The sequence below is a fragment of the Staurois parvus genome, unplaced genomic scaffold (assembly GCF_062004578.1).
Source record: "Staurois parvus isolate SC_StPar_1 unplaced genomic scaffold, SC_StPar_1.0 ptg000164l, whole genome shotgun sequence".
NCBI lineage: Eukaryota > Metazoa > Chordata > Amphibia > Anura > Ranidae > Staurois > Staurois parvus.
In genome coordinates, this window is record NW_028317960.1 from 5,166 (window position 1) to 77,254 (window position 72,089).

General features: G+C 43.2%; 1 protein-coding gene and 1 long non-coding RNA gene across 2 annotated transcripts; both read left to right on the forward strand.

Moving 5' to 3' along the window:
- The first annotated feature begins 6,986 nt into the window (after nt 1-6,986).
- Nucleotides 6,987-12,925, forward strand: LOC149462946 (uncharacterized). The gene is made up of 2 exons (XR_016312546.1): nt 6,987-7,517; nt 11,308-12,925. It is a non-coding gene; the product is annotated as an uncharacterized LOC149462946 (long non-coding RNA).
- A 6,549-nt stretch (nt 12,926-19,474) lies between these two features.
- LOC149462947 (asialoglycoprotein receptor 1-like) lies at nt 19,475-44,559 on the forward strand (the record flags this gene model as incomplete). Its single annotated transcript, XM_089676116.1, has 4 exons — nt 19,475-19,550; nt 29,555-29,706; nt 34,196-34,302; nt 44,297-44,559. Coding segments are annotated over 4 exons (483 nt in total), but the record flags the coding sequence as incomplete, so codon positions are not given.
- Nucleotides 44,560-72,089: the final 27,530 nt, after the last annotated feature.

The following is a 72,089-nucleotide window of genomic DNA, read 5'->3' on the forward strand; positions in this document are numbered from 1 at the left end:
AGAAGAAGAAGAATGAAAAGAAGAAGAAGAAGAATGAAAAGAAGAATGAAAAGAAGAAGAATGAAAAGAAGAAGAAGAAGAATGAAAAGAAGAAGAAGAAGAATGAAAAGAAGAAGAATGAAAAGAAGAATGAAAAGAAGAAGAAGAAGAATGAAAAGAAGAAGAAGAATGAAAAGAAGGAAAAGAAGAAGAAAAGAAGAAGAATGAAAAGAAGAAGAAGAATGAGAAGAAGAAGAAGAAGAAGAAGAAGAAGAAGTAGGATGAGGATGAAGAAGAAGAAGAAGAAGGATGAGGATGAAGAAGAAGAAGAAGTAGGATGAGGATGAAGAAGAAGAAGAAGAAGAAGAAGAAGTAGGATGAGGATGAAGAAGAATTCCATTCCAGCAAAAAGTGTATCTGCAGAGAGCTCCGCTATTTCTGACAGTTCTCAGACAGTTCCTTCACATTTACAGCGGTTGAAACATTGTATCTATTTGTTTCCGAATAAAAACATCTGTATCCTAAATGGAAACAAATAGATACAATGTTTCAACCGCTGTAAATGTGAAGGAACTGTCAGAGAACTGTCAGAAATAGCGGAGCTCTCTGCAGGGACACTTTTTGCCGGCTGTAGAAGGGATGAAAATCGGCAGATCGGGAAAAATTTGATTTGCGCATCCGAAGTTTGCTAATATTCGGATTCGATGCGAATCAAATTTTTCCTAAAATTCGAAACGAATTCCACTTCGCCAGGTTCGATTCGCTCATCTCTAGTTACATCAGGTTAAACTAACGTTCAATCATCCATGTTGTACAAGCTTGTTTAGATAAATACACTGAAACTTGGAGAAGCTGGATGTATTACAAGACCACTGATGCCTACAATAAAATAATGCCTTCTGGTGCATGAATAAGAAGTAGAGTAGATCCTACTGCAGTCTGGCTATCGCACAGGATGACTGAATGAAGATGATGATAGGAATACTAGATGCTCCTGTTCTTGTCTACAATATCATCTTCACTTTGACCAAAACCCTAAAATTCCAGCCACGTCTAGATTCTCCCCTCCACCTCTCGAATCCTAGCAGCACGGTGGAATGCTCCTCCTGTTCCTCTCCTCTTCTCTGCTACTTCTAAGCCGCTTCATACCTTCTTCCCTGTAAATTTATGGGCAGTTTGTAAATTTTTCGACCATTTACAAACTGTCCCTAAATGATGGTTACCCAAAAATGATAGAACTTTTTGGACTGCATGCATAGGGGTTCCTGGGGGGGGGGTTAGGTGATGAAGTGACGTCATGGCCCCTTCTATGATTGAGAAAGGAGTCAGGGACTCGGAGCTGGAGGAGAATACAGGGCATGGAGTGGAAATGATGGTAGAATACACACAGAGGATGGAGATAATGGCAGCATTTTAGGGTTTTGATCAAAGTGAAGATGCTTTTGTAGCCAAAAATAGGAGCATCTAGTGGGGGAGCATGGAGAATGGGGATGACGGTAGAATACAGAGGATGGAGATGATGGAATATATCTGTTGCACTGTGTGTGGATGGGTTGGGTGTTGGGAAATATTTTTGGGATATTTTAATCAATTTGTCTCCTTCTGTGCTCTGTTGGGGTGAGATGGGGGGCAGACAAAGATAAGGAAGAGTAGTGAAAGTTAATGGAGAGGGAGAGAGGCCCCCCCCCACTGATGGGAAGATGCCTCCAGAGGTGAGTGTTGGAATAGGGGAGGGGTAGGTACAGGGGCGAACTAACCATTCGTGCACTCGGGCACTGCCCGAGAGCCCGGGGTCAGTAGGGGGCCCCATGAAATGTCCTTGGTACCTTTTTTATAGGCTTTTTTGAGTGTGGGCAAGGACACAGGGGTCCCATGATCCCCTATTGCCCGGGGGCCCCATGAGTTGTCAGTCCGCCCCTGGGTAGGTACAGAGTTGAGGTGGCAGAGGTGGCAGAATGGGGAGTATAGAGATGAGTGGTGGAATGGAGGGGTACAGAGGTGAGTGATGGAATGGGGGGGTGCAGAGATAAGTGATGGAATGGGGGATAAGGCCCACTGCTGGCCCCGTCGGGGACTGTGTCACTCAATGGAGGATTGGATATGAATTCTGGAGGAGAACTTGGAGAAGAGGACAGAGTTGGCGATGAGAGGAGCAGCCCGGAGGACTATGCCTGACTGTCCTGCATGTGAACCAGAAACTGATGTCAGTGACAGACAGCTCCAGCCTCCAGTGGCCACAGAATGTCTGCAGGGGGGGGATCAGTGCTGTAAGGTGGAATGAATACATTAAGATAAGGAGATACGCTGATATAAAGGTTCCCCCTTATATCAGTAACTCTCCCTTACCTTGATGTATTCACTTTGTGGAAGGTGGTCTGTTCCCGGCATTCCTCATTACATCAGAGTCTGCAGGATTCCAACTTACAGTACATGGGGGGAACTCTGTAAACCCTGATATAAAGGGGAACTCTGAAACGTTTATACAAGGGAGAACTTTGTGCACTGTGATGTAAAGGGGAACTCTTTTGAGTTTGATGTTAAGGGGAGGTCTGTGAACTCTTATGTAAGGGGGATGGGGGCTTTGGTGACCAGAGGTCCCCTTACATCAGAGTTTACCTTTTCACCAGAGTCTGCAGCATTTCCCTTACATCAGAGTCCTCAGAATCCTCCTTTAATTCATGGTCCACACAGTTCTATTTTACATCAGGGTCTGCAGAGTTCCCCCTTGTACTGTAAAGGGGAATCCTGCAGACTTTGATGTAAGGGGGAACTCTGTGCTGGGTTATATTTATCTGACCTTCATGTAAATGGAGACATTTTTTTTGCTTTTTGATATACGTTAAACACATTGCTAATAGCACCAGCTACATGCTTGTGGCTTAAATATTGCTATTTTCACCAAAACGGTCATTTTGTGTACTTTTTTAGAGTGTCAGTAAAAACAAGTGGCTCTGTCAGGAAAATTCCATGAGTTTTGTCAGTAAACAAATTGGTGCTGTTAGTAATTTTTTGGTGCCCTGTCAGTAAATTTCACCTTGAGAAGTTTTCAACACCGAGTGGAGGTGGTGCACTGGGTAAGAAGTACCCTGTTACCTAGAATATTGGAGGACATGTTCTGTGTGTATCCTGGAGTAAGATCCATAGTCATCTGAGATGAACCATCAATCTTATCATTACAGAGTCTCTTCCCAGTGAGGTCCAGAGCATTCATGGAGCTGTGAGGAACCTGGAACAAGCCCAGAAAGCAAGCAGTAAGATTATCTTATTCCACTCACTAGAACACTTACCCATCAAACCACCATTCACTGCTATGGTAAAATAGAATGTATATATCACAAGGCCGCTCTCTATCTCCATGTAGGATGATTCATCAAGATATCAAAACAATTAGATATATTTTTAAGACATTTCTTTAGTTTTTTCTTCTACTGGCTATATAGTGGTATATAAAGAAAACAATACAAATAGAAAGATAATAGACTCCAAATCCTTTCCCCACACATCCATATTTCTCCCACACCACATGGAATATCCCCACAATCTGTTTTGTTTTTTCAATTTGTATATTTTCCAATGTTTGATGGATCTTCTGTCTGGCAATGTGACTTACTGGTTCTCCTCTGTCTTTGTCAGTGGGTGGGTTGGGATATCATGAGTTTGTGAAGTCATGGGTCCTCGTCTGTCCTCAGTAGTGGGTGGATCCTGAACTCATGGGTTCTCTTCTGTCCTCAGCAGTGGGTGGGTCCTGACTTTATGGGCCTCTTCTCTCTTCAGCAATGGGTGAGTCTTGACCGCATGGTTCCTCTGCTGTCCTCAGCAGTGGGTGGGTCCTGACCTCATCTGTCCTCTTTTGTCCTCAGCAGTTGGTGTGTCCTGACCTCATGGGTCTTCTTCTGTCCTCAGCAGTTGGTGTGTCCTGACCTCATGGGTCCTCTTCTGTCCTCAGCAGTGGGTGGGTCCTGACCTCATGGGTCCTCTTTGGTCCTAAGCAGCGGGTGGGTTCTGACCTCATGGGTACTCTTATGTCCTAAGCAGTGGGTGGGTCATGACCTCATGTGTCCTCTTCTGTCCTCAGCACTGGGTAGGTCCTGACCTCATGGATCCTCTGCTGTCCTCAGCAGTGGGTGGGTCCTGACCTCATCTGTCCTCTTTTGTCCTTAGCAGTTGGTGTGTCCTGACCTCATGGGTCCTCTTCTGTCTTCAGCAGTGGGTGGGTCCTGACCTCATGGGTCCTCTTCGGTCCTCAGCAGTGGGTGGGTTCTGACCTCATGGGTACTCTTATGTCCTAAGCAGTGGGTGGGTCATGACCTCATGGGTCCTCTTCTGCCCTCAGCAATGGGTGGGTTCTGATCTCATGGATCCTCTTCTGTCCTCAGCAGTGGGTGGGTTATGACCTCATGAGTCCTCAACAGTGGGTGGGTCTGTACCTCATGTGTCCTCTTCTCTGCTCAGAAGTAGGCGAGTTCTGACCTCATGTATCCTCTTCTCTCTTCAGCAGTGGGTGGGTCCTGACCTCATGGCTCCTCATGTGTCCTTAGCGGTGTGTGAGTCCTGACCTCATGGGTCCTCTTCTGTTCTCAGCAGTGAGTGGGTTGTGACATCATGGCTCCATGACTTGATGGGTCCTCTTTTGTCCTCAGTGTTCTTTACTAAACTGGAGTTAGGCTTTAAAGTAGACCTATTATCAAATAAGATTTCCACTTCACCGTCTTCCATGTTCCATGGTGACCATAAATGGTAACAGTTAAAAAATATTGTAATTAAGTGCAAAAACCACTTCTGCAGAATCCCAGTATGGTCACATGACTAAATGCCTAGGATCAGAGTTCAGACTGGTTGCTCCTTCTCTTTAACAGGATCGGGTGACCCAAAAAGTTGTGGGAAGGGTAGTGGGTGTGTCTTGAATGAGTGTATGTAGAGTACAGAGGGTGTATAATGATAAACCCGATTTTAATAATTGATATTGGTTTCTCTCTCTTTCCCAGATTCTGACATGAAGAGTAACGTAACAGAAAATGCCATTGGTAAATAGTATTGCACAATGTATATTCAATTTGATAGCTGTTATCTAAATATTCTGATTACCTTCTGTATCCAATCCCTATTCATGGCCCACAAATACGGGGGAGTTTTTCTGAAGCATGTTGGTGATTGGGAGCTCTGCTCAGTGCTTGAATGTACTGGGAATTCACCTTAATGCACAGCAGCATATTCCTAATCCAGATGTGTCCCTGTTAGTGATGAGCCGAACACACTTGGGTTCGGATCAGGCAGGGTCATGAGTAAAGTTTGGGTGCCGATTCTAAACCGTGCTAAAGTCAATGGAAGGCAAGTGTTAAAAATCAGTTCTGGTCATCTTCTAGGCTAATACAATAGTCAAGGGATTGTCAAACAAATGGTATGGGGGGGGGGCTGGGAACTGCCCTGGAGGAAACATACTAAAGAAAGCATTTAAAAAAAATAGTGGGGAGAAGGAATTTCATTGATTTCAGTATTGCTTAAAATGAAACATTAAAAGTGTAATATTCTTTTGAAGAACATGTCTTGGGGGGGCTGGAGGGGCTGGAGGGGCTGTGCCCTGACCCTGTGTATAAAGTGGCAGATCTGTACAATGTATACCACTTACTCCAGCAATACTAATAGTGTGTTTATATTGCTGACAAAATCAAAGCTCCCGCCTGCTTCAATCTGTTTGTAACCAAATAGCAGGGGGTTCTATTCATCTATAATAGATCCTTATCCCAACTCCATGAGAAAATGAAGAAAAAAAAAGGTAAGCTTCCCCCCAAAAATACTTACCAGACCCTATTTGAGCTTACAGTCTGGCTGACCTGGAAAGAAAGGCATGTGGATGCTCTTTCCTGCTATTCGGTAGAACGTCCAGAGGAGGACATAGATGCAAGTAGAGAGCACATAGAGGTAGCCCTCATCTTACCTACGGCAGTCATGTTCCCTCAAAGGGAGGGCAGAAACACCCCAGCCAGACCCTGCCAAGATCCACACCGGAGAGGAGTAGAGTCAGATCCAACAAAAAGACTCCAATCTAATGCAGGTACAAAGCTTTCTGTCACGATGGCACAATCATTCCTCCTGAAAATGTCAGAGACTGTCCTCACCTTCCCACAACTACACTCTGTACACTGGGCTGTACATGAAATACTTCTGACCACTGCACTGCAAAAACACCTTGACCCTATGTTGAGGAGGACAAGGGCCTCTTTCCCAGGGACTGCTTAGCAACCAGCAGCTGTTGAGACAATGAACACTTTGGTCAGCAGTGTGTAATCAGAACTTAGCACATAGAGTACAGGGGTCAGGTGTATATGTAAGAGTACAGGGGTCAGGTGTATATGTGAGAGTGCAGTGGTCAGAAGTATGTCATGTACAGCCCAGTGTACAGATTGCAGATGTGGGAAAGTGAGGGCAGTGTCTGTTAAATCTAAATTATGATTCAGCATTTATATTGATGGCAAGCTTGCAAAATATTTGGTTTTTATGATTAGTCATAATTAATATTAATATGTGTAAGTGGTCTTTGACAAATGGTAGTATTTACTATTCTTCAATTATAGCTGAGACCAAAAGATATACAAGATAAGCTGAAATAGTATATACCAGTTGAAAGTTGAGTAGACTATATTTAGAGATAGTTGGTTAAAAGTATTTGGTAGTTATGTCAAGGTTATTAGAAGTGACTTACTATTACATTACGTATTTTCTGTGTATATTTAGTATACGTTTCTAACATTGATACATTTACGTCATTAGTTTATAATATTAGTACATCAGCATACATATGTTCCTGTCCATCAAACATCATATGTATAGCATCTTTCCCTTTTATGAAATGGCTTTGCTAAGCAGTAATACTTTCCATAGAAGGTATTAAGATCGCTAACTATGACGTACATTTGCCTCTTAAAAGTGCATGAGACACAGACACAGGGACACATACACACTCTCTCTCATACACACAAGCTACATGATTCCTGCAAACACACGTCTGAGAAGCTGCAACAGGTGCATACTGAGATCACTTCCAGCTACAATTTAGTCACATCCGGTTTCTCCTTCTTTACAAAGTCATTGAGAAGGACAGCATGCCAAGGACAGGACAGCCATGACAGATAATGGTGACTTTTTCTTTGAACTTTCGCTTGTCAGTTTTACAGTAGTTTTATCTACATGGAACTGTTCATAATACGCTTTACATTGTTTATTTGACACCATTGTGTGATAGAATAAAATCACACTTCATTTTTTATTTCAATGGCTCTTTCATTCATAATCGCCTCAAGACACTAGAAGAAGTATTATATGTGTCTAAAAATCCAACATTTTGGCGAGCCAGCCACCGCCGAACGTTTTTTCTACGGTTTTTCCCATACCTTGTTAAGGGGGAAAAACGCACAATTCTGTGATTGTCAAGTTTTGGGAAAAACACGGTGAAAAGTACCTAGCAGAACAGGCGATTAAACAGACTTTGACGAGAATTCCAGTGACTGAGCCGGGTCAAACGAGAAAATCTTCTGATTACGGTGAGTAACAATTATGGAATTTATTGATGACTTAGTAAATGAAAGTAAGTTAGAATTTAAAGATGTTTCTTTATATCCTGAAGACAGTCAGCTATGGCACTATATGTATAACGAATGTTTACAGGCCAATATTCAGATAGATAAATCTAGATTTACTGTGCACAGACAACGTAAAAAGATATCTAACATCTTAAATTTAGTAAGAATATTCAACAAAATGATTTTGAATGTTGATTTATCTGTTAAAAAAGCTTGTACATTAAAACAGACAGAATGTAGCACTGTACAGCATGAAAATTTGTCTCAAGATGCTCCTAGTTGCCCAAACTGTGACATTTTCTGTACTTACGTAGAGAATCTTGAGGAACAAATTGACTTAAAGACAAATCTTTTGTTAAGACTGCAGAATGACAGTAAACAGGTTGCCATGATAAACACAGATGACAAACAGAGTGATTCAAAACCAGAGCCACGCCTGTCCGCTATCTCTGAAAGTTCGGATATTGACTCTGATGACGAAACACAAATTAAACATAAAGAATTGTTATGTAAAACTGCAAAACTTAAGTTGCAAATACATAATCAATTAATGAAAGTTTTAAAAGACATCCCTGCTTATGATCCAGATAAAGATATTTATAGCAACATGGAAATATATGAAATGCATGTCAAATGCCATCAGATTTCAGATCATGACATAAATTATTTATTTCCGATGTGGCTACCAATTAAATTTATGTCTCGAATTAAAAATTCTGTTGTTAACGATAAAGATCAGAAAAAACATAATGACGCGACAGACAGACTGCGACAATTGCTGTTATGTTCAACAGGTGAAGACGTACCTACTGTAGAAATGCTCGACTTACTGCAGACTACTGCTGACGAAGACCCTTTTGAATTTAAAAGCAAGTTTTCCAAAGCATATAAAATTATATTTGGAGTAGAAAACGAGGAAGACTCAGCTATGATCAAAGCTTTTGTAAAGAAATTCACGTATTTAGACCCAGTAACCATTGTCATAGCCGAGGAAAAACAAAATTTGAATGATATAGTAAGTTTCATTGACAAAATTCGAAGAAAATTGAAAAATAGCAATATCACTTATGAGGTGGCTGCGCTTCAAAGTGACAAAAACAGTCAGATTACAGTTATGCCAGGAACTACAGGTCCCAGTAAGAATGACAACGACAGATGCAAGCAAGCGAGTCATAATGAGGATACCACATGCTTTCACTGTCATAAACAAGGTCATATCAGACGCCATTGTTGGAAGTTTAAATTTGAAGCACAAATAAAGAATATGGAGATAAAAAGTGAAAATGCAGCTTTTGTACAACCTGCTGTGTTGTGTAATGATAAAAATTTAACTGAATTGCCTTCTTCTTCAACAGTTAAACAAATTCATACTTTGACTAGAAACAACTGTTCTGACAATAGGGTGAGAAGGGCTGTCACTGACAGAAATGGTTTATTACCAGTTCCAAAAATAGAATCACGTCCACATTCATCCCCGATATCGTTAGAATTTGTCGCTCCAATTGTATTGGATGACAATGGAAGGCCTTTTATAGACGGATTACTAAATGGTAAAAAGATCAAATTCCTAATTGACAGCGGATCTGAGATTAATCTGACCAGAGAAAACATACCTGTGAAACCAAATTCACCCATGTGTAAAATAAAAGGTTTTAATAATACAGGTCATTCCACTGCTAGACAGGTGCCTAATGTAACATTTGAAATACCTGGGCTAGTGAAAACTAACATTGATATTTGGTATAGTAATGCCACCGAGAATATTCTTGGCATTGATTTTATCAATAAGCAAAAGTGGATTATTGATATTCCGACTAAAGTTATTTGGAGGAATCCATCTAGGCCCAAATCAATGTTAATGGATCCTTCTATATACAGTGATGTTGGTTTCAACTCTAAAATGTCTACAGCACAAAAATGGCCTGATACTGATGGTAATTATGCTTTACAAGAATTGGTACAACGTTTTCCAAGTTTGTGGTCAAAATTTAAAAATTACATAGGAACTTTGAAAGATACAGAATTGAATATTGAGGGTAAAGATCCCATACCCCTTAATCAGTTACCACAAGAATCAATAGGACCACTTTCTGCCATTATTCAAGAGTTTGTACAACTTGGCATTTTAAAGAAAACACAATCAGTAGTAAATAACTGTATTTGGCCTATCAAAAATGCTGACAATTCATATTCTTTGTCAGTTGACTTCAGGACACTGAATAAACATATTACAAATAACAAAGCAGTTGTTCCTGATCATTCTAATATCAAGTTACATTTAAAGGCCGAATCCAAAGTGTTTTCTGTTTTGGAAATCGATAACAGTCATTTTTCGATCCCCATAGCTAAAAGTTGTCAATACAAGTTAGCTTTTAAGTTTCAGAAAGAGACTTATGCATTCACTCGATTAGTAGCTGGTTTAGACATCAGTGATGGTATAGTCCATGAATCCATAGCAAAAATTCTATCACAATTTTCAAGGCCAGAATGCATTTTTCAGCATGTAAATACAATTATGCTAAGTACGCAGAATGTTAACGAACATATTACTCTTTTGTCTGAGCTATTTATGTTGTTACAGGATGCAGGCCTAAAATTAAACCCGGACAAAGTTCAGTTGATGAAAAGTCAGGTGAAATGCTTTCACATGCAGATTAGTCAAGAAAAGAGACAATTATTGCAGGAAACAGTCAGAGCTCTCACTGCCTTTCCAGTTCCTACAACACATAAAGCATTGCAACAATTTTTGAAAAACATAAATCATTGCAAAGAGTTTATACATGGTTTCGCAGAGAAAGTTAAGCCATTATATCATCTTTTGAAGAGTAAAAATAACTTAGTTGACCAATGGGGTCCAAATGAGAATAATGCTTTAAAAGTGTTGAAAAAGGATTTGCAGAATGCGCCAGCATTAGGTACTATTGAGGTTTGTTCCAATGCTCCTTTTGTTGTGAAAACTCATGTATCTGATAATGCAATTTCAGTAACTTTGTCTCAATTAAAAGAAGGTAATGAGAGACTAATTAGTTACTTCTCCAGAAGTTTATCACCATTGGAAAGAACTTTTACATCAGAGGCACAACAACTGTTGAGTTTCTTTTATGCAATCAAAGCTTCACAAAGCACAGTAAAGTCACACAGTATCATATTACAGTCTCTTGACAGTTCACTAAGAAGAATTCTTGAGGAAGATACATTCAGAAAATGTCGTGAAAGATATCCTCAGTGGATAAGAGCACTGTTAGCCAAACACATTGTGATAGGTACAGCTGTATCAGACAAGTCTCTACCTCACATTCACAGCAACACATGTATTACTGAAGAACACTCTAACACCAGAATAATGACATCAGCACAGAAAACAGTTACGCATATTTCTAATATTATAGGGATGAGAACAAAGGCATAAACCTTTGTCATCTCTGGGGTGATACAAAACCTTTCTTTGTTTAATAAAACAGGGTTTTGCGGTCATGACCTATGATGAAATATTGCGTCCTGTCATACCTAAATATCACACTACTTTTGTATTCTAGTTTAGGTAATTTCAGACAGGATTAGGACAGTATTTTGATTGATATATAGAGGTTTTCTGTAAAAGGAAATAGGAAGTAATGATACTTCACAATATGTGTTTCAAACTCATACACTGATTGTTCCTTAATCTTCCATAATCTTTCATATTTGTTGAAATAGGTGCAAGAATAATGCAATGTTTGTGCCAAAGTAATGATACTGCATTTCTTTACAGAAATGACATCTAAAATCAAATATGAAGCGTAACAATCTCCTACAAGCCAACTTTAAAGAATTCGGACGTTAAAGAAGATTGAACAAGACCTTAATACTTCACACTTGTGACTGATTTATCGCGTTCAACAAAAATGTTTCTACTTTACAGAACTTAAAGAAGATATTGTATAGACATTGCATGAAGAAAAGATTCATCAAGAGGAAATCTATTTATTAGTGATAAAACAATTTATTATTGAAAATATTGTTATAGGTCACATATACATTGTAATGATCCTTTTATTCCGATACTTACATCCATATTGGGATAATATTATTATTATTATTATTATTATTTTTTATTTTTTACATATTCATATACGGAATATTTTTTGGTTAAAACTTCATAGAGTTATTCCAGTTATTAGAATATCTTTTGTTAAAAGATACAAGAAACATATTACTCTTATAGGAGCAATATAAACTTATGACACATTTTAGAATGGAAAGTATATTTCCGAAGCCTTAAAATATTATACAAATATGGAAATATAATACATTAATTATTATTTTTATTATTATTATTATTACTATATTATCATATATCAATTAACATTATGATTAAGAATTTTTAGGAAGAGAAACTAAAGATAAGGTATAGAGTTCTGAAGGAAAGTTATTTTTTGATTGGTCCAGTTATGAAGAATATATACGATCATTTGGTATAAGACGGTGTGTATGGGACATGAATGAAGTGTGCATTGATTTAATATTAATTTTAGACTAATCATAATAAGGGGGAAATGTTAAATCTAAATTATGATTTGGCATTTATATTGATGGCAAGCTTGCAAAATATTTGGTTTTTATGATTAGTCATAATTAATATTAATATGTGTAAGTGGTCTTTGACAAATGGTAGTATTTACTATTCTTCAATTATAGCTGAGACCAAAAGATATACAAGTTAAGCTGAAATAGTATATACCAGTTGAAAGTTGAGTAGACTATATTTAGAGATAGTTGGTTAAAAGTATTTGGTAGTTATGTCAAGGTTATTAGAAGTGACTTACTATTACATTACGTATTTTCTGTGTATATTTAGTATACGTTTCTAACATTGATACATTTACGTCATTAGTTTATAATATTAGTACATCAGCATACATATGTTCCTGTCCATCAAACATCATATGTATAGCATCTTTCCCTTTTATGAAATGGCTTTGCTAAGCAGTAATACTTTCCATAGAAGGTATTAAGATCGCTAACTATGACGTACATTTGCCTCTTAAAAGTGCATGAGACACAGACACAGGGACACATACACACTCTCTCTCATACACACAAGCAACATGACTCTTGCAAACACACGTCTGAGAAGCTGCAACAGGTGCATACTGAGATCACTTCCAGCTACAATTTAGTCACATCCGGTTTCTCCTTCTTTACAAAGTCATTGAGAAGGACAGCATGCCAAGGACAGAACAGCCATGACAGATAATGGTGACTTTTTCTTTGAACTTTCGCTTGTCAGTTTTACAGTAGTTTTATCTACATGGAACTGTTCATAATACGCTTTACATTGTTTATTTGACACCATTGTGTGATAGAATAAAATCACACTTCATTTTTTATTTCAATGGCTCTTTCATTCATAATCGCCTCAAGACACTAGAAGAAGTATTATATGTGTCTAAAAATCCAACATTTTGGCGAGCCAGCCACCGCCGAACATTTTTTCTACGGTTTTTCCCATACCTTGTTAAGGGGGAAAAACGCACAATTCTGTGATTGTCAAGTTTTGGGAAAAACACGGTGAAAAGTACCTAGCAGAACAGGCGATTAAACAGACTTTGACGAGAATTCCAGTGACTGAGCCGGGTCAAACGAGAAAATCTTCTGATTACGGTGAGTAACAATTATGGAATTTATTGATGACTTAGTAAATGAAAGTAAGTTAGAATTTAAAGATGTTTCTTTATATCCTGAAGACAGTCAGCTATGGCACTATATGTATAACGAATGTTTACAGGCCAATATTCAGATAGATAAATCTAGATTTACTGTGCACAGACAACGTAAAAAGATATCTAACATCTTAAATTTAGTAAGAATATTCAACAAAATGATTTTGAATGTTGATTTATCTGTTAAAAAAGCTTGTACATTAAAACAGACAGAATGTAGCACTGTACAGCATGAAAATTTGTCTCAAGATGCTCCTAGTTGCCCAAACTGTGACATTTTCTGTACTTACGTAGAGAATCTTGAGGAACAAATTGACTTAAAGACAAATCTTTTGTTAAGACTGCAGAATGACAGTAAACAGGTTGCCATGATAAACACAGATGACAAACAGAGTGATTCAAAACCAGAGCCACGCCTGTCCGCTATCTCTGAAAGTTCGGATATTGACTCTGATGACGAAACACAAATTAAACATAAAGAATTGTTATGTAAAACTGCAAAACTTAAGTTGCAAATACATAATCAATTAATGAAAGTTTTAAAAGACATCCCTGCTTATGATCCAGATAAAGATATTTATAGCAACATGGAAATATATGAAATGCATGTCAAATGCCATCAGATTTCAGATCATGACATAAATTATTTATTTCCGATGTGGCTACCAATTAAATTTATGTCTCGAATTAAAAATTCTGTTGTTAACGATAAAGATCAGAAAAAACATAATGACGCGACAGACAGACTGCGACAATTGCTGTTATGTTCAACAGGTGAAGACGTACCTACTGTAGAAATGCTCGACTTACTGCAGACTACTGCTGACGAAGACCCTTTTGAATTTAAAAGCAAGTTTTCCAAAGCATATAAAATTATATTTGGAGTAGAAAACGAGGAAGACTCAGCTATGATCAAAGCTTTTGTAAAGAAATTCACGTATTTAGACCCAGTAACCATTGTCATAGCCGAGGAAAAACAAAATTTGAATGATATAGTAAGTTTCATTGACAAAATTCGAAGAAAATTGAAAAATAGCAATATCACTTATGAGGTGGCTGCGCTTCAAAGTGACAAAAACAGTCAGATTACAGTTATGCCAGGAACTACAGGTCCCAGTAAGAATGACAACGACAGATGCAAGCAAGCGAGTCATAATGAGGATACCACATGCTTTCACTGTCATAAACAAGGTCATATCAGACGCCATTGTTGGAAGTTTAAATTTGAAGCACAAATAAAGAATATGGAGATAAAAAGTGAAAATGCAGCTTTTGTACAACCTGCTGTGTTGTGTAATGATAAAAATTTAACTGAATTGCCTTCTTCTTCAACAGTTAAACAAATTCATACTTTGACTAGAAACAACTGTTCTGACAATAGGGTGAGAAGGGCTGTCACTGACAGAAATGGTTTATTACCAGTTCCAAAAATAGAATCACGTCCACATTCATCCCCGATATCGTTAGAATTTGTCGCTCCAATTGTATTGGATGACAATGGAAGGCCTTTTATAGACGGATTACTAAATGGTAAAAAGATCAAATTCCTAATTGACAGCGGATCTGAGATTAATCTGACCAGAGAAAACATACCTGTGAAACCAAATTCACCCATGTGTAAAATAAAAGGTTTTAATAATACAGGTCATTCCACTGCTAGACAGGTGCCTAATGTAACATTTGAAATACCTGGGCTAGTGAAAACTAACATTGATATTTGGTATAGTAATGACACCGAGAATATTCTTGGCATTGATTTTATCAATAAGCAAAAGTGGATTATTGATATTCCGACTAAAGTTATTTGGAGGAATCCATCTAGGCCCAAATCAATGTTAATGGATCCTTCTATATACAGTGATGTTGGTTTCAACTCTAAAATGTCTACAGCACAAAAATGGCCTGATACTGATGGTAATTGTGCTTTACAAGAATTGGTACAACGTTTTCCAAGTTTGTGGTCAAAATTTAAAAATTACATAGGAACTTTGAAAGATACAGAATTGAATATTGAGGGTAAAGATCCCATACCCCTTAATCAGTATGAGTTACCACAAGAATCAATAGGACCACTTTCTGCCATTATTCAAGAGTTTGTACAACTTGGCATTGTAAAGAAAACACAATCAGTAGTAAATAACTGTATTTGGCCTATCAAAAATGCTGAAAATTCATATTCTTTGTCAGTTGATTTCAGGACACTGAATAAACATATCACAAATAACAAAGCAGTTGTTCCTGATCATTCTAATATCAAGTTACATTTAAAGGCCGAATCCAAAGTGTTTTCTGTTTTGGAAATCGATAACAGTCATTTTTCGATCCCCATAGCTAAAAGTTGTCAATACCAGTTAGCTTTTAAGTTTCAGGAAGAGACCTATGCATTCACTCGATTAGTAGCTGGTTTAGACATCAGTGATGGTATAGTCCATGAATCCATAGCAAAAATTCTATCACAATTTTCAAGGCCAGAATGCATTTTTCAGCATGTAAATACAATTATGCTAAGTACGCAGAATGTTAACGAACATATTACTCTTTTGTCTGAGCTATTTATGTTGTTACAGGATGCAGGCCTAAAATTAAACCCGGACAAAGTTCAGTTGATGAAAAGTCAGGTGAAATGCTTTCACATGCAGATTAGTCAAGGAAAGAGACAATTATTGCAGGAAACAGTCAGAGCTATCACTGCCTTTCCAGTTCCTACAACACATAAAGCATTGCAACAATTTTTGAAAAACATAAATCATTGCAAAGAGTTTATACATGGTTTCGCAGAGAAAGTTAAGCCATTATATCATCTTTTGAAGAGTAAAAATAACTTAGTTGACCAATGGGGTCCAAATGAGAATAATGCTTTAAAAGTGTTGAAAAAGGATTTGAAGAATGCGCCAGCATTAGGTACTATTGAGGTTTGTTCCAATGTTCCTTTTGTTGTGAAAACTCATGTATCTGATAATGCAATTTCAGTAACTTTGTCTCAATTAAAAGAAGGTAATGAGAGACTAATTAGTTACTTCTCCAGAAGTTTATCACCATTGGAAAGAACTTTTACATCAGAGGCACAACAACTGTTGAGTTTCTTTTATGCAATCAAAGCTTCACAAAGCACAGTAAAGTCACACAGTATCATATTACAGTCTCTTGACAGTTCACTAAGAAGAATTCTTGAGGAAGATACATTCAGAGAATGTCGTGAAAGATATCCTCAGTGGATAAGAGCACTGTTAGCCAAACACATTGTGATAGGTACAGCTGTATCAGACAAGTCTCTACCTCACATTCACAGCAACACATGTATTACTGAAGAACACTCTAACACCAGAATAATGACATCAGCACAGAAAACAATTACGCATATTTCTAATATTATAGGGATGAGAACAAAGGCATAAACCTTTGTCATCTCTGGGGTGATACAAAACCTTTCTTTGTTTAATAAAACAGGGTTTTGCGGTCATGACCTATGATGAAATATTGCGTCCTGTCATACCTAAATATCACACTACTTTTGTATTCTAGTTTAGGTAATTTCAGACAGGATTAGGACAGTATTTTGATTGATATATAGAGGTTTTCTGTAAAAGGAATAGGAAGTAATGATACTTCACAATATGTGTTTCAAACTCATACACTGATTGTTCCATAATCTTTCATATTTGTTGAAATAGGTGCAAGAATAATGCAATGTTTGTGCCAAAGTAATGATACTGCATTTCTTTACAGAAATGACATCTAAAATCAAATATGAAGCGTAACAATCTCCTACAAGCCAACTTTAAAGAATTCGGACGTTAAAGAAGATTGAACAAGAGCTTAATACTTCACACTTGTGACTGATTTATCGCGTTCAACAAAAATGTTTCTACTTTACAGAACTTAAAGAAGATATTGTATAGACATTGCATGAAGAAAAGATTCATCAAGAGGAAATCTATTTATTAGTGATAAAACAATTTATTATTGAAAATATTGTTATAGGTCACATATACATTGTAATGATCCTTTTATTCCGATACTTACATCCATATTGGGATAATATTATTATTATTATTATTATTATTATTTTTTATTTTTTACATATTCATATACGGAATATTTTTTGGTTAAAACTTCATAGAGTTTTTCCAGTTATTAGAATATCTTTTGTTAAAAGATACAAGAAACATATTACTCTTATAGGAGCAATATAAACTTATGACACATTTTAGAATGGAAAGTATATTTCCGGAGCCTTAAAATATTATACAAATATGGAAATATAATACATTAATTATTATTTTTATTATTATTATTATTACTATATTATCATATATCAATTAACATTATGATTAAGAATTTTTAGGAAGAGAAACTAAAGATAAGGTATAGAGTTCTGAAGGAAAGTTATTTTTTGATTGGTCCAGTTATGAAGAATATATACGATCATTTGGTATAAGACGGTGTGTATGGGACATGAATGAAGTGTGCATTGATTTAATATTAATTTTAGACTAATCATAATAAGGGGGAAATGTTAAATCTAAATTATGATTCGGCATTTATATTGATGGCAAGCTTGCAAAATATTTGGTTTTTATGATTAGTCATAATTAATATTAATATGTGTAAGTGGTCTTTGACAAATGGTAGTATTTACTATTCTTCAATTATAGCTGAGACCAAAAGATATACAAGTTAAGCTGAAATAGTATATACCAGTTGAAAGTTGAGTAGACTATATTTAGAGATAGTTGGTTAAAAGTATTTGGTAGTTATGTCAAGGTTATTAGAAGTGACTTACTATTACATTACGTATTTTCTGTGTATATTTAGTATACGTTTCTAACATTGATACATTTACGTCATTAGTTTATAATATTAGTACATCAGCATACATATGTTCCTGTCCATCAAACATCATATGTATAGCATCTTTCCCTTTTATGAAATGGCTTTGCTAAGCAGTAATACTTTCCATAGAAGGTATTAAGATCGCTAACTATGACGTACATTTGCCTCTTAAAAGTGCATGAGACACAGACACAGGGACACATACACACTCTCTCTCATACACACAAGCAACATGACTCTTGCAAACACACGTCTGAGAAGCTGCAACAGGTGCATACTGAGATCACTTCCAGCTACAATTTAGTCACATCCGGTTTCTCCTTCTTTACAAAGTCATTGAGAAGGACAGCATGCCAAGGACAGGACAGCCATGACAGATAATGGTGACTTTTTCTTTGAACTTTCGCTTGTCAGTTTTACAGTAGTTTTATCTACATGGAACTGTTCATAATACGCTTTACATTGTTTATTTGACACCATTGTGTGATAGAATAAAATCACACTTCATTTTTTATTTCAATGGCTCTTTCATTCATAATCGCCTCAAGACACTAGAAGAAGTATTATATGTGTCTAAAAATCTAACAGTGTCTGACATTTTCAGGAGGAATGATTGGCCATCGTGACAGAAAGCTTTCCACCTGCATTAGATTGGGGTCTTTTTGTTGGATCAGACCCTACTGCTTCCTGGTGTGGCTCTTGGCAGGGTCTGGCTGGGGCGCTTCTGCCCTCCCTTAGAGGGAACATAAGGAGGCTGCCATAGGTAAGATGAGGGCTACCTCTATGTCCTCTCTACTTGCATCTACGTCCTCCCTGGACGTTCTACCGAATAGCGGGAAAGAGCATCCACATGTCCGTTAAGTCTTTCCGGTTTGTAGCAAATCTTATAGTTGAACCGAGCCAATCGGGTGACCCAACTTTACTCCAAGGCCCCCAGTCTGGCTGTTTCTAGATAGGCAAGGGGTTGTTAAAAATCTCTGTTTCTCTTTTTTACCTATTACCATGGTGATGGCCCACACTAGGGCCAGCCACTCCAATTTAAAGGAGATATAATTATGGGGATTCCTCTTGGTGGGTCGCAGACTATGGCTTGCGTAGTTGATCATGTGTTCACATTCATCCTGCTCCTGAGTCAGTTCCTGTAAGCTCCCATCCATATACACTCAGCAGGGTTTTTGAGTTGTCCGTATATGCCAGTAGTGCATCCGGGGGAGCCTACGCTGTGGACCAGGAAGGGTTTATGTTGCGAAGAAACTGAGACTGTAGACATGTGGGCGACCACTAATCCTAGCTGCGAGCTGGAAAAAATCTTGCAGTGGGCCGTAGTCTGGAGACTTCTGGTATAAAGGAAGCCAACTCTAACCTGACATTCTGTGTATTTCAGCGTATTTTTCCAGCGACATTCAGAGGATTTGGGGATTTTTGGGGAAAGTGGCAGAAGATCTCCAGAAATTGAAAAGTAAGTTTATCCTAAATTCCTTCATCCAAAAATTATTTAAATCTGCTGAGGGCAGCACGTATGTAGTTCCAGTAAAAGATAAAAACATGAAAAAAATATGTTATAGCTGTAATTGTGCATTTTACAACACAGAAAGGGACCAGAAAATATTTCCTAAAAAATTTAAACTCAAAATGATATGTGGAACCCTGTCTGGGGGGTTGCGTGGGATGATCCTCATCTTGCAACAATTACATCCCAATGTTGTAAGTCCAATGCAAAGGGGAGCTGAGCCCAGGACTGGATCTAGCCTGTCTGATGTGGAGGTGCAGTACAAAATGTCAGGGGGCAGAGGATGGGAGGTCAGCAGGGCAGAGGACAGGGGTCACTGCTGGAAGGGCAGAGGACAGGGGGTCACCGCTGGAAGGGCACATGACAGGGGTCACCACTGGAAGGGCAGAGGACAGGGGTCACTCCTGGCAGGGCAGAGGACAGGGGTCACTCTTGGCAGGGCAGAGGACGGGGTCACTCCTGGCAGGGCAGAGGACAGGGGTCACTCTTGGCAGGGCAGAGGACAGGGGTCACTCTTGGCAGGGCAGAGGACAGGGGTCACTCTTGGCAGGGCAGAGGACAGGGGTCACTCCTGGCAGGGCAGAGGTCATAAAAGGCATTTGTATGTCTTTTATATTATGGAGAATGTAAGAAAAGCTGTGACACACAAAGTTGGATTGAGACCAGGGGCGGACTGACCATTTGGAAACTCGGACACTGCCCGAGAGCCTGGGGTCAGTAGGGGACCCCATGAGATGCATATACTAAAGGTAATTGTTAAGAGGTTATCAGTTAAGTTATCATGTCACCCAATATTCGGTTTCTATTCAGTAGCCAAAAAAGGCATTCAAAAAAGAGGGGTTTGTGAAAAGGGATTCACAGAAAAGCGGCTACATAATGAATAGAACGTGACACTCAGAAAATTTCCAAAAATTATGCTTTATTACACATATATAGATATGACATATGGGCATATGCCCTGGTTTACCATCACCTCAGTATGAGACAATAACACACAGACCTAAAACCATATAAAATGACATCAAGACCGGTCTAAATGCATGTGCAACAGAAAGAATGACTTCAAGAGTCTAATACCTCTGCAGCGCAAGCACATAGGTGAACACTTCCATGGGGAGGTGTATCCAAAAATTGTACCATAAGTATACCATAATATTGAATATATAATAAGTGACCATATCAATCTGATGAATCCCAATAAGGGAATCCAAAAATTATACTATGGATATATATGTATATCACATGTATGCAAGGCAGCAGCACAAAAAGCGTGAAGAAGAGAACAATAGGCCTAGGGCCTGTATGGAAAAAGACATAAATGTCCAATATATGATACAATGCATTCCTGTGCCAGCACACGTGGTTGGGGCCCATTCATCTGTAATATGAACAGCTGTATCTCAGAGCTTTTGAATGAAAATAAGCCCCAGTTATTCCCAGGATGGGAGAAAAGATGCAAATAGCAACATTCTGCTTGAAATGGTGTCTTCACCACTGTTTGTGGACTACACACCACCTTTTGTAGAAAAAACAACAAGACATATCCCAAGGTATCTTCTGTTTGTAGAAATATATATGGTGTTATATCTTGTGTCCTACATAAAGCACCATGATGTCCCCATCCTGTAGTAAAACAAATAATGTGGGAAGTCACTGACAGAGCTTACACTCAGTAAGATATATAGATCATATAGATCACAAAGGATCATATATCTAATGTCCCGCAACAATCCACTCACCACCTGTGCTGTGGAAAATGAGAATAAAAGAAATGTCCTTCATGGATATTGCCATACACGGCCACAGAGACCAGGGAGCCACCGCTGACATCCACCGATATACCGCGGGCTCCAGCCCCCTCTTGGCGCTTGTGCTGCTCACACTTGCCTCATGGCATGTGAAGATGGCTTCCTCCTCACGGACCAGCGTGCGTTCCACCTAGTGCGCATGACCGGAAGTGACGTAACTGACGTATGACGTCAACGCGTTTCGCCGATGGGCGTATCTCACTCAGCTTCGTCAGGACCAATGAGATAACTGCATTTCAATATCCTATTTATAGTGGGTAAGAACCCACCCATTTATGCAAAAGAGGATGACCTGCAATTATTCTAATGGGAAAGAACAAGGGGGGGGAGGCTAAATACTTAGCACAGCTGCTGGTCTTAATAAAATTAAAGGAAAACAGACGGCTGGAGTCAACAATGAGGAGAGAGGCTGAATATTATTTACCGATATACATATTGATCACATGGATCATAAATTATATATATCTCTCAATCTATTAAAGCCTTTCATACATTCACACCAATAAATAGTGATATAGATCAGAGAATCAACAATTCCATTCACCAAATCTGGTTACTTGAAAATCAATGTCTATTATCAACAGGTATCCTGTATTACCTAAAACCACCACAAGATGGCAATATAACCTGAGAATTCACATAAGGGTCATTACAACTAAAATATCCCAATTTTTTAAAAATCATCTCATAATGTGATTATTGTACAAAGAAAGGAAGTACTAAAGATCATTTGATCAGGCCGTAAACCCTTATACATTATACAAGCTACATGAAAGTTCATATCATAGGATCATCCCTACTTGTATAAATATTCCCACTGTATATAGTGTGGTTAATGAGATTAGTTGATCACAATTCCAACCACAGGGGGGATGGGGAAATGCCATCAACTAACCGTCACCTAGTAGTGAACCAGTACATAGTCCCATAGATCTATTTTTCCAAAAACACTTGAAGATCACATTCCACATTTAACCCCTTAGGGTACAGTGTATCAAGTTTATATATCCAATATTTCTCCTTTTTAAGCAGTTCTCTATCAAAGTCACCCCTCCTTTGTGGGAAGTGCAATGCATAGAAACCTTTTACTTTGGTACCATCCAATTTGCCTCCATGGTATTTGGCATAATGTTGAGCAAGATTACTATCAGGGTCATTAGATCTGATATCTCTAAGATGTTCACCTATTCGTACTTTAAGTTGTCTTTTAGTTTTACCTACATACATCTTTTTACAGGGACAGGTTAAAATATATAGTACTCTTACTGTAGAGCAGTTTATAAGACTCTGAATTTTATAGTGAGTATTATTTCCTGAATCATAAAAAGAATCTGTGCGATCCACATACTTGCAGATTTGACATTTCCCACATTTAAACATTCCCTTAGTACGTGATTTTAGCCATGTTGTTTGTTTTAATGGTTGATAATCTGAATGAATAAGGAGATCACCAAGATTTGGTGCTCTTCTTGCTACCATTTGGGGACGTTCACCTACTATCTTACTCAACCTGGGACATTGGGTGAGAATCTTCCAGTGTTTTTCCAATATCAATTTGACATCTTGCCACTGGGCTCCAAATTGGGTTATCATTCTCACAGGCTGATCACTCAATTTGGCCTTTTCTTCCTTTTTGGTAGATAATAAATCCTCGCGGTCAGTTTGATATGCCCGCCTCCGAGCATTTCTAATTTGGGAGTGGGAATATCCCCTTTCTCTAAATCTTTTGTAGAGGTCCTGAGCTTCTATTTTAAAATCATTGATGTTTGAACAGTTTCTTCGACATCTCAAAAACTGTCCCACAGGAATCCCTGAGATCAGTGAACGTGGATGGTAGCTTCTTGCCTCCAATAAGGTATTGGCGGCTGTGGGTTTTCTATATGTCTTAGTGAGAAGTTTTCCATTTTCAAGTCTAATCTCCAGATCCAGAAAAGAAATGCATCTTTCATCAAATATGTATGTAAGTCCAATATTAAAGGAGTTCTGATTTAGCTCTTCCAGGAATAATTTTAATTCCTCAGATGTTCCTTGCCATACGAGGAACACATCATCTATATATCTTAACCAGATCTGGACATTAGCTAGGAATCTTGATGATCTAAATACTACTTGTTCCTCCCAAAACCCCAAATGGAGACATGCGTAAGCCGGAGCCCACGGTGCTCCCATACTAGTACCTCTAGTTTGCTGATAAAAGGTATTATTGAATTGAAAGAAGTTATGTTTCAGTGCAAACTCCAGTAACTCACTAATGAATTCGTTCTGTCCTCCTAAAGTGGGATATGTTTTGTCAAGGAAGTAGGAAACTGATCTCACACCACATTCATGTGGGATAGAGGTGTAAAGTGACTCCACATCTATTCCCACTAGAATGGAGTTGTCCTGAATAGTCATATTTTTGATTTTAGCCAACACATCTTTAGTATCCCTAACATATGAGGCGAGATTCGGAACCATATCCTTAAGAAACAAGTCAATATATTTCCCTGTTTTATCTAGGGGACCATTGATGGCAGAAACAATAGGTCTGCCTGGAGGGTTTTCTTGGTTTTTATGTATTTTTGGGATAATGTAAAAAGTAGGGTGATTTTGGGTTCTGATGGACCTGTTCTTTTAGAGGTTAATTGACGTTGATAATTTGGTCTGCCATCACCCCAGATTGTGAGTGTTTTATTTTTATAGACGGCTGGAGCACCCTGAGTGAGGGGCTGGTATTCATGGCATTCATACCGGGAGATGAGGTAGAGTTGGAAATGCATCAAGCCTTTGTAGCAGAAGGCCCAAATCTATCTACTGAAGATGAGGACATTAAGATTAAATTCCGGGAACATAAAAAGCTTGTTATCAAACGTCTCAATCGTAAGTGGGATGTTTGCTTCTTGGAAGCTTATATCAGACAGAGTATTATCCCACGTGGTCTGAGAAGTAAGGTTGTTCCAGCTGAACATTTACATAATGAAAGGTTTTTGGAGAAGTGGAAAGTGCTGTGTATAGAACATGGGATTAATGGTATGAAACTTATTGTAGAGGAAGAAAAATTACAACTTGAAGAACTGGATCAGGCTATCAATAAAAGCGCATTAGATCTAGATCCTTTTAAAAATCAGGAGAATTTTGCAAAATATAATGAACAACTGAAAAAGGAAGTCGAAAAAGTACAGAAAAATCTTAGAACTACTAAACAAACTAAATTTAGACGTGATTTAAAAGACTGGGAAACAGGTGAGATATTTGATCTCACCACAAAAAGAAGTAGGAGTCGATCTAAACGAAGAGTTTTTCGTTCACATTCTAGATCAATGGGAGAAACTATGTCTAGTGAAAGTGAGTCAGAAAATCTTGGGAAATCGGTCTCTTTTTTAGACCAACAGAACGGAGAACCTCCTCGTATCCATCAATTACAGATGGGAAGAGGATCAAAAAAGAAAGTAGAGGAATCCTTAAAAAACAAACATCAGGAGGACAAGGGCAGAACAAGAAGTCAGAGGAGGTAGTAGAAGAGAATATTAATGACAAAAAGGTGATCAATTTGGCTAACTTTCCACTTAAAAGGGAACATATTTCTTTATTAAATAAAGGAATGTCCTTTTCACCAGTGACTCCCATGGACGAGTTCGAGGTATTTAAAGATGTAAACTTATTTCTAAGAAAAGTTTTCCTGAGAATGATACACAGTAATCCCATTATCTTGGAGGATTTGGCCTCTGACTCGTCCACTGAGGATCGCAAGATGCTGGATATGTTGATATCTCTCATAGAAGAAAATGAGGATGATGATGAAAATGTAATAGATTTGGATAATTTTAACAACATTATTAGAAAGGTCGATCTAAACATCAGATCGACAAAAATGCCGAAAATTCGTTCTAATATGAGGATCTCGACATTTCTAGACTTTGTTGCTGATGATCTTAAAAATCTTGAGTGGAAAATGCCAATTGGTGATAACCTCACTAAAAGAGAAAGAAAAGCTCTAAAAGAATTAAAAGAGACTAGAGATATTGTCATTAAGAGAAGTGATAAAGGGGGTAATGTGGTGATTATGAAAGAACTAAACTATGTTAGGGAGGTGAAACGTTTATTGAGTGATTCATCCACATATAGGAAAGTGACTGCAAATCCTTTCCATATGGTGGTTAAAAAACTGAATTCCATTTTAACATTAGGAAAAGAAGTGGGTTTATTAACAAAAAAAGAATATGACTATCTGAGAACTGAAGAATTCAATCACCCTACTTTTTACATTATCCCAAAAATACATAAAAACCAAGAAAACCCTCCAGGCAGACCTATTGTTTCTGCCATCAATGGTCCCCTAGATAAAACAGGGAAATATATTGACTTGTTTCTTAAGGATATGGTTCCGAATCTCGCCTCATATGTTAGGGATACTAAAGATGTGTTGGCTAAAATCAAAAATATGACTATTCAGGACAACTCCATTCTAGTGGGAATAGATGTGGAGTCACTTTACACCTCTATCCCACATGAATGTGGTGTGAGATCAGTTTCCTACTTCCTTGACAAAACATATCCCACTTTAGGAGGACAGAACGAATTCATTAGTGAGTTACTGGAGTTTGCACTGAAACATAACTTCTTTCAATTCAATAATACCTTTTATCAGCAAACTAGAGGTACTAGTATGGGAGCACCGTGGGCTCCGGCTTACGCATGTCTCCATTTGGGGTTTTGGGAGGAACAAGTAGTATTTAGATCATCAAGATTCCTAGCTAATGTCCAGATCTGGTTAAGATATATAGATGATGTGTTCCTCGTATGGCAAGGAACATCTGAGGAATTAAAATTATTCCTGGAAGAGCTAAATCAGAACTCCTTTAATATTGGACTTACATACATATTTGATGAAAGATGCATTTCTTTTCTGGATCTGGAGATTAGACTTGAAAATGGAAAACTTCTCACTAAGACATATAGAAAACCCACAGCCGCCAATACCTTATTGGAGGCAAGAAGCTACCATCCACGTTCACTGATCTCAGGGATTCCTGTGGGACAGTTTTTGAGATGTCGAAGAAACTGTTCAAACATCAATGATTTTAAAATAGAAGCTCAGGACCTCTACAAAAGATTTAGAGAAAGGGGATATTCCCACTCCCAAATTAGAAATGCTCGGAGGCGGGCATATCAAACTGACCGCGAGGATTTATTATCTACCAAAAAGGAAGAAAAGGCCAAATTGAGTGATCAGCCTGTGAGAATGATAACCCAATTTGGAGCCCAGTGGCAAGATGTCAAATTGATATTGGAAAAACACTGGAAGATTCTCACCCAATGTCCCAGGTTGAGTAAGATAGTAGGTGAACGTCCCCAAATGGTAGCAAGAAGAGCACCAAATCTTGGTGATCTCCTTATTCATTCAGATTATCAACCATTAAAACAAACAACATGGCTAAAATCACGTACTAAGGGAATGTTTAAATGTGGGAAATGTCAAATCTGCAAGTATGTGGATCGCACAGATTCTTTTTATGATTCAGGAAATAATACTCACTATAAAATTCAGAGTCTTATAAACTGCTCTACAGTAAGAGTACTATATATTTTAACCTGTCCCTGTAAAAAGATGTATGTAGGTAAAACTAAAAGACAACTTAAAGTACGAATAGGTGAACATCTTAGAGATATCAGATCTAATGACCCTGATAGTAATCTTGCTCAACATTATGCCAAATACCATGGAGGCAAATTGGATGGTACCAAAGTAAAAGGTTTCTATGCATTGCACTTCCCACAAAGGAGGGGTGACTTTGATAGAGAACTGCTTAAAAAGGAGAAATATTGGATATATAAACTTGATACACTGTACCCTAAGGGGTTAAATGTGGAATGTGATCTTCAAGTGTTTTTGGAAAAATAGATCTATGGGACTATGTACTGGTTCACTACTAGGTGACGGTTAGTTGATGGCATTTCCCCATCCCCCTTTGTGGCTGGAATTGTGATCAACTAATCTCATTAACCACACTATATACAGTGGGAATATTTATACAAGTAGGGATGATCCTATGATATGAACTTTCATGTAGCTTGTATAATGTATAAGGGTTTACGGCCTGATCAAATGATCTTTAGTACTTCCTTTTTTTGTACAATAATCACATTATGAGATGATTTTTAAAAAATTGGGATATTTTAGTTGTAATGACCCTTATGTGAATTCTCAGGTTATATTGCCATCTTGTGGTGGTTTTAGGTAATACAGGATACCTGTTGATAATAGACATTGATTTTCAAGTAACCAGATTTGGTGAATGGAATTGTTGATTCTCTGATCTATATCACTATTTATTGGTGTGAATGTATGAAAGGCTTTAATAGATTGAGAGATATATATAATTTATGATCCATGTGATCAATATGTATATCGGTAAATAATATTCAGCCTCTCCCCTCATTGTTGACTCCAGCCGTCTGTTTTCCTTTAATTTTATTAAGACCAGCAGCTGTGCTAAGTATTTAGCCTCCCCCCCCTTGTTCTTTCCCATTAGAATAATTGCAGGTCATCCTCTTTTGCATAAATGGGTGGGTTCTTACCCACTATAAATAGGATATTGAAATGCAGTTATCTCATTGGTCCTGACGAAGCTGAGTGAGATACGCCCATCGGCGAAACGCGTTGACGTCATACGTCAGTTACGTCACTTCCGGTCATGCGCACTAGGTGGAACGCACGCTGGTCCGTGAGGAGGAAGCCATCTTCACATGCCATGAGGCAAGTGTGAGCAGCACAAGCGCCAAGAGGGGGCTGGAGCCCGCGGTATATCGGTGGATGTCAGCGGTGGCTCCCTGGTCTCTGTGGCCGTGTATGGCAATATCCATGAAGGACATTTCTTTTATTCTCATTTTCCACAGCACAGGTGGTGAGTGGATTGTTGCGGGACATTAGATATATGATCCTTTGTGATCTATATGATCTATATATCTTACTGAGTGTAAGCTCTGTCAGTGACTTCCCACATTATTTGTTTTACTACAGGATGGGGACATCATGGTGCTTTATGTAGGACACAAGATATAACACCATATATATTTCTACAAACAGAAGATACCTTGGGATATGTCTTGTTGTTTTTTCTACAAAAGGTGGTGTGTAGTCCACAAACAGTGGTGAAGACACCATTTCAAGCAGAATGTTGCTATTTGCATCTTTTCTCCCATCCTGGGAATAACTGGGGCTTATTTTCATTCAAAAGCTCTGAGATACAGCTGTTCATATTACAGATGAATGGGCCCCAACCACGTGTGCTGGCACAGGAATGCATTGTATCATATATTGGACATTTATGTCTTTTTCCATACAGGCCCTAGGCCTATTGTTCTCTTCTTCACGCTTTTTGTGCTGCTGCCTTGCATACATGTGATATACATATATATCCATAGTATAATTTTTGGATTCCCTTATTGGGATTCATCAGATTGATATGGTCACTTATTATATATTCAATATTATGGTATACTTATGGTACAATTTTTGGATACACCTCCCCATGGAAGTGTTCACCTATGTGCTTGCGCTGCAGAGGTATTAGACTCTTGAAGTCATTCTTTCTGTTGCACATGCATTTAGACCGGTCTTGATGTCATTTTATATGGTTTTAGGTCTGTGTGTTATTGTCTCATACTGAGGTGATGGTAAACCAGGGCATATGCCCATATGTCATATCTATATATGTGTAATAAAGCATAATTTTTGGAAATTTTCTGAGTGTCACGTTCTATTCATTATGTAGCCGCTTTTCTGTGAATCCCTTTTCACAAACCCCTCTTTTTTGGACCCCATGAGATGCCCCTGGTACCTTTTTCAAAGGCTTTTTTGAGTTTGGGCAAGGACACAGGGGCCCCATGATCCGCTATTGCCCGGGGGCCCCATGAGTTGTCAGTCCGCCCCTGGTCGAGACTCAAAACTCACGGGTGTGCGGGAACGGAGCCAGGAATTATGGGAGGGGAGATCTCATTGTTGGAGTTTCCAAGACATATAAGAATCCAAAGTCTGACTCAGCGATGTGAAGCCTTTTATCTGGTATTTTCTTTTATTATAATTTTCCTGTCTTGGCTGAACTGTCCGGCTACAACTATGACCATCCAGCATGACCCACATAATCCTCTTTCTTGCTCCTTCAGGCTCTTCTGATCCATTATGCAGTGAGGGATGGAGACATTATGGACTCAGCTGTTACTACTTGTCTTCAAACTCAAAAACATGGAACGCCTCCAAGAAAGACTGCGAGGACAAGAAGGCCCACCTGGTGGTCATTAATGGCGAGGGAGAGATGGTATGAAGGCTAGATAGACACTTTTCGCTGTGACATTTCCCCATCACTGCCAGCAGTATTTGAATATTATGCCCTTAGCCTCACCCTATGAAGAGAATTTCCAGTTTGCAGGACAACAGTTTAAGCTCTGGCAGACTTCTCCTACTTATGACTCAGGCAGGTTAGCTGAATATTGTAGTGTAATAGTGATGTAGTGCTATACGTACAGCTATTACCTTTGGTGCAAGATATTGTAGAGATACAAGATTATACGCAGATCTATTCAGGTGATTAGTGCAATCCATGTCAAATTTGAATATTCAAGTGATAATTCCAAGATGAAAGTGACACTCAGTGATTTCCTATACAGGGATAATAGTCACTATTTATAGGTGATATTATTACTAATGTCCACAGCAATCAGTGATTCCCCATATAAAATGGCACACACAATTCTTCAAAAACATGCTCCTGTGTTGGTGCAGGTGGTGAGTGATATCCTAAATGGCAGGCATGCCCGCTCACCTTCCCCCTACGACCCACAAGGGCCACAACGCCTTATGGATCACCCAGGATCCTGCACGCTCCTTTCCGGGATACCGATAGCTCCACCAATCTCAGTAACCTCAGCTCCACCTTCAGTTGTTTTTCATAGACAGACGGCACTGTATATGTTGGTTATGTGTTAGAGAAGACACTGGTAGCTTGTGATGAGGCAGAACTTGGTTTACTTGTGTGGCTTAAGTTGCAAACATACAGAACACATTTCAGCAGACATCTTGGTTTTGAAGAGAGGAAGAGAGGAATAGGAAGAGAGAGAACCAACAAGTTTTACACATATGCACAACTGGTAACCTTAGTGTACAGTGCCATCTACTGGTCAAGTGATATTAACACACAATACTGTATATAGTACATGCTGTTGCATTCCCAACAGTGTATACCCTAATGAACTCATGATATTGGGATCATACAACAGAAACACAAAGATCCTCCGTAGTGTAAAACTGCATAACAGGTTTAATATAGATAAAACCGCCAAGTACAAACTCACAATTAGCAGGGAAGACAATGCACAGTGTGTATCACCTCTCTTGGGTGTACTGAGAGCACTCTGGTGTAGTAAGATGGCGCCGGACCGGAAGTGCGTCACCACATCGCTTCTACGCGGTACGCTACACCCCTCGTAGCTTCGTCAGTGCTCTCTGAACTTTATGGCTCCTGCAGAGGTAGAGCTACACTGATATAAAGATGGAGCACAGTTGGCAGTTAAAGTACATTTTGGGGAGCTCATAGACAGCTTCTGTATGCTAGAAAGGAGCCTACAAAGATATGTATTCAATAACATCATACTCAACCACAACTCAGCACTCCTCTCCTCTTTTAGTGTTACAATGAAAACCTGACAGAGGTTCTAATTCTTGGTATATTAAAAAGTAGAAAGAAAACGTTTCAGCTGGAATTCTAGTGTTCAAGTGCTTATAAGGAGAACAGAAAAGAAGACCTACATAACTCTCTCATTATAGGTTTCCTTTAAGGAAAAAAAAAACTTTCTTACCGTTTTTCCTCCTGGCTTTATGATTCAAGTATTCCCATTACACTTGAGTAATAGAGAAAAAAAATTAAAAACTCTCTACACTATGAATGGGAAGCAATCTCTGAATGATAGATAGGTCTACCCCCTCCATTCATGGGTCATGTTCCACATGTAGACTTGAAAAAGTATGGAGGACGAAGCGCCCAGCGTCCAAAGCAATGCAAGTTTGAAGGTGGGTTAAAAGGCGTCATTGAAAGTATCGAAAAAGTATATCAAGCCAATGTGTTTCAGAGGAATGGGACTCCACCTTTTTCAGGGCTGTTGCTGCAGGGTGCGGTTGCAGAATCAGGTGTGTTAATAGAAATATATCGGAAAGAGAGCTGTCAGAGTTCCGGATGCAGTTGCAGAGCTTGCAATGTTCCATTCATAATAGCTGTAGTACAGCTTCTGTGAATGGAGCACCTGGGTGGAAATATAGACATTGATGAGAGCCCTTAGATGTATAATTCCCACCACACTGGAAGATTATAGTGGCAAGGATGGAATGGCTCAGAAGGAGGAGGGTTTCATCTAAAAGAAGAGGGATCAGCACAAGGGACACATCCTTATAATTGGACGTTATGCCCCTTGTTCTGATTTTTTCTTTTTTTTATTTAGGCTTCACCCCTCCTGGCAGATCCTCTCCAAGTCATTAAGGTTTGGTGTCTGACATTTGGCAATTCGAACTTTCAGCTCCTCCACAGATTTTCAATCGGATTAAGGTCTGGAGACTGGCTAGGCCACTCCAGGACCTTAATGTGCTTCTTCTTGAGCCGCTCCTTTGTTGCCTTGGCCATGTGTTTTGGGTCATTGTCATGCTGGAACACCCATCCACCACCCATTTTCAATGTCCTGACTGAGGGAAGAAAGTTCTCACCCAAGATTTGATGGTACATTGCCCCGTTCATCGTCCCTGTGATGCGGTGCAGTTGTCCTGTCCCCTTAGCAGAAAAACACCCCCAAAGCAGAATGTTTCCACCACCATGTTTGACAGTTGGGATGGTGTTCTTGGGGTCATAGGAAGCATTCCTCCTCCTCCAAACAAGGCGAGTTGAGTTGATGCCAAAGAGCTGGATTTTGGTCTCCTCTGACCACAACACTTCCCACCAGTCCTCCTCTGCATCATTCAGATGTTCAGTGGCAGACTTCAGACGGACCTGGACATGGGCTTTCTTGAGCAGAGGGACCTTGCGGGCACTGCAGGATTTCAGTCCATGTCGGCGTAGTGTGTTACCAATTGTTTTCTTGGTGACTGTGGTCCCAGCTGCCTGGAGATCATTGACAAGATCCTCACGTGTAGTTCTGGGATGATTCCTCACTGTTCTCAAGATCATTGACACTCCACGAGGTGAGATCTTGCATGGTGCACCAGACTTACGAGGACTGACAGTTATTTTGTGTTTCTTCCATTTGTGAATGATTGCACCAACTGTTGTCACCTTCTCACCAAGCTGCTTGGTGATAGTTTAGTAGCCCAGCCTTGTGTAGGTCTACCATCTTGTCCCTGACATCCTTGCACAGCTCTTTGGTCTTTGCCATGGTGGAGAGTTTGGAATCTGATGGTTTGATTGCTCCTGTGGACAGGTGTCTTTTATACTGGTAACAAAATGAGATTAGCAGCACTCGCTTTAAGAGACTGCTTCTAATCTCAGCATGTTACCTGTATGAAAGACACCTGGGAGCCAGAAATCCTGCTGAATGAGAGGGAATCAAATCCTTATTTCCCTCATGAACATGCAGATCAGTCATCATTTGTTAGACGCATTTCTGCTGAATTTGTTGTTGTATTCTGTCTCTCAGTGTTACACCGAACATTCCATTGTTAGACCGATCATTTCTGTGTGAGGGGCGAACATTCCATTGTTAGACCGATCATTTCTTTGTGAGTGGGCGAGCATTCAAAATCAGCCGGGGAGCAAATACGCATTTCCTTCACTATAGCATTTCATTATTATTTCCAGCAATTAGGGCAAAGTCCTACTTTGTAACCTTTCCTTCATGCTGGGTTGTTGACATTTCTAAAGATATCAAAAGAAACTTTGATCGGCTTTTGCTTCAATGGCTTACACATTCATTGAAACAGCTAGATGGCGGGGGCAACACTAAAGAAAATCTGTCCTAAGAGAACTATGGGTCAACTATTTTTGACATCTGATAAAATTGTGAATTTTCAGGCTTTCATGCTGACTCTCTGGCTTTGGATCTTTGATTCACCGACCTGTAATGAGGATTCATCTAAAGACCCCAGTGGGTGATGTAGCAGCTATCAATCTCATATATATTCAGTAGGAGGTCAGCAGTGGCAGCCCCTGTGTTTATATTATGGCAAGTTCACAGTGGAAATATTTTTCTTTTTTCTGAATAAATTGGTTTCTAGGCATGATCCTCTGTTTCAAATGTTATGATGTTATGTTGGATCACCACACACTGACAAAAGATTGTTTCTCTTGAATACATTTCCTCTCTCCTCCTTTTTTCGACCTTGACCTTGCTGTCCCTTTTCTGAGGCTGACATCAGACCTGGAGATGGATCATACCCAGGGGCAGACTGACCATTTGGAAACTCGGGCAATGCCCGAGGGTCGGGGTCATTAGGGGGCCTCATGAGATGCCCCTGGTACCTTTTTCATAGGCTTTTTTGAGTTTGGGCAAGGACACAGGGGCCCCATGATCGCCTATTACCCAGGGGCCCCATGAGTTGTCAGTCCGCCCCTGGTCATACCATGTCTGTGTTTCAGGGGGAAGGGGGATAGGATTATAATTGTGTTGGGGTGTGAAATGTTCTCACCAGTTTTGTGTGGATTTCCTCCATGTGCCCCAGTTTCCTAACCAACCCAAAAAATATACTGGTGGCCCGACTGTAATGTGACCTAATCAGCCATATGCGTATAATAATTCATCTTCTAACAACTTCTATCTCTTGTCTTTCTTAAGAATTTTCTGCGTGGGATTTCAAACAAGAAATACTGGTGGATCGGTCTAACAGATATGGATGGAACCTGGAGATGGGTGGATGGAACCCCTTATGACATAACTCCAAAGTAAGACAATGAAAACCCCAAATATTAAAATCCTTCTCACATATCCCCAAACTAAGATCTGGCAAAATGATCTAAAAAGGTGGCACACTGATGGATCCTTGCATAGAAGTGCATTGTCAAGACTTAAATTCACTCCACCCAGAACTTTACAACACTTTTTCATACAGAAAGCCGTAATGTAGGCACAATCTACGAGCCAGACCTTCTGAGCAGATTGTACCAATGGAGGGCTAGGTAGAGGGACTGATGCTGCAATAAAAGGTTCCAGCAGGGTGCCTCTTCTTCTCCAGATCTTTCTGCTTGATATGCACCCTCTTGCTTGCCTCTTGAGTGAAAGGTGAGTCATCTAAGGTACAACTAGGCCACATGTTTAATTTTCTGGATGGCTGTGAAACTTTTACACTAATATCCATGAATTTTATTGGTAATTATTATTATTATTATTATAGAGTATTTATAAAGCGCCGATAGTTGCCTCAGCGCTGTACATTACAGAGGGGGACAGAACATGTGACAGAACAATACCAATACAATGTGATACATGAGGGGATTGAGGGCCCTGCTCTTTGGAGCTTACAATCTAGGAGGGAGGGGATGGTGGTACAGGAGGAGATAGCTGTGGGGGATGGAGTGGTAGGAAGAGTGGAGGAGGTCAGCAGGTTAGCAGGGGGTGGGGTAGGCTTCCCTGAAGAGGTGGGTTTTCAGGGTGCGCCTAAAGGAGAGGAGAGTAGGTGATAATCTGATGGGTTGGGGCAGGGAGTTCCAGAGGATGGGTGACAGCCTGGAGAAGTCCTGGAGGCGGGCATGGGAGGAGGAGACCAGGGAACTAGAGAGAAGGAGGTCTTGTGAGGAGCGGAGTGTGTGTGTTGGGTGGTACTTGGATATTAGGTCAGTGATGTAGTTCGGGGCAGTATGGTGGACGGCTTTGTACGTCAGTGTTAGGATTTTGAATTTGATCCGTTGCGCAATCGGAAGCCAGTGGAGGGATTGGCAGAGGGGGGTGGAGGACACTGAATGAAGGCCAGTGGAGGGATTGGCAGAGGGGGGTGGAGGACACTGAGTGGAGGCCAGTGGAGGGATTGGCAGAGGGGTGTGGCAGAAACGGAGCAGTTGGAAAGGTGAATGCTTCTGCCAGCCGTATTCAGGATGGACTGAAGCGGGGATAGCCAGTGGCGAGGCAGGTCAGTGAGGAGGGAGTTGCAGTAGTCGAGTCGTGATATGATGAGGGAGTGGATGAGCTGTTTAGTGGTTTCTGGGTTTAAGAACGTGCAGATTTTGGCGATGTTGCGGAGGTGGAGTCTGCATGTTGCGGAGGTGGAGTCTGCATGTTGCGGAGGTGGAGTCTGCATGTTGTGGAGGTGGAGTCTGCACGAGTTTGTTAAAGATTGGACTTGGGGCTGGAAGGATAGGTTGGAGTCCAGAATGACACCAAGTACTCTGGCCTGCGGGGCGGGTTTGATGGTGGCGTTCTTGGATGTGATGGAGAAATCAATGGGGGGGGGGGGTTTGGGCTGGGGGGAAGACAAGAAACTCGGTTTTGGAGAGGTTCAGTTTAAGGAAGTGGAGCGACATCCAGTCTCATATGTCGCTCAGTAGGTGTGTGATTCAGGTGGAGACTGAGGGGGTGAGGTGGGGGGTAATGATTTCCTATTCTTAGTACTTTCTATTTCCTGAAATCACTGACTTTCTGGCATATGAAGATAACACGCAGAAAGGACGTGGAGGGTAGGACGAGGCTTACTTAACATGTAGAGACAAATATCTAATCCCATTTTACATTATTGAAGTGGAAGTGATGTCACTGTGATGTAACTTCCTCTTCCTCTAGAGAATTACACATCTTTGAGGTGCAGAGTTTTGGCCAAAGGAAGTCATATGTTCCCAACAGTAAACCCTGCCTGTCCCTTTATTTCTATTTTAACCACGATGGGAAGACGACTTTGTATGTCCAGGCAGCATGTGACCCCTCCACTTAAAATACACACACCGGCCACTTTATTAGGTCTACCTGTTCAATTGCTTGGTTACACAAATTGCTAATCAGCCAATCACATGGCATTTAGACATCTAGACATGATGAAAATAACTTGCTGAAGTTCAAACCGAGCATCAGAATTGGGAAGAAAGGGGATTTAAGTGATTTTGAACATGGCATGGTTGTTGGTACCAGATGGGCTGGTCTGAGTATTTTAAAAACTGCTGATCTCCTGGGATTTTCAAGTACAACCATCTCTAAGGTTTACAGAGAATGGTCTGAAAAAGAGAAAATATCCAGTGAGCAGCAGTTGTGTGTAGGAAAATGCCATGTTGAGGTCAGAGGAGAATGGTCAGGCTGGCTGAAGATGATAGAAAGGCAACAGTAACTCAAATAAGCACTCGTTACAATCAAGGTATGCAGAATATCATCTCTGAACGCAGAGCACATCCAACTTTGAAGCAGATGGGCTACGGCAGCAGAAGACCACACCAGATTGCTTCTGAAAATTCTATTGCTGTTGGGTTTTATTGTCTGTGTCCCTGCTGGGGAGATTCATCCTCTTTATTTTTCCTACAGCAAGAATGAAAAAAAAATATGAGTAGAGTCCCTCTCCCCTTCCCCAAAAAAAATGCATTCCAGACCTTTTGGGTTTTTAAGGGGAATCTTTATAAAAACTAAAAAATAAATGTTTGTGAGGTCCCCTAAAAATCCATAATAGACCTTTAATCCAAGTATGGAGCCTGGCTGGCCAGGAAAAGGGGAAGACAAGTGTGATGGAAGCGTAGGCCGGACAGAACAGGCAGAGAAGATGGGGAACCCTCAAAGCTTTATTGAAACAACAAAATGACAGACACTCAATGGGGAAATGACGGGGAGGGTGATGTGTGCGCAAACTAGGGACGATTCCAGGCATGGGGGGTCTTCCCTGGCAGGGTGGCTTGTGCGGTCTTCCCCCCCTTTGGACTGGGGTCTTCGGCAGCAGGCGAACAATCTTCCCCCTCGGCTTGGGGGGGTCCCAGGCAGAGCCTGATCACAAGGGTCCCACCTCAGCTGAGCTCCCTCCGTGACTGCACAGCGGATTGGAGACTCGGGCAACAGGCGGGCAACCTACCCCTGGGCAGGGGTCTCGGGGACTCAACAGGACTCTAGCTGTGGAGTCTGGCCTAGCACAGCTCCCACCCAGCTTTCTAGGGATATCGGGTTCACGGGGACTCAACGGGACTTTAGCTGTGGAGTCTGGCCTCATGGGGCACGCCATGGGGCAGTATAAGTAAGGGTAGTCTAGGTGTGTAGTAGGGCAGTTCAGACCCAAGTGGTCTGTGCGCATAGCAGGGACAGCTCAGGACACGGGTAGTCAGTGCACACAGCAGAGACAGTTCAAAACACGGGTGGTCGGTGCACACAGCAGGGACAGTTCAAAACGCGGGTGGTTGGTGCACACAGCAGGGACAGTTCAAAACACGGGTGGTCGGTGCGCATAGCAGGGACAGTTCCGGACACGGGGGAGGTCGGTGCGCACAACAGGGGACAGTTCAGGGGAGGTTGGTGCGCACAACAGGGACAGTTCAGGACACGGGTAGTCTGTGCGCACAAAATGGACAGTTCAGGACACAGTTAGTCTGTGCGCCCAACAGGGACAGTTCAGGACACGGGGGAGTTCAGTGTGCACAACAGGGACAGTTCAGGACACGGGTAGTCTGTGCACACAACAGGGACAGTTCAGGACACTGGGGAGGTCGCTGCGCACAACAGGGACGGTTCAGGACACGGGTAGTCTGTGCGCACAACAGGGACAGTTCATGGCTTCTAGGCACACTCACGGTAGGCGACTTGCAGACGCTCAGCAGCAGGCGGCTTCCAGGGAGATGGGCTACTTGTGGACGCTCGGCAGCAGGCAGCTTCCAGGGACCCTCACAGCAGGCGGCTCCTCCAGGGGCCCAGAAATCAGAAGGCAGGGGCCCTCACAGCGGCCAGCTTCTCCAGGGGCCCAGAGATCAGCATCAGGGGCCCTCACAGCGGCCAGCTTCTCCAGGGGTCCAGAGATCAGCAGCAGGGGCCCTCACAGCAGCCAGCTTCTCCAGGGGCACAGCGACCGAAAGGCAGGGGCCCTCACAGCGGTCGGCTTCTCCTGGGCCCAGCGACCAGCAGGCAGGGGCCCTCACAGCGGCCAGGAACAGCAGCGGGGGTAGCATGGCCGTGGGGTCTGACCTTGGAAGAGGCGGCTCATGCAGAGCTGCGGAGACTCCCACCCTGGGACATTCAGCGGAGGGAGCAAGATGATTCCAGCAGTGTGCACAGGAACAAAGAAGGAAGGGCTGCTTCCTGTGCCAGTCTTTTTAAAACCATGAGGGACACTGCTAGGTTGCCTCGGCAATGGCCGGCCCAGCTCCATTCATGGAAGCTACACGGACATCGGAATGTGCAAGGGGGAAGGGAGGGGTGGAGGGATATGGCGGGGGATGGGAGAGGCACTGGCACTCCGTGACAACAAGCATTTGCCTCCCTCTTGAACAATACCATACCAGGCCACATGACCTTGAAGTGGTTCTAAATTCTCAGGATTTTTACTTTTATGCATATGCATAAAGGTAAAACACCTTCAGCATGTATCAGTCCACCCACCTCAACACTTACCTGAGCCTCCTCTTGATCCAGCGATGTCCACGAGAGCCTCAGTACTCCAGGGACTCGCACTCCTGATTGGCTGAGGCAGATCCCACTGTTGTCAATCACAGCCAGTGAGGAGAGGGAGGGGGCGTGGCCTAACTGTGACTCTGTGTGTGAAGCGTGCCTACTCAGGTGTCCCCATAGCAAGCTGTTTGCTATGGGGGCACCCGACAGGAAGGAAGGGCCAGGAGCATCGGTGGGGAACCTGAGAAGGGGAGAATCTGGGCTGCTCTGTGTAAAACCACTGCACAGAGCAGGTAAGTATAACATGTTTGTTACTTTTAAGAAAAAAAAAGACTTTAGTATCACTTTAACTTGGAGGGATGCTGTGCTAAGGGATGAACCCTGTGGCAAAGCACCTTGCCTTCATGTTGATAAAGACAAGGGCCTGTTCCCCAGGACCATGGCCAGTAGGGGAAACTTATCAGAATCTGGAAGCCCCCACCCCTGGTAAAATTATAGAGGCCTACACATATAGCCCTCCCTTCATGTGAATGAGTAAGAGGTGCATACTACCTGAGTAACCCAGAAATAAAGACACCCAAATGTTTTAACAAGTCTTTTTTAAAAAGAAAAAATTCCCTGAATCGATCATGAAGCCAGACGTCTGCCGGTTCTTCGGAATTCTAAACTTGATTGACCCGGTGCACATGGTCAATCCTGATGGCACTGCTGCCAAATGACAGCTCCCCGAACTGTCATCAGCTATATAAGGGAAGGGGTGTGGAAAGTAATGGCATCAATGGCCAAATATGGACAGTGACCATATCTGGGCAGTGATGTTGCTGATATCCTCATACGTAGTCAGAGATTACTGCCCATGTAATCAATGTGCCAGAGGTGGTTGCTAGGGATGCAGTGGGTGCCAGCACTTGCTGCTTCTTTGGAAACCATTGACAGCAGGAAGCTGTTATATATAGAAGTAGAAATACCAATTCTATAGATGATGCTCAGCTTCCACCGCTAACTGCTAAAACAGCCTCAGACCAGGGGTTTAAATATGAAGATCGGATGCCAACTCACCCAGCAGTGTGGCACGGGGAAATGATACTGTCACGATATGGGTCTCTGCCAGTCCCAGGTATTAATTCCTTGTTCCTAATCCCTCCTGGCCATAGGAAGAGCTTCCTCCAATTAGTATTCACTCCTGTGTGCCAAAAGCCCCTAGCTGTAATTAACTCGCCCCTCCACAAAAGGTCCCAAATTCAATTAGTGTATACATCCCTAATTAGTGCCTTACTTTTGTATTAATGTATTTCCCCCACTAATTATCCTGCCAACCAGTCCTTTCTGTGTACAGCCACAAATTAAATTACTGTAGTTCCATTCTCTTCTTTGTCACCTGCTAATGACCCCCCTCTGCCTCTCTTCCTGCTCAGGGGGTTTAAGAGGTCAGTGCTGGTCTCTCTTGTTGTGCCATTCTGCTGGGCAACCACTGAGGGGTCCAGCTGGACTCTAGTGGCCCCCCAGCTCTGCCTGAGCTCCATTGGAGGAAGGGGGATCCCAGAAGCTACATCAGCCCTGCCTCGAACGCTGTCAGCTCTGCCTGAGACTATCGCATCAGCTTTGCGTGAGTGTATGCTCCCCTTGTGCTATCTGACTGCTTATGAACTGCCTCTTGGATTACAAATTGCTGTAGAGACTTTAACTTTGCCCCCCAGGGCTGGATTACAAGTATTTTGGACTCTCTCTCTGCACTACTCCCCATTGAGTGACTGTTGTCTGCTTTAATAAATCTTTAAGTGTTTGCCGTCTGCCTTGTGTGTTCTGTTCTGCTTACCCTCCGTCACAGATACCTGTACAAAAATAGAATAGTCCTAGGAAAAGAGATCTCCAGGACAAGAAAGCCATCTACCACTCCCCACATGGCTTTTACCAATCACTATTTAATATACTGGGCTGTTTAACAAGCCTTAAAAAGTTTCCTAAAGACTTGTTAAACAGCCCAGTTTATCGATTAGTGATTGGTTAAAAGCCAAGTCACAATTGTAGCTCTATTCCCTTGCAAAGGAATTGCAACAAAGTTTTCGGGTCCCCCTATAGTCCTGCACAGCCAGGCAACACACATCTTCACAGAGACTTGCATCCAGGAGTCAGTAACCAGTCCCTGAACTTTGTTATGTTATTTTTATTAGGCGATTTGTACTGGGACAGGGTTAGGGGTGTACAGGATGCCCAAGGGAACCGATGAACTGAGGACAACTTCCAGGAGCAAGCCTTCGCTGCAACACAGTCTGTACTGGAGAGCTAGCCAGCATCTCCTAATGTACCTCCCCAGACCCTAGATAAACTCCTCCTCCTTCATCCAGCAATCTGGAGGTATCTGTCAAGGTCCTACCTTTCCTCAGAGCTTGTGTTTTTTTATTTTTTTTTATTTTTAAGTCCGCAAACGTGCAAATTACAATGAAAAACCCGTAAGTGATCACAAAAAATGTGCAAGTGCGAACACCACGCGAAAAAGTGCACTTAGGGGTGTGTTTGTCCTACCCCCGGAGGGGTTGAACCGTTACCCTGATCCCCCGGGGCACGAAGCTCCTGACAGGGACAAGGTTCCCATTTGGTCCTCCTAGCCAAAAGGCCTGGTGGACCACCGTTCCTTATGTCCAGCCGAAGCCGGACATCCAGTACTAGGCCAGGGGGCTCTCCCGAAGAGAAAGCCCCCTAGGGATCAGGGGAGGAAGGAACCAAAAGGCCACACATCCTCCCCCTAGACTTCAGGGTAGGCCCGAGGACCCACACCCTCCATCCATGAAAAACACACACATAAGTAAAGCAAAAAGTGACAAAACGTGGGAGTGCATAATAAATAAATAAATAAAAAAGTGGTACCGTGCCAAATTGTGCACAGACCAGGCCCTGAGGCCCCTACCTTTCCTCAGAGCTTGTGTTGCTCCATGTGCTGGCATCCATATTAGGTTTCTGCAAAGCATGGTGGGAGCCTTCATGCTTTCAGGCCTCTGCGGCTCCTCCTCCAGGAGGGTGTGGCTGATCACATTTAAGCCTGCTGTCTGCAGCTGCTCTCTGCATTCGTGTCCTGTATGTTGCATTGTAGCAAGCTCTTGTTCAGCTCTCGTTGCTCTCCTGGAAACCGACTCGGCTTTGACAAGACATTTCTCTGCCTTATCCCATTACCTGACCTCCCGTTGCTGAACCCGGCCCGTGACCTGAGTATTCTTGCCTACCGTCTTGTACTGTCTGTTCCGCTGTTATCGACCCGGCCTGTTCGACCACGCAATACATCTCCCCATCTGGCTCCCACCAGCTATACGCCATTGGCGGCAGCGGTTGCCGCAGCTGGGGTTACTCAGGGGTCGCGACCTGGTCTCAGGCTGCGTCAAGTCCATCCCAACTATCAAGGTGAAAGGAAGCCTGGGGCTTAGACTCGACGCCGAGGGACTCCGGTTTGTGGGTAGTGGTTGTCGCCAGTCAGAGCGTGACCTTACCATTAGGCCTGCCTGTCCATTCCACCGCTCCTGCCCTGACAGTATCCCTGGACAGGGGATCTGGTGCCTGTCACTTTAAGAAATGGACAGTTTGAGGCAGGTATCAAATCCAGTTTCCCACCAGAGTGCTCCTTCCCCTATCCGCCCAGGGGGTGCAGGGGTATTCACTAAGATCCTCTCCTGTACCGTTGGTGGCTAGGCCATTCCTACTCCGCTGTACAGGCAATCCTTGCTCTGGGGGCCAATGAAGTTCCAAGATTTCCTCCTATCCAGCTCCACTGCCTGTAGGTAAACCCCTGTCTCCATCTGGGCCCACTCCCAAGCTCCTGCCTTCACCCTCACATCTTCCTCTCTGTCTTCCACCCAAATTCTCCTGCTGCTGAGCAGGCTCACTTACTTTTAAGGGTTGTCCTGGCCCCTTTACAAGCATCCTGTTGGGGATTGGCCAAGATCCCTCAAGAGTATGAGCCAGCCACTTTTCAAATCCACCCATTGCCTCTAGACCTTCCTCCAAAGCTCTAGAGTAGGGGGGAATTCCAGAAGGGCTGGCCTGCAGAGCCTCTCAGCCCTGACCACAATTTGACCTCCTGACTATCACACGCAGGCTGCTACTCAGCCCTTCTCTCCGACAGTCAGGATTCTAGCTCACTCTAGCTACAAAAAACAACCCAAAATTGAAAAATCAAACCCTTTGCCATACCTTTAAAATTAGACAACGTTTTGTATAAAACACACCTGTAGGTCCATACCTAATCCTTGGTCACTGTAAGATAAGTCCAGCAACTGTACCACCAGCTTTCACCAAACAAATGATGGGGTCCACTCAATAAACACAGTTGCTTGAGTCCAATTACAGTGTCCCTAACACAAGCAACTGGTTACAATACAATATTAATTTGTCGATGGCTGTTAACCAAAAAAGGTTTAAAGTGATACTAAAGGTTCTTTTTTTTTTTTTTAAATAACAAACATGTCATACTTACCTGCTCTTTGTAATGATTTTGCACAGAGCAATCCAGATCCTCCTCTTCTTGGGTCCTCTGCTGGCGCTCCTGGCTCCTCTTTTCTGTTGGGTGCCCCCATAGGAAGCATCTTTCTATCAGGGTACCCGAGCAGGCGTGTTCCCGAGCCTCTGCTCTGTGTCCATTCACACGGAGCCAAGGTTCCCCCCCCCCCCATTGGCTGACTAGCTGTGATTGACAGCAGCGGGAACCAATGGCTCCCACTTGATCTCTCAGCAAATGAGGAGGCATAGACCCAGGACAGCCAATGCTGGACCTACAGATGTGTTTTAGATAGCGTTGTCTAATTTTAAAGGTATAGTTTGATTTTTCAATTTTGTTTTTTTTTTGTATTTGATATTTTTATTGTGATAATAAAGTTTTTTTTTCTTGTTAAACAGTCCCGTTTATCGGATAGTGATTGGTTAAAAGCTACATGGGGGGTGATAGATGGTTTTCTTGTCTCGGTGCTCTCTTATCCTAGGACTTTTCAGCTCCCATCGAACAGGGAGCCAAAGAAGCAAAAGTTTGGGCATTCTTCCAAACACCCTAATAGCCTAGGTTCAAGCCAAACCATTGGCCCAGCCTTACTACTCACATAACCAATTAGAGAAAGAGATGAGGGAAAGAACTCATCACATGGGGAAGGACCTGGAGTCAATCAGGGAAAAAGGTGGGAGGAAGAACTCACCACATAGCCAAATACGGGCCATGTATAGAATGGGTTGGCCACCACTGATCTGTCCTCAGTAGACTGTATAATTAAACTGTAGCGTGTGGTCGGCTCTCTTGCAGTCCATCACAGTTGTTGGGCTCACACATTGAAGATCTCATTTTACAGCATAGTGTCCGTTCTGTTCAGTTCCTGTCTTGGTCTAATCACTATTGTCTCTTCTGTCCTTCAGGTTCTGGGGGAAGGATCAGCCCGATAATTGGAAGGGTCATACTCTTGGAGGAGGGGAAGACTGTGCTGCGATAAGGTCTACCAATGACCTGAATGACAGTCACTGTTCCCGGAACTACCAGTACATCTGTGAGAAGAAGATGATCTGATTTGAACTGATGAACATAAGAAGACACATGATATCTCTGTCTGCCTTTTCATCTCCATTCACCAACATACTACAGCCATATAGAATCTACTAGCATATTAAATAATGCTGTGGGATATGCTGAGACTTGTAGTTCCTCTAGACTGGGAGGATCTTAGTGTCTATGCTGCAGTTTTTAAGCTGAGCTCCAGCCTTGCCTTTAGTCTTGTACAGTTATATAGGTGCTTATGAGTTCCCACACACCGTGAGCTTCTCAATATGTGCATTAGAAGCTGCAGCAAGTCAGATAGAGCTCCGCCCCATTTCCTGGCTGGAGGACGCCCAGCATCATCTATCTTATTTCTACACAGCCTGGCTGTCCAAGGCCTGGCCAATTCATCCATTGGATTTCAGTTCTTTCAACCACAGAGGTTTAACATCATGTGTGCAAAGGGGTGGACTGACCATTTGGAAACTCGGGCACTGCTTGAGGGCCCAGGGTCAGTAGGGGGGCCTATGAGATGCCCCTGGTACCTTTTTCATAGGCTTTTTTGAGTTTGGGCAAGGACACAGGAGCCCATGATCCCCTATTGCCCAGGGGCCCCGTGAGTTGTCAGTCCACCCCTTTGTGTGCATTCTCTAGGGCAGGGGTGTCAAATTGGTGGCCCCCCAGCTCTTGCCATACTACAAGTCCCATCATGCCTCTGCCATTGGGAGTCATGCTTGTAATTGTCAGTCTTGCAGTGCCTCATGGGACTTGTAGTTTGGCAACAGCTGGAGGGCCACCATTTTGTCACCCGTGTTCTAGGGTGACCTGAATGCAAATGTAGTCTGCCTAGGAACATCCACTCCTCCAAACTGACATCCACCCATCAACATGTAGACTTGGAATAACAGGAAAGAAGGAGCGCCCGATGTCCAAAAGAATGCACTTTTGATGGTAGATTAAGAGTCATTTATTGAGAATATCGACCAGTACATCGAAACAATGCGTTTCTGGGGAAAAGACTCCCCCTTCCTTAGGGATGTTGCTGCACGCTATTAAATGGGAAAGATTCCCACAATGGTTATATATTTTCCAGGTTTCGGGGGAAAAAATTGACAGAGTAACAGATGTCATTCCAAGTTTATCGCTGCTCCTGAAATGACTGCCATCATTCTGTGAATTTATTCCTCCAAAACCTGGAAAATATATAACCAGTGTAGGAATCTTTCCCATTTAATAGCGAGCAGCAACAGCCCTGAAGAAGGAAGAGTGTTTTTCCACTGAAACACATTGGTTTGATGTACTTATTGCCAGTCACAATAAATGCCTCCAAATTTACTATCAAAAGTGCATTCTGTTGGACATCGGGCGCTCCTTCCTTCTTGTTACTCCAAGTCTACATGTTGATGGGTGGATGTCGGTCTGGAGGAGTGGATGTTCTAGGCAGACTACATTTGCAGGAAGGTCATTCTAGATAATGCAGACATGTGATGTTAAACCTCTTTGGTTGAAAGAACTGAAATCCAATGGATGAATTGGGCAGGCCAAGTCTGTGTGTAGAAACTACCTTCAGGCAATACCAGAAAGGCAGCAGCCTATACCCTAAGAAGGTTTACCACCAGGGTCAACCTTTGGGCACAACTGACTGGAGGGACATCTCCCTACCTACGACCAGTGACTGATCCAGTCAGTCCAACGTGGTCTTCAGCACGAGCAATACACCCATCAAGGAATTTGAATAACTCCTCCCAAGACCCAACCCACTGCATGCATTAAGCCTTCTTAAAAGGATTAGTGAGGGTGCTGTGATGTTTTCGGAAAACTTAGTACAGCCACTTCCACCAGCCATGATTTGCCTCCATTGTATAGGGAAGTATGGAGACTCTGTGATGACATCCGTAGCTCTAACATATAGCATTTTTAAAGTTAAACTCAGCCACTTTTTAAATGTCCCGGATTACTAGGGGTTAAGTCCAATGAAGTACATGCTACCTCATGGACATCTCTTTAATTTGCAAATTAAATTTTTACTGAGTGCCTGGAGCATAGCTATCATTATACTCCGGTGCTCTGAATCTGGAACTTCTGGTCTCAGCTCCCGCCATTGCAAAGTCATATGCAGCCCCTCTGCTGGCTCCTCCCTTCCTCCTGCCCAATTACAGAGCGCTTTGTATTATGAGAACCCATTAAAAAATACAAAACCTTCTGTGAATGGACAGCGAAGGAGAAAAGTGAGCTGCGCTTCCGTGTGTGAGAAGACAGTCTATCTTCTGTCCGAGCTCTGGGAGTGAAGTGATAGCTGTACTCCCAGAGCTCATGAAAACTGTCAGTTGTAAATAACAAAGATAAGTCCAGGGACATGCACCTCATTGGACGTATCCCTTAATAGGCAAACAGATGTTGGAAAGTGGCTGAGTTGTCGTAGTTCAGCTTTAAGGTACAATCCTAATACAGTTGCAAGAAAAAGTATGTGAACCCCTTGGCATTACGTGGAGTTTTGCATGAATTGGGCATAAAATGTGCTCTGAACATCATCTAAGTCACAACAATAGAAGAACACAGTCTGCTGAACATAATACTACACAAACATTAGATGTTGCCACGGTTTAATTGCACATAACATGTAAACATTCACAGTGCAGGGAGGAAAAATTATGTGAACCTTTGGACTTAATAACTGGTTGACCCTCCTTTGGCAGCAATAACCTCAACCAAACATTTCCTGTAGTTGCAGATCAGACCTGCACAACGATCTGGAGTCATTTTGGACCACTCCTCTTCACAAAACTGTTTCAGTGTAGCAATATTCTTGGGATGTCTGGTGTGATTCGCTCTCTTAAGGTCATGCCACAGCATTTCAATCGGGTTGAGGTCAGAACTCTGACTGGGCCACTCCAGAAGGCGTATTCTGTGCTGTTGCAGCCATTGTTTTGTTGAATGACTTGTATGCTTTGGGTCATTGTCCTGTTGCATCACCCATCCTCTGCGGAGCTTCAGTTGGCGGACAGATGATCGTACGTTTTCCTGCAAAATGTCTTGATAAACTCTGGAATTCATTTTCCCATCAATGACAACAATCCGTCCGGGCCCTGAGGCAGCAAAGCAGCCCCAAACCATGATGCTTCCTCCGCCATGTTTCACAGTGGGGATGAGGTTTTGATGTTGGTGTGCTGTGCCTTTTTTTCTCCACACATAGTGTTGTGTGTTCTTCCCAAACAACTCAATCTTGGTTTCATCTGTCCACAGTATATTTTTCCAGTAGTGCTGTGGAACATCCAGGTGCTCTTTTGCAAACTTCAAACGTGCTGCAATATTCTTTTTGGACAGCAATGGCTTCCTCCGTGGTGTCCTCCCATGTACTCCATTCTTGTTTCATGTTTTCCTTATTGTAGATGTGTCAACAAAAATGTTAGCATGTGCCAGAGATTTCTGTAGGTCTTTAGCTGACACTCTGGGATTCTTCTTTACCTCATGCAGCATTCTGTGCTGTGCTCTTGCAGTCATTTTTACAGGACGACCACGCCTAGGGAGAGTAGCAACAGTGCTAAACTTTCTCCATTTGTAGACAGTCTGTCTTACCGTGGACACATGAACATCAAGGCTCAAGGAGATACTTTTGTAACCCTTTCCAGCTTCATGCAAGTCAACAATTCTTGATCGTAGGTCTTCTGAGAGCTCTTTTCTGCGAGGCATGGTTCACATCAGACAGTGCTTCTTGAAACCAGTAAACCCAAAACAGGTGTGTGTTTTTTAAGGGCAGGAGAGCTGTCAGCAACACATCCAATATCATCACATTGATTGGAGTCAAGGTTGGCTCACTCCTGGCTCCAATTAGCTCTGGGAGAAGTCATTAAGCTAGGGCCTCACATACTTTTTCCTCCCTGCACTGTGAATGTTTACATGTTATGTGCAATTAAACCATGGCAACATCTAATGTTTGTGTAGTATTATGTTCAGCAGACGGTGTTCTTCTATTGTTGTGACTTAGATGACGTTCAGAGCACATTTTATGCCCAATTCATGCAAAACTCCACAAAATCCCAAGGGGTTCACATACTTTTTCTTGCAACTGTACCTGCCCATCAACTATAGACGGGTGAGATATGAGGTTCTCAATCAATGACTTGGTCCACAAGAGTAAAAATTAGATTGTATTGATTGTAGCAAAGTCACCCGTTGCATTCCTGTCAGCGCTTCCTTCAATAAACCGGTTTGCTGATGATAGTGTTCATTGTGCTACTTTTTTAAATACAGAAATATCTGGTTGCGAACGAAGCGAAAAGTGTATATCTCATATTTTTATTTTCGGTGCTGTAAGCGTGGCTGAGGTGGGCGGGAGGGGCGGCTGATCCAACACAGCAAAACACTTTTCTCCTGCGCTGGGAATGGACTCGGTGGAACCGGCAAGGATGTTCTGAAACATGCACTGCTTGCTGCCCACAACTGACCGGGGTGGTCCAACTTCACTGAATACAAATAGAAAAACAAAAAGGGGCGCTCCGACCTAGTGCGTTATCATTTATAATATTTATTGAAAGAACAAAGTATTATACTCACAATGGACATAAAAACACAGGCATGTCACACCGAACAGGACAATAAATCCAAGCAGCATCTGAGTCCATACGATGGAACCCTGGATGACCAACTGGCTAACGCGTTTCGAGGCCACAACCTCTTCCTCAGAGCCAACACTTCAAGAGTCTGTGCTTCTCCTATAGAGGCTAGTAAATGATGACAGTGGGCCGTATCAAATCCACCTGAAGGCGGAGACTAGCATCACATGACCAATTACAATCTCATTCCAATCTTGGATCAGATGACAAAAAAAACAAACACATTTTTGTCATCTGATCCAAGATCCCCTCCCCACGTCACCATGTACCCGACTTCTGGAATGGCGAGTATAGACAGTGTGTGCAGATACACCGACGAGGCTGGCTATACCCGCAAGCAGCGGCATCTATATCACCAAGAGCGCACACTGTTTTTAATGTGAGTGCATTATGGGCACGTAATAAATTCTACTTTTATACCAACGATAAGACATTATCCATTTCTCTTTCTTCCCTGGAATTAACGAGGAATAATAGGGAGGAGGATTGAGCAATCCGAGGAAGGGAAGTTGTATATCTTCACTTAACCAACAGCAGCACACTCAGGAATAAAGAGGAAATGAACCGACTCATCACACATCAGAGGATTGTATCAGAGCTCCATGCCTTTATAGCCAGGTACAGGGGGGCAAAAAAGGATTTAGTCCCCACCAATTGTACAAGTTCTCCCACTTACAAAGATGAGAGAGGCCTGTAATTGGTATCATAGGGAGACCTCAACTATGAGAGACAAAATGAGAAAACAAATCCAGACAATCACATTGGCTGATCTGGAAAGAATTTATTTGCAAATTATGGTGGAAAATAAGTATTTGGTCACCTACAAACAAGCAAGATTTCTGGCTCTCACAGACCTGGACCTTATTCATTAACCACTTCCAGTCCGGACACTTTTACCCCCTTCCTGACCAGGGCAATTTTCAGCTTTTAGCGCTATCACACTTTGAATGACAATTGCGCGGTCATGCAACACTGTACCCAAATTAATTTTTTACCATTTTTTTTAGATAGATAAAGCTTTATTTTGGTGGTATTTATTCACCACTGGGATTTGTATTTTTTTTGCTATGTAAATGAAATGTCCAAAAATTTTGAAAAAAAGTGTTTTTTTTATAAAATTTTGCAAATAAATAATATTTCATCATAAATCTTAGCCAAAATTTATTCCGTTATCTTTTTATTTAAAAAAAAAAAAAATCCAAATTAGTTTATAAGCAAAAATTATAATTTTTAAACATTTTTTTTACATTTTTATTTTATTTTTTTATATTATTATTTTTAATTTTTTTTTTTTTTTTTTACATACTGTCACCCTAGCAGTACAGTGTCACCATGGTGACACTGTACTACTTGTGGGGGGTGATGAAGATTTTTTTTTTTTTTTACACTGATTGCTTTTACACCCATATAGGATATAAAAGCAATCATTTCTCTTTCTCTCTGTGTGCATTCTTGCAGCCATTGAGAAGAACTGAGTGAGCTGTGATTGGTCACAGCTTGTCACATGGTACAAGGCTTTTGTGAATAGCCTTGTACCATGTGACCTCTGTGATCATTCACAGATTTCACACATAGTAAGCAATGATGTCAGAAGTGACATCTTGCTTACTACTTTGCATGTGATCACTGATTGACCAATCAGTGAACACATGATCGGGACCTCGTACAGAGGTCCCGTCCGACGATCGGTGTTTCACTGTGTCCGGAGGACACAGCGGTCACCGGATCGCGGTGCTGCGCGCTCCCAGGGAGCGCGCACAAGCAGGGTGCGGGGAGGCCGTTTATAGACCGCCACCCGACCCTGCAGTGCCACCGTCCGGCCGTTTATATACAACAGCCGGTTGGGAAGTGGTTAAGAGGCTCCTCTGTCCTGCACTCATTACCTGTATCAATGGCACCTGTTTGAACTTGTTATCAGTATAAAAGACACCTGTCCACAACCTCAAACAGTCACACTCCAAACTCCACTATGGTGAAGACCAAAGAGCTGTCGAAGGACACCAGAAACAAAATTGTAGACCTGCACCAGGCTGGGAAGACTGAATCTGCAATAGGCAAGCAGCTTGGTGTGAACAAATCAACTGTGGGAGCAATAATTAGAAAATGGAAGACATACAAGACCACTGATAATCTCCCTCCATCTGGGGCTCCACGCAAGATCTCACCCCGTGGGGTCAAAATGATCATAAGAACGGTGAGCAAAAATCCCAGGACCACACGGGGGGACCTAGTGAATGACCTGCAGAGAGCTGGGACCAACGTAACAAAGGCTACCATCAGTAACACACTACGCCGCCAGGGACTCAGATCCTGCAGTGCCAGACGTGGCCCCCTGCTTAAGCCAGTACATGTCCGGGGCCCGTCTGAGGTTTGCTAGAGAGCATTTGGATGATCCAGAAGAGGATTGGGAGAATGTCATATGGTCAGATGAAACCAAAATAGAACTGTTTGGTAGAAACACAACTCGTCGTGTTTGGAGGAGAGAGAATGCTGAGTCGCATCCAAAGAACACCATACCTACTGTGAAGCATGGGGGTGGCAACATCATGCTTTGGAGCTGTTTCTCCGCAAAGGGACCAGGATGACTGATCCATGTACAGGACAGAATGAATGGGGCCATGTATCGTGAGATTTTGAGTGCAAACCTCCTTCCATCAGCAAGGGCATTGAAGATGAAACGTGGCTGGGTCTTCCAACATGACAATGATCCCAAACATACCGCCCGGGCAACAAAGGAGTGGCTTCGTAAGAAGCATTTCAAGGTCCTGGAGTGGCCTAGCCAGTCTCCAGATCTCAACCCCATAGAAAACCTTTGGAGGGAGTTGAAAGTCCGTGTTGCCCAGAGACAGCCCCAAAACATCACTGCTCTAGAGGAGATCTGCATGGAGGATGGGCCAACATACCAGCAACAGTGTGTGCCAACCTTGCTGGAAAATTCGTGAAAAACGACCGATTTTCGAGATCGTTGGTGGCACCATTGGATTACAGAACGAGCAATGTTTTCGAATTTCGATCGAAAAATCATTCAGAATTCGACCCATGTATGGCCTGCTTTACGTGTAAACATAAAGAATCCCAACTGTTTACCAACTATGATGAATAATTGAAGAACATTTGTACACAATAAAGATTATTCACAATGAAAATGTAGTTAGTGTGCTACAATACACCTCCCCCACCAATAATTGTGTGTGTTTAGAGAACCAATCCATAATAAGTATGAAAAACATAATAAACGTTGAAAACGGAATAGTGTCTACAGCAAGTACTACAATGCACCTCCCCCTTATACGACGTGCACAAATGTCCATATATTATTATTATTATACAGGATTTATATAGTGCCAACAGTCTGCGCAGCGCTGTACAATATAAGGGAGAACAAGAATACAGAACAATACATTTCAGTACAGAAGGAATAGGAGGGCCCGGCTCGTGGAGCTTACAATCTAAAGGAAGGGGGAGGTGATACAAAAGGTGATAGCTGCGGGGAATGATCTGGTGGAGGTGACTCAAGTACAGTTCTTAGGTGGGGGTGGGGTAGACTTCCCTGAAGAAGTCAGTTTTCAAAGATCGCCTAAAGGCAGACAGGGTGGGGGCTGACAGGAAGGTAGAGAGGAGGATATCATGGGAGGAGGTGATGAGGAAGGTAGAGAGGAGGATATCATGAGAGGAGGTGATGAGGAAGGTAGAGAGGAGGATATCAGGGGAGGAGGTGATGAGGAAGGTAGAGAGGAGGATATCACGGGAGGAGGTGATGAGGAAGGTAGAGAGGAGGATATCACGGGAGGAGGTGATGAGGAAGGTAGAGAGGAGGATATCACGGGAGGAGGTGATGAGGAAGGTAGAGAGGAGGATATCACGGGAGGAGGTGATGAGGGAGCTAGAGAGGAGGATATCACGGGAGGAGGTGATGAGGGAGCTAGAGAGGAGGATATCACGGGAGGAGGTGATGAGAGAGCTAGAGAGGAGGATATCAAGGGAGGAGGTGATGAGGAAGGTAGAGAGGAGGATATCACGGGAGGAGGTGATGAGAAAGGTAGAGAGGAGGATATCACGGGAGGAGGTGATGAGGAAGGTAGAGAGGAGGATATCACGGGAGGAGGTAATGAGGAAGGTAGAGAGGAGGATATCACGGGAGGAGGTGATGAGGGAGCTAGAGAGGAGGATATCACGGGAGGAGGTGATGAGGAAGGTGGAGAGGAGGATATCACGGGAGGAGGTGATGAGGAAGGTAGAGAGGAGGATATCACGGGAGGAGGTGATGAGGAAGGTAGAGAGGAGGATATCACGGGAGGAGGTGATGAGGAAGGTAGAGAGGAGGATATCACGGGAGGAGGTGATGAGGGAGCTAGAGAGGAGGATATCACGGGAGGAGGTGATGAGGAAGCTAGAGAGGAGGATATCACGGGAGGAGGTGATGAGGAAGGTAGAGAGGAGGATATCACGGGAGGAGGTGATGAGGAAGGTAGAGAGGAGGATATCACGGGAGGAGGTGATGAGGAAGGTAGAGAGGAGGATATCACGGGAGGAGGTGATGAGGAAGGTAGAGAGGAGGATCTCACGGGAGGAGGTGATGAGGAAGGTAGAGAGAAGGATATCACGGGAGGAGGTGATGAGGAAAGTAGAGAGGAGTATATCACGGGAGGAGGTGATGAGGGAGGTAGAGAGGAGGATATCACGGGAGGAGGTGATGAGGGAGCTAGAGAGGAGGATATCACGGGAGGAGGTGATGAGGAAGGTGGAGAGGAGGATATCACGGGAGGAGGTGATGAGGAAGGTAGAGAGGAGGATATCACGGGAGGAGGTGATGAGGAAGGTAGAGAGGAGGATATCACGGGAGGAGGTGATGAGGAAGGTAGAGAGGAGGATATCACGGGAGGAGGTGATGAGGAAGGTAGAGAGGAGGATATCATTATCAAACTATATCAAAGCCAATATGTGATAGTGTGTGCATCAGTTCACCCTTTTTGAAGCGAACAGTGTCCCCGTACTACAAGACACCTCCCACATCCTGTAAACAATCGGTAACTTGGTGATGAAACCAGTGCCTAGAACATATAATTGCTGACCCGCGCTGTCACTCACGCTCCCCCCCTCCAAAATCGCACTCACCGCAATATACTGACCCCCTACAAATAGGTGGGTCACAAGCGCTTGTTTAGGTGGGCTCTTTCTGCAAGCCACTGCAATGGATTATCCTCCTGCAGGGGCAAACTGACCATTTGGGAACTCGGACACTGCCCCCGAGGGCCCGAGGTCAGTAGGGGGCCCCATGAGATGCCCCTGGTCCCTTTTTCATAGGCTTTTTTGGGTGTGGTTTGAGTTTGGGTGAGGACACAGGGGCCCCATGATCCCCTATTGCTCGGGGTCCCCATGAGTTGTCAGTGTGCCCCTGTCCTCCTGTGAGCCACTGAGATCGATTATCCACTGCAGTAAGGTCCTTCCCATATGAAGGGTTCCCCAAAAGGTTTCCACTTTTCCACCACCAATAGGAATAATCAAACGGAAGCTTCCATAGCATTATATTTATTTATTTCAGGAACTTATATAGTGACGTCAATGTACGCAGCGCTTTACATATATATTGTACATTCACATCAGTCCCCGCCCCCGAGGAGCGTACATTCTAAGGTCCCTAACTCACATTCATACATACACATACTGGGGCCACTTGAGACAGGAGCCAATTCACCTACCAGCATGTCTAAGGAGTGTGGGAGGAAACCAGTGTACCCGGCCCATTATGAGGGGTTCACATCATCCCTGTGCTGAGTTCCTGGATCTGTACACCTACTGTGCCCATTATGAGGGGTCCCCACCATCCCTGTGCTGAGTTCCTGGGTCTGTACACTTGTCATGCCCATTATGAGGGGTTCCCACCATTCCTGTGCCAAGTTCCTGGATCTGTGCACCTGCTCTGTCCATTATGAGGGGTTCCCACCATTCCTGTCCTGAATTTCTGGGTCTGTACACTTGTGGCGCACATTATGAAGGGTTACCACCATCCTTGTGCTGAGCTCTCAGGTCTTTACACCCGCTGTGCGTATTATGAGGGGTTCCCACCATTCCTGTGCCAAGTTCCTGGATCTGTGCACCTGCTCTGTCCATTATGAGGGGTTCCCACCATTCCTGTCCTGAATTTCTGGGTTTGTACACTTGTGGCGCACATTATGAAGGGTTACCACCATCCTTGTGCTGAGCTCTCAGGTCTTTACACCCGCTGTGCGTATTATGAGGGGTTCCCACCATTCCTGTGCCAAGTTCCTGGATCTGTGCACCTGCTCTGTCCATTATGAGGGGTTCCCACCATTCCTGTCCTGAATTTCTGGGTCTGTACACTTGTGGCGCACATTATGAAGGGTTACCACCATCCTTGTGCTGAGCTCTCAGGTCTTTACACCCGCTGTGCCCATTATGAGGGGTTCCCACCATCCATGTGCCGAGTTCCCAGGTCTGTACACCTGCTGTGCCCATTATGAGAGTTTCACATCATCCCTTTGCTGAGTTCCAGTGTCTGTACACCTGCTGTGCCCATTATGAGGGGTTCCCACCATCCATGTGCCGAGTTCCCGGGTCTGTACACCTGCTGTGCCCATTATGAGGAGTTCCCACCATCCCTGTGCTGAGTTCCCGGGGCTATACACCTGCTGTGCCCATTATGAGGGGTTCTCACCATCCCTTCAGGATTTGCACATATTTCATACAATAGGGAATGTAACAGGTGGGTGGGGGACATCCAAATCTTCTTGGTGGATGAGAACACAGCCAAGGATTATGACTGGAAGATCTTGCTGCTGGAGAATTGAGGACAAAAAAGAAGACAGCCAGGCTCCATCTGTAAGTAAATTTTCACTTTTGGGTGGATTGACCGTCTAATGACAATGAAGGGGAACTGAAGGATAACTTGTTGAATTTTTTCTTTGCGAGAAGTTACTTTCCTGGCTATCGTGTTAGAAAAACCCACCTTCTTTCCGCTCTGGTTTGTGGTTGGAGTTCCTGAGAAGGTCGGTGTGGGGCAATCTCTCTTCTTCAGAAGTTGTAGCAGAAAACGTATTGGGTTGTCCAGAAGTGCACATCATTCCATCAGTGAAGAGCGATGAGGAGGAACGAAGAACTTGAGATGGTGTCAGGTAATTCATAGATCCCTCTGTTCTTGTCAATGTTCGGGAGGAAGACGGCTGGGGAAGCTGGTCAGTGTTTTCCCAATGTATGGTGGGAGGCTTCTCTTCCTCCTGGGTTGATTCCAACCTGGTGTACCAGACTTGTCCCTGGTAGAAGGGAAATCTATAACCACATACTAATGACTTGCTGGTAGGAATGGGGCTTCATTAGTCTGGCCAGGGGCCTGGCTGAGAAAAGATGGCAGTGCTTGAGCTCCTGGAATGGCAGTCCAGAGCTCATGGGTTCAAGACATATTCACGGTTGGGGAGCTCACTATGATTTTACTAAGGCACCATGACCACGATATTTCCTGCATGCTTGTTTTTACACTTTCCTCCTGATGTGGGCACAGCACAATGTCACTCACTCCTGAGTAGTAGGGTGTAAGTCCTCAGACTTGTCCTGAAAGTCTTGAGGGGTAAGGCAAATAGCCTTATGGTTAGGTTCTCCCCTTTGGTGGAGCCCCCACCAAATACCTGGGTCTGCCTGGTTTGGGTCTGCCTGGTTTCAGCTGCTTGGATCCAAGTATCGCAGTTCCCATCAGGAGTCTTGCACACCTGGGGTTGGGTCAGGGCCAGGGTCCTTTCTCTTTGGGGACAAACAGAAGTTGGTAGGAATCTTTCATTTAGAGGAGACAAACAGAAGTTGGTAGGAATCTTTCATTTAGAGGAGACAAACAGAAGTTGGTAGGAATCTTTCATTTAGAGGAGACAAACAGAAGTTGGCAGAGATCTTTCATTAGAAGGGGACAAACAGAAGCTAGCAGAGATCTTTCAGTAGGAAGGGACAGACAGAAGCTGGTGGGGAACTTTCATTTGGAGGGGAAAAACAGAAGCTGGTGGAGAACTTTCATTCGGAGGGGACAGACAGAAGCTGGTGGAGAACTTTCATTTGGAGGGGACAGACAGAAGCTGGTGGAGAACTTTAATTTGGAGGGGACAGACAGAAGCTGGTGGAGAACTTTCATTTGGAGGGGACAGACAGAAGCTGGCACAGATCTTTCATTCGGAGGGGACAGACAGAAGCTGGTGGAGAACTTTCATTTGGAGGGGACAGACAGAAGCTGGTGGAGAACTTTCATTTGGAGGGGACAGACAGAAGCTGGCACAGATCTTTCATTTGGAGGGGACAGACAGAAGCTGGCAGAGATATTTCATTCGGAGAGGACAGACAGAAGCTGGTGGAGAACTTTCATTCGGAGGGGACAGACAGAAGCTGGCAGAGATCTTTCATTTGGAGAGGACAGACAGAAGCTGGTGGAGAACTTTCATTTGGAGGGGACAGACAGAAGCTGGTGGAGAACTTTAATTTGGAGGGGACAGACAGAAGCTGGTGGAGAACTTTCATTTGGAGGGGACAGACAGAAGCTGGTGGAGAAATTTCATTTGGAGGGGACAGACAGAAGCTGGCACAGATCTTTCATTTGGAGGGGACAGACAGAAGCTGGCAGAGATATTTCATTCGGAGAGGACAGACAGAAGCTGGTGGAGAACTTTCATTCGGAGGGGACAGACAGAAGCTGGCAGAGATCTTTCATTTGGAGAGGACAGACAGAAGCTGGTGGGGAACTTTCATTAAGAAGGGACAAACAGAATCTGGTAGCAATTTTTCATTTGAAGGGGACAAACAGAAGCTGGTGGAGAACTTTCATGTGGAAGGGACAACCTGGAGCTGGAAGGGATCTTTCATTAGGAGGGGACAGACAGAAGCTGGTGGGGAACTTTCATTAAGAAGAGACAAACAGAATCTGGTAGCAATTTTTCATTTGAAGGGGACAAACAGAAGCTGGTGGAGAACTTTCATTTGGAAGGGACAACCTGGAGCTGGAAGGGATCTTTCATTAGGAGGGGACAAGCAGGAGCTGGTGGGAATCTGTCATTTACAGGCAGTAGTGCTACCACCTCGCTAAATAAAAGATCCCCGGCTGCTTTCTGTAAACACAATAACACTTTTAGAAGAGTACATTGTACTGCATCCACAACTTTAGATTCAGCTTCAAGGCAATCCCCACACATGCTAGTTAAAGGATTTCTGCATTTTCGATATTGCCCTTTACGTCACAGTAAAAGACCTTTTCCCAGCTGGATGGACTTTGTAAAAGTTTTTTGCATTGCTACAAGTCCACTATAATAGTGCTCAGCTTCCCATGTTTTGTTTAACCAAAGCTTGCAAACTGGCCTTGAAAAAGGTCAGGATAAAGCAATTGTCTCCTAAAGACTTCAATGGGGTTAGGAGCTATTTCGGATTTTGCTGATTTTTCTCTTCGAACAAAGTTTTGCCCCATTTGCTCATCTCTAGACTTGATGGTAAAGACTTGATTGCTAAGACTTTGAAATATAGACAGCTGCCTCCCTTGATCAATTATTAATAACAAAGGATCCAACCAGGGCTTTTTTTCAGCCGAAACGTGGTGGAACGCCATTCCACCCCCTCCGGCACTGGCCCTGTGCAGATCCATGTCTACTGTCCCCTATAAACACAGATGTGCGGTTTTTGTGTTTGTAAGTGACAGCGCCATCGGGTCTCACAGACCCTCCATACTGCTCTACTCACTTCGGGATGGGGAGGAACTGATATCTGCGGGCGCAGTGTATTTATCGGGGTGGGGCAAGTGGGGAATCTCGTCCTGCAGCCCGATGCTCGAAACCCTAGGGGTGATCGCTGGCCAATGGGGAAGAGGCAGAGCGGTACGTGAGTGCACTGTGTGTGAAGATAGGACCTACCACCGAAGTTACTATAGAGAGGGGCCGGCTACTGACAGTTGTGTTGTACAAAGCTACCTAACCATATGAGGGCCAGGGAAGAGGAGAGGGAGAGGGGGAGGGGGTGAGCCACAGGGAGGGTACAGAGATGAGCTGAGTTGAGATGGAGGTGAAGAGGTGAGCTAAGTTGGGGCCAGGAGGCTGCAGAGGTGACCTGTGGCCAGGGTATGCAGAGGTGATCTGAGTTGAGGCCAGGGGGGGTTCAGCTCACCTCTGCATCCATTGTCCACAACACACCCTTGTACCCTGTCTGTGGCTCATCTGTTAATTTACCTCTGCAACTCCTGACTGCAGCTCACCTTAGCACACTCCCCCCATCTCCCTCCACTGCCCTCATATGGATAACTACCTCTGAAAAACACAACTGTCAGCAGCCAGACCCTCTCTATAGGAACTCCCATCCACAACTGTCTCCAGCTCACCTCTGCACCCCCTGTTTACACCTTACCTTTTCAAGCCTTGTTCACAGCTCACCTCTGCATCCCACCATCCACAAATCATCTCTACACTTCCCATTCACAACTTACCTCTGCACCCCCATCCACAACATTCTGTAGCTCACCTCTGCAACCCCCTGGGGCTGTGGGGTGCAGGGGTGAGCCTCAAGAAGGAGTGCAGAGGTGAGCTGAGTTGGGGCCGAGGAGTGAAGAGATGAGCTGCAGACAAGGGGTGTAGAGGTGAGCTATGGACAGGGGGTGCAGAAGTGAGCAGTGGACATGTACTGCAGAGGTGAGCTACAAATAGTTGTGTAAGTTGTAGATGCGAAGTGTGGAGATGAGCTGTGGATGGTGTGGAGCAGAGGTGAGCTGTGAACAAGGGGTGCAGAGTTCAGCTGCAAACAGTTGTGGTTGGGTGTGTAGAGGTGAGTTGTGAATGGAGGCACAAAGGTAAGTTGTGGACGGGACATGTATAGATAAGCTGTGGATGGGAAGGCAGGGGTAGCTGTGGATGGTGTGGTGCAGAGGTGAACTTTGGACAGGAGTTAAGTGGTGAGCTTTGTACAATGGTGCAGAAGTTAATTGTGGACAGTGGGGTGGTACAGAGGTGATGTTTGGTCAGGGATACAGAGGTGAACAATTAGATAGGGGTGCAGACATGAGCCTTGGCCAGGGGAAGAGGTGAGTTGTGGACAGTGGGATGCACTAAGGACAAGTGTTGCAGGTGAATGATGTAGTGCGCACAATGTGCCACATTGCTACTCTGCAGTAGATTGGCTGTGGGGAAAGCAAAGATGAAAGACCTAGAAAAGATCTTCAAACATTCTGATGGGTCTAAAAGTACAAGGATCAGAACCCTCCAGGCTTTGTCATCTTCTGTTGCTCTCAATGGATGTGAAAGTTTGACAATGACAAAGCAAGTCAGGTAAAAAATATTCATGCCTATGGACATTGCTGTGGGTGAACGAGGTGGACAGCAAGAAAACCAACAACTGAAATCTTCACAAAATTAAGCCACTAGAAGCACAAATGACCACGCTGAAGCCATCTTATTTTTGGACATATTAGGAGGAGACCCAACACAAAGGAAAATACAATTATTCATGATGGAAAAAGAAGATGGCATGAAGGTGAAAGAGAGAAAAGACTTAAGACCCAACCAGGAGAAAAATCATTCATGAGGTCACCAGGAATTTATATCAACTTGGTGACACTTATAGAGATGTTAACACCCAGGCTTGTCAGAGTTGGCTGTTTGAGTATGGCAGAGGTAGTATTACATTGTCTATCTTCAGATATTTGAAGCCCCACATCCCTAACCATATAAACATGTGTATGACACAACTGCAGCTGGGTGAAGAGGAGGATTCATCTGAGGTCTGAGGAGGTACACCAAGGAGCTCTGAATGCTCTTAAAGGAGAGACTATTGATACATCCACATTTGTACATAGCTGCTAAGGAGTTTGTCCTCAAGTTTGCACTTTCCTTGGGCATCCCATACATCCCTCAACCCCATCCAAATTATCAACCCCTCAATAAAATCACAAAACCAAACTTGGGGGCCATTTACTGACTCTGAATGCAATGTGTGGAAGAAAATGTATGTTGCCTGGCTCTGCAGATCTGTAGAGAGACCCAAAACTCATCAACATCTAAGGGGGTGGTGCTACATCATGATATCTTCTTCTTGCATGCCACCATACACCTGTGTATGACCTCATACTCTCTTCATGTATGACACCATATACCTGTTGTGGCAGTGCAATGTCCCACCAGGGTGATGTGAACTCAGAATTCTCATCCAGGCAGTTTGAAGGGCTCTAGAGGGTTTGCTTGATTAGGAGGAAACTGGCTTTTCCTTTTCCTTGTTGTTTAGAAAATCTAGGGACCTGGAGATTTCAAAGCGATCCGGATGGGACAAAATCTCCAGTTCTGGGTCCAGGTATTCAGAACCACCAGCACACCAATTGGTCAGGTGTGTGCTGGGCTATTAGTAGTGACCTGACCATGGGCTCCACACTCCCACAGAGGGGTGCATGTCTATGCTGGAAAAGACACATACCCAAGCCTGAGGGCCAGAGCAGAAAGTTGCTGATATCTATGTGGACAGTGCTGGCGAAGAAATCGTCTGTGGGGTATATTGTGGAAGACTGGAGCAGCACTGTGGTGTATGTAAGCCAGGAGGCTGAATAACTGTTTCTCTACTAAAGTGAGCCAGGAGGCTGTATATTTCATGTTTTGTGTTACTATGTTCATACATGCCGTATGCATCAGAATTTCCAAAAATTTAATTTTTATACAAAAAACAAATCATAACAAAACAATACACACATGTCTATTTATGACTACATGTAGTAGGTGTTGATACATTACAGGCAAACATTGATTTCAGCTGTGTATGTGTTCCCATGGACAGATTTTGCTGGTATACTGTAAATGGTTCCAGCCTTGTGTTCCTATTGTGTCCCGGCCTGCTTCCAGCAATTCCCAGCCTGCTTCCAGCCTTGTGTTCCCAGTGTGTCCCATCCTCCACCCAGCTTTGTGTTCCCAGTGTGTCCCATACTCCATCCAGCCTTGTGTTCCCAGTGTGTCTCATCCTCCTTCCAGCCTTGTGTTCCCAGTGTGTCTCATCCTCCATCCAGCCTTGTGTTCCCAGTGTGTCCCATCCTGCTTCCAGCTTTGTATTCCCAGTGTGTCCCATCCTTCATCCATCCTTGTGTTCTCAGTGTCTCCCAGCCTTGTGTTCCCAGTGTGTCCCATCCTGCTTCCAGCCTTGTGTTCCCAGTGCATCCCATCCTTCATGCAGCCCGTGTTCCCATGGCCAGATTTTGCTGGTGTACTGTAAATGGTTCCAGCCTTGTGTTCCCATTATGTCCTGGCCTACTTCCAGCCTTGTTCTTCCAGCAATTCCCAGCCTGCTTCCAACCTTGTGTTCTAGTGTGTCCCATCCTTAATCCAGCCTTGTTTTCCCAATGTGTCCCAGCCTGCTTCTAGCCTTGCGTTCCCAATGTATCCCAGCCTGCTTCCAGCCTTGTGTTCCCAGCCTGCTTCCAGCCTTGTGTTCCCAGTGTGTTCCAGCCTTGTGTTCCCAGCTTGCTTCCAGCCTGCTTCCAGCCTTGTGTTCCCAGAGTGTCCCATCTGCTTCCAGCCTTGTGTTCCCAGTGTGTCCCATCTGCTTCCAGCCTTGTGTTCCCAGAGTGTCCCATCTGCTTCCAGCCTTGTGTTCCCAGAGTGTCCCATCTGCTTCCAGCCTTGTGTTCCCAGTGTGTCCCATCTGCTTCCAGCCTTGTGTTCCCAGAGTGTCCCATCTGCTTCCAGCCTTGTGTTCCCAGAGTGTCCCATCTGCTTCCAGCCTTGTGTTCCCAGAGTGTCCCATCTGCTTCCAGCCTTGTGTTCCCAGAGTGTCCCATCTGCTTCCAGCCTTGTGTTCCCAGAGTGTCCCATCTGCTTCCAGCCTTGTGTTCCCAGAGTGTCCCATCTGCTTCCAGCCTTGTGTTCCCAGAGTGTCCCATCTGCTTCCAGCCTTGTGTTCCCAGAGTGTGCCATCTGCTTCCAGCCTTGTGTTCCCAGAGTGTGCCATCTGCTTCCAGCCTTGTGTTCCCAGAGTGTGCCATCTGCTTCCAGCCTTGTGTTCCCAGAGTGTGCCATCTGCTTCCAGCCTTGTGTTCCCAGAGTGTGCCATCTGCTTCCAGCCTTGTGTTCCCAGAGTGTGCCATCTGCTTCCAGCCTTGTGTTCCCAGAGTGTCCCATTTGCTTCCAGCCTTGTGTTCCCAGTGTGTCCCATCTGCTTCCAGCCTTGTGTTCCCAGTGCGTCCCAGCCTGCTTCCAGCCTTGTGTTCCCAGTGTGTCCCAGCCCTCTTCCAGCCTTGTGTTCCCAGTGTGTCCCAGCCCTCTTCCAGCCTTGTGTTCCCAGTGCGTCCCAGCCCTCTTCCAGCCTTGTGTTCTCAGTATGTTCCAGCCTTGTGTTCCCAGTGTGTCTCAGCCTGCTTCCAGCCTTGTGTTCCCATAGTATTCCAACTTGCTTCTAGCTTTGTTTTCCCACTATGTCCCATCCTTCATCCAGCCTTGTACTCCCAGTATAGTCCAGCTTTTTCCCAGCAATGTGATCCCAAAGTTTTACAGCTTGCATCCTGTTCCTGTCACTCCATGCATTCCTTCCTGCAATTATTCTTCTTTCACCTGTTTCTCTCTTTGCACTTCAGTCTTTTACGTCTCTGCACCAGTCTATTTCCTCTGTGATCCTCAGCAAGCCTTGTTACCAGCACCTGTGCACTCCCAGCCAATGTGTCTGGTCTGTGTTTCAGGTATTTCCATGCACCCTTACTATTTCCCTGTGTGTTACCTGCTGCCTTGTGAGACCTGTGCTCCAGCATTGGAAGGGACTTTCACCAGTGTAATTACAGCCTGTTTATATGGGTCAGAAGACAGCAACCTGGGTATCACTTGCAGTGTAACATCTCCTCCTCTAGAAGCTCTGGTTAAGACCAGGCACTACTATTAGATTCTGAGCCTCTGACCCTTTCAGGGATCTCACTATTGCTAAGAGAGCAGGCACACCAATTCTTTTGTCTCAGCTCTGTGGCTTTCACCATCATCTACCCCATTGCCTCTACAAGTCCAGATCAGCTACTCCACCCCAAGTGGAATGGATTCCCAAGCCATGACAGCAATAATAAAATGAAATTCTAATAATCTGAATGTAAATCTGTCAAATACTTAAGAAGTTCCATTACAACTGAGTCGCATTGCATGAATAGCCTCCCTGGAATCTACAGTATTTATATAAATGTCTATGTTCCTGTTCAGGGCGTTCCAGTGAGGACAATATGTATGCCAACATGAGTGGCCTCGATATATGGAGGATGAAGAATACACCAAAAGCCAAAGGTAAGTTACTATAATGAGGGGTATCTTCTTCATCCATTGTAGGCAGCTGAGGACCCGAGTCTCCATTTATAGGGCGCATGTCTACTAATACTGCAGTACTGGCTCTTTAAACCAGAGCGATCAATCAGATATCACCTCTTACTATATATCTTTAAAGGCAATGAAAGTCAGCAGGTCATTGGTTGCCATGATTCAGCGTACATTTTACACCTCAATACGATATAAATGGTGAGGTACATCTACATATATTGTACGAAATGAGCTCAAGTGTAATGCTCCTAAGGATTTAGTCCATCCACAAAATCTTTTATTAAAGGCCTCTTCTCACCCACTTTTATTAAAAACACATGGACTACCCTGGCAAGGGTTATTCAGCAATCTGCCACAAGTAAACACTTACAGTAATGCCAGCCTCCTGGCTTGCTTTTGTATAGCCACTGCTCTGACCTCAGACATAGATCTCCATATCTTCCTCCAGATAGTACTCTCAACTTCTGGTTGCTTCATTGAAGCCATATGGACTCCTTGAGGAAAGAGGAGCCCCGAGCCACAATCACTCCCAAACTAAAAGGGACTGCAGAAGCTGGTTGCCCACATAACATGGACCTAATATTAGAGACTTTATCCTTCTCAAGTCTCTACAAAGCCTCAGGGCTCCAGGTCTCAGTCTTGGTTTTAATAATCACTGAGGGGATGAAATGTCTAAAATGCTGAACCAATTCAATACCAGGCACTTTCACTCCCTTCCTGCCCAGGCCAGTTTTCAGACATCCGTTCTGCTACACTTTGAATGACAACTAGTCATGTAACACTGTACCCAAATGACATTTGTTTATTTATTTTTTTAGACAAATAGAGCTTTCTTTTGGTGGTATTTATTCATCACTGTTTTTTTTTTTAATTAAACAAAGAATAAATGACAGATTTTTTTTTTGAGGAAAAAAAAGGTGTTTTTCTTTGTTTCTGTTATACAATTTTGCAAAAAAAAATCTTTCTTCATAAATGTAGGCCAAAATGTATTCTGCTAAATTTTTGCAGCAAAAATAACCCAAATCAATGTATATTATTTAGTCTGTGTGAAAGTTATGAAGTGGATATGCAAAATTGTTACTTATGTGTACTTTATTATTATTATTATACAGTATTTAAAAAGCGCCAATAGTTCGCTCAGCGCTGTACATTACAAAGGGGGACAGAACATGTGACAGAACAATACCAATACAATGCAAAACATGAGGGGATCGAGGGCCCTGCTCTTTCGAGTTTACAATCTAGGAGGGAGGGGATAGTGGTACAAGAGGAGATAGCTGTGGGGGATGGAGTGGTAGGAAGAGTGGAGGAGGTCGGCAAGTTAGCAGGGGGTGGGGTAGGCTTCCCTGAAGAGATGGGTTTTCAGGGTGCGCCTAAAGGAGAGGAGAATAGGTGATAATCTGATGGGTTGGGGCAGGGAGTTCCAGAGGATGGGTGACATCCTGGAGAAGTCCTGGAGGCGGGCATGGGAGGAGGAGACCAGGGAACTAGAGAGAAGGAGGTCTTGTGAGGAGCGGAGTGTGCGTGCTGGGCGGTACTTGGATATTAGGTTTTATGTTTTCTTCCTTGGCTTTGCCTCATACCAACACATGAGGGGTCAACTCCAATCTTTGACCCCATTGAGGACATCCCTGAATAGTATAAACAAAAGGCAGGTAATACCTTACTAAGGTGTTCTGGCAGGCCCCATGACAGACCAGGGAAGGCTATGTGTTGGCATGAAGAAGAGCCAGGAAAGGAAAATGGTGGTAAGCATTGATAACAATTTTCCATTTTCATGGCTCTGGATCATACCAGCACACAATGGGAATTTAACTAGCCCAGATTGTAGGGAAGGATAGGAAAACACTCATACACCAGATGCTACTGCGAAAATGTAATAAAGCACTAAAGCGTAAGTCAGAACTACACCCATGACCCTGCTCTGACCTGAAGCTACATCCAATTCGTAATGCCTAATACAAGTTTTAGGAGTACTCCAGCTTGCTGCTTTACACACAACATCCACCAAGACTTTAGACCACGCTGCCCAAGATGCCAAGACTGCCCTGGTGGAGTTATTATATCTCCTAATGAGGGGGAAGACCTTCCAAAGAATAAGCCGACTGAATTGTCTTTACTATCCAGGATGAAATTACCATAGCGGGAGCAGAAAATGTCACCTAGAACCTCTAGGAAGTACAACAAAAGCATCTGATTTCCAAAGTGGCCCAGTCTGACACAAGTACATTTGAAGAAGAGTTTTGAGATCTGACTTGCTCCAACATTGATTCTCTGAACTTGGTGATGATGCTGGAATGGCAGGAAAAACAGATTCCCAGTTGAAATGGAAGTCTGAAGAAACTCTCAGGAGGAAGCTTGAAGAAGGCCTCAGTGTGACACTATTGAGGAAAATGTACAAATATCCAGTACCCACCTTGCAGAAACTACTGCAGTAATAAAACCTGTCTTCAAGGTGAGGTAGCATTTAGGACTCTTTGAATCTAGAAAGAAGGGTGATTCCAATAAAGTTTTCAGAACTAAAGGTAAATCCCACTTAGGAGAGAATGGACAGTTAGGCGTGTGGCTCTTGATGGCCACCTTCAGGAACTAAATCACCAGAGGTTCTCTAGACCAGGATGTTATTCTGTTAGAGCCGACAATGCCAAAGAGTGTTGTAGCTCAATCCTACATTGAGTCCCAGCTGGAGAAAGCACATCTGCTACTAAGTGAGACCAAAAGAATTATGATTCAAAGGCTTCAAACATCTGCCATATCCAATGGCATGTGGACTTTGGAGTGACCTTCCTGGCTGAAAGGAGGATGGATACTACTGTTTCAGAAAGGTTTAAATCCAAGAGTTGCCCCTTTCAATCTCCATGCAGTCAAGAAGGTCCAGGATTGGGTAAGTTTGCACGTCCTGCAATACCAGGACACGGGTTTGAGGAAGTCATATTAAATGTCACATTGCCATGTAACATAGGAGAAAGAATCATAGCCTCCTTGGCCAAAATGGAAGAATCATTACTCACACCTTTTTCATTATTTTCAACAAAGACCAGAGAGTCAGAGCAGTTGGGGGAAAACATATACCCACTGGAAGTCCTATGTCTGGAAAAGGGCATCCTGGCCCATAGCTTAAGGACAAAAAATAGGGAAAACAACAGTGGCACTTGGCAATTAATCTGGATTTCCGTGAGATCCACCTCTAGAATCCACCACAGTGCAGAAATTTCCTTTAGATATTCAGGATTCAACACCCATTCTGTGTGGCTCAATAAGTCCTGGTTCTTCAGGTCGGCCAGAATATTCTAAGACCCAGGAAAAAAAGATGCCGACAAGTCCATAAACTGGCTCTTGGCTAAAGCAAAGATTGTCACTTGAAGAAGTTGTAGGCGCTTTGTTCCATGTAACTTCAAGAGGTATGAGACAACTGTCTTGCTGACCATCACTAACTTGATCCTCTGAAACCGTATGACTGGTAGGAATGCTTTCAGTGCTTCCTTGGCCCCATTTGTGTCAAACAGGTTGGAATAGTGAGAAACCATAGTGTTCCATACCCCCTGAACCCTCAAGTCCCAACAATGGGCCCTTCAAACCTTGAAACTGGCATCTGATGTAACTATGATCCAGTATCCAGGATTGATGGGCCTGCCCAGAGAGAGGTTAGAACCCCAGGTCCACCATGAGAGTTCCTGCTGAATGAAATGAGGTATCTGGATGATCTAGTGAAGGGAACAGCAATTCCACTGACTTAAAAGACAATGCTGAAATATCCTGGTATATTGTTGAGCCAATGGTACCACCAAAATGAAAGCCATAAGGGTGCCCAAGAAAATCATGCCCCTGCTGAACTAACATGGAGGTTGAAGACATCACCTCACAGGCCTCTGAGTGAATCCATCTGATCTTGTCTTGAGGGAGATAAACTGTGTGGTTTATAGTGTTGAAGGCCATCTCTGGGATGAGGCTCTGGGATGGGATAAGCTGGCTCTTCCCTACATTCACCATCCACCCAAACTCCACCAGTGTCTGCAGAACTGGACTGAGCAAGAATAAGGATGTCATCCAGGTAATGAAATATCCAAACATCATGCGTGAAGAAATGCAGTTACCATTATCAACATTTTTGAGAAGGGTCTCGGGGTTGACCAAAAGGTAAGCATTTGAATAGGAAGTGGCTGCTTTCTGAAGTGAAATCTTAGGAACTGCTGGTGCTTTTCGGCAATTGAATTATGCAAGTAGGCATTCTCAAAGTCCACAGACACCATCCCGTCTACTATTTGAATCACAACAGTAATGGTTTCTAGAGACTCTACAGAGAAAGATTCTTGCTTTAGATAGGAGTTTAAAGTGTTACTAAACCCTGGACCCTGCATCCATTACATCTGGTCTCCCACAGTACACAGAACATGAAAATGCAATTATTTTAGTAAATATAAACTGCTAAACACCTTTTCTCATCAGCAGTATATAGCAGTCTTATGACATCTATCAGTGTCCAGCAGAGCACTGGTTACAGCTTGTAGGAGGAGTTTGCATTCTCCTGTAAGAGGATGCAGAACCCCTGACCCTCTGTCTGGACAGTGCTGATTGGCCATGTGCTGATCACATGCACTCTCCCAAGAACAAAAAAAACTATATCATTTGCAAACTGAGCATGTGAAGTTTGCCCCCTGAGCCTCTGTTCTATCAGGAGTTATTTAGGAGACACTGGAAGAAAGGGAGGATCAGAGAAGACAGGATCAAACATCCTTTTTACACAATGCAGATGATTAACCCCTTAGGTTCCACAGTGAGTATAACAAGCACGCTTTACTATATATACAGACTGATTGTACTGCGGGGGGTTTAGTAACACTTTAAGGTCCTGAGCTCCAGAATTGAACATCACTTGTCTGAAGATTTCTTTGGAAGGAAAAGAGAAGAATACAACCCTTTTCCTGTCTTGGACTTTGGAACCAAAAACGTGACCTGAAATTAACTTCTACCATATAGTCATGGCCACAAATATTGTCCCCCCCCCCCCCCCCCCCTGCATTTCTGTCAGATAATCCACCACTTTGCCCAGAAAATTGTTTCCATGAAAATGTTTTGTCATTCTCATGTTTATTTATTTTGTTTGTATCGGTGTGACACAAAAAAGTGGAGAAACAAAAAGCCAAATCTGACACCTTCCACGCAAAACCCCCAAAAATGGAATGGACAAAATTATTGGCACCCGCCATGTAATATTTGGTAGCACACCCCTTGGAAAAAATAACTGAAATCAAAGATTTCCTGTCACCATCAATGAGTTTCTTCTACCTCTCTACTGGAGTTCTTTCACCAACTGATTCGGGTCTCTCAGATTGGAAGGGTTCCTTTTCCCAACTGCTGTTTTTGTGCTTTATGGGGTTAAGATCTGGACTCATTGCTGACCAATTGCAGCCACAGGTCCTAATTTTCCAGGTATGCAGATGTGGGTGAGTGGACCCGAATGCACATTGTCTATGTTTGGGGCTGTACAGCTGTACCCACAGCCTGTTAAAGTGGCTGTAAAGGCTCAAGGATTCTTTAACCTACAGAGCATCCAGAAAGAATTCACAGCTCTTAACGTTTGCCACATTTTGTTATGTTGCAGCCTTATTCCAACATGGATTCAATTCATTTTTTCCTCGACATTCTACAAACAATACCCCATAATGGTAATGTGAAATAAGTTTGTTTTTAAATCTTTGTAATTTATTAAAATAAAAAATTTAAAAAAACACATGCACATAAGTATTCCCAGCCTTTGCCATGACTCTCACAATTGAGCTCTGGTGCATCCTGTTCCCACTGATCATCCTTGAGATGTTTCCACAACTTGATTGGAGTCCACCTTTGGGGAATTCAGTGGATTGGAGTCCACCTGTGGGACATTCAGTTGATTGGACATGATCAGGCATAAACCTGTCTATAGAAGGTCCCACAGTTAACAGTGCATGTCAGAGTACAAACCAAGCCATGAAGTCCAAGGAATTGTCTGTAGACCTCAGAGACAGATCTGGGGAAGGGTACAGAAACATTTCTGCAGCATTGAAGGTCCCAATGAGCACAGTGGCCTCCATCATCCATAAATGGAAGAAGTTTGGAACCACCAGGAATCTTCCTAGAGCGGGCTGCCCGGGCAAAATGAGCAATCGAAGGAGAAGGGCCTTAGCCAGGGAGGTAACCAAGCACCCGATGGTCACTCTTTAAGAGCTCCAGCATTTCTCTGAGAAGAGAGGAGAACCTTCCAGAAGAACAATAATCTCTGCAGCACTCCAACAATCAGGCCTGTATGGTAGAGTGGCCAGGTGGAAGACACTCCTCACTAAAAGGCAAATGGCAGCCCGCCTGGAGTTTGCCAAAAGGCACCTGAAAGACTCTCAGACCATGAAAAACAAAACTCTGTGGTCTGATGAAACAAAGATTGAACTCTTTGACCTAAATGCCAAGTGTCATGTCTGGAGGAAACCAGGCACCGCTCACCACCTGGCCAATACCATCCCTACAGTGAAGCATGGTGGTGGCAGCATCATGCTGTGGGGATGTTTTTCAGTGGCAAGAACTATGAGACTAGTCAGGATGGAAGGAAAGATGAATGCAGCAATGTACAGAGACATCCTTGATGAAAACCTGTTCCAGAACGCTCTGGACCTTAGACTGGGCCAACGGTTCATCTTTCAACAGGACAACGACCCAAAGCACACAGCCCACATAACAAAGGAGTGGCTACGGGCCAACTCTGTGAATGTCCTGCAGTGGCCCAGCCAGAGCCCAGATTTTAACCCGAGTGAACATCTCTGAAGAGATCTGAAAATGGCTGTGCACTGACGCTCCCCATCCAACCTGATGGAGCTTGAGAGGTCCTGCAAAGAAGAATGGGAGAAATCGCCCAAAAATAGGTGTGCCAAGCTTGTAGCATCATATTCCAAACGACTCGAGGCTGGAATTGGTGCTAAAGAAGCTTCAACAAAGGATTTAGCAAAGGCAGGGAATACTGATGTAGATTGTTGTTTTTTTTTTTTTTCATTTTATTATTATATTGCTGCTGGCTGCAGGGGATCTATTTTACTGCTTTTCTTGTCATCATTTAACAAATTCCATATAAATTCCATAGCGCCATAGAATGATACTTGGCTTACAGTTGTAGCGGAAGATCCATAATTCAGCAGATGATCACATCAATGTCATATTCACCCAATATAAGTGATTTCTATGTTGGGGGGGGGGGGGGGGCACACAGATGATCATCCGGGGTGAATATAAAATGTCTTTATGTGAGATAGGAATTCTGGAGGATTATTACACCGGCTGATACACGCAGGCTCTTTCACTACCTTCTCTGTCTGTAGCGATTCCCGGCTGCCAGGAGTACAAGTCACCGGGTGGTACTGATCCTGGGGGTCCTCCTAATATTGGCCTTCATTACTGTGGTCATCCTCACCGGCGTCCTCTTCAATTACTGTGAGTATCTCTATTATATCGGGATATTGGGGGTAAACTTGTGCATAACGCAAAAATTGGTTTCGGGTAAATTTGTTATGTTACTAATTCCATTTCATGGATTCGTTTTGGAATTTGTATGTTTCCTTTCCTTTCTTAATTTTCCAAAGTTATTCCAGATTTTTAGAACTATTAGAATTCGAATTGGATGAAAATGTATCGACCATTCCGAATTCTGTATGAAGAATAGCTGGATGTTAAGGAGAGGGCCGGGAAGCCAGCTGCCACGTCCTTAAGAACTAATGAATGATCAGCTGCCGGCAATGAAAAAAAAACGGCATGGGGTCCCCCAA